The sequence below is a fragment of the Pocillopora verrucosa genome, chromosome 1 (genome assembly GCF_036669915.1).
Source record: "Pocillopora verrucosa isolate sample1 chromosome 1, ASM3666991v2, whole genome shotgun sequence".
Lineage (NCBI taxonomy): Eukaryota > Metazoa > Cnidaria > Anthozoa > Scleractinia > Pocilloporidae > Pocillopora > Pocillopora verrucosa.
Genome location: NC_089312.1, coordinates 35,904,757 through 35,962,461, shown reverse-complemented (window position 1 = coordinate 35,962,461; position 57,705 = coordinate 35,904,757). Strand labels below are relative to the sequence as shown.

Below are 57,705 nucleotides of genomic sequence, written 5' to 3'. Positions count from 1 at the left end.
GAGAAAAGGAATGTGAAAAAAAAAACCCAATCTTTCCTCCTTCAATCCCGCATCTTTGAACAGTTGCGTCAGCATCACTGCATGACTTATATAAAAAAACTGCAAGCCCAAAGAGGGCAATGATCATCAGGACCCTAATTAATTCTCAACATCTGTTTTAAAGGAGCCTACTGACCTGGGCCTTAGGTTGTTCGAAAAACCGATTAGTGCTTACCCAAGGTTAAATTTTAACCTTGGTGTCTTTATTCCTTTATTCAAACGCCTTTTTGGGATAATTTTCTGTATTCTTTTTAGAGCATCCAATAATCATATTCTAGACTAAAAGAATTTGACTGAATTCTCTTTTAAAGATCTCAGATCTGAAATCGGATTTCACAGTAAACCTGGGTTATCGTAACCCAGCTTTGAACAACCCAGCCCAGTAACTTACGTTGTTCCACTTGGTTCTGCAGACTTATAGGAGAGTCCTTCCTTTTGTGAGGAATTGAGTTGAATATCTGTTGACTGAACTTTGCTGGATGTAGCAACAGGGTGACACTTACTCCTGGACTGTACATTGGAAGCTAAGGGTGCTTGTCCAGGGCAGAACCCTCTCTTATCACCTTCAGTTACATTGTCCTGATGGGCTACGGTCTGTGATTTTTGGTCCTCCAGTTCCCTGTTCATCACTTGCTGTGAGAGGCTTCCTTGGAAACTGTTGGCCTTAAGCTTCTCTTCTGTATGTTCACCATTATCAGTGTCTGGCTTTGTATTACCTGGAATTTCTGTTAAAGGTTGTTTGGATGGAGAGAAGTGTGCAGGCTTCTTTGGAGAAAGAGATGATAAAACACTACCTACAGATACCTACAGTGCATACCAAAAACACAATCATTATGTTAGTTATTACCACTGCAGTTACCAGTTCAGAAAAATTCTTTCTCTTAACCTTTCATCCTTTAACTCCCAAGATCAGATAATGAAATCTCCCCTCTAGCTGCTATACATTTCATTGTGAATTAGTTAAGAGAATTTGGCATTACATTAAGAAAACAACTTTTACTTGATAAGATGGAGTATTCTCATTACTTGTTTGCTGGTTAATGTGTGAATATAATGGGGAGAAGTTATATGTTAATCACTTGTGGGAGTTAAAGACCTGGGTTAACTCCCATGAATGACCAAGAGAGAATTTCTCCTTACAATACCAATACAATATTAGACAGAAAAGAGATGAACATCATGTAATTTACCAAATGCATTGATAATTTAACACATTTACCAAATGCATTGAAACACGGCAACATGATACTGTAATGGGTGTGTGTTGTGGTGTAAACACCCATTGACATTGTAAATGCATTGCACAGTGGATACAGTCACCATTTTTCATTGGTGGTGACTAGTGGGAAAATTGGGGTTGTCATGCACTGGCAGTTACAGGTGTTTCAAGTGTCAAGAATACGTTTAAAATTTTCTAGTGCCATTTGAATGTTTTAGCAAATAGAATGTAAAAACTTGCCTTTTGTTAGTTGTAATCAACAAATCATGGCTGGTGAAATTTTTCCAACCAAGTTGATTCAAATTTTTTTCCAGTTGTTTTCAGACTTTGAACACAACTAACTCAACATTGATATCTGTGAAAATAATACTGCTTTGAAAAATGTCTAAATCAGGTGAAAATTTGAACCAGGGCATACAAAAGCTCTAAAGTAGAGAACAGCACAAGTACTGTACATGTACATGGGTCAGTAAGAGATCCCCAATGCCCAAAAGACATGAACTGTAGACATCAGAAATAAACATCACAGATGACACAGTTCAAGGACATACCTGCTCCTGGCCTTCACTTGTTGGAGTTTTAGTTGTTTTTCTTGGTGAAGGTGACCTTCTATTTGCCTGATACTTCACCAAAAGTGCTTGCAATTCCATGAACCTGTTTTGCAAATCTGAAAGCGCAAGTCAAGGAATGAAATTTGAAGCAAATTACTGTTGGTGAAGAGTTATCTTACAGCTGCATGTAAAACATGAGTGGATACAAGCTTTCTCTTTGATCACTGCATCATACTCCTCTTGCAAGATGGCAAGTCGTTCTTCAAATGCCAGTCTCTCTTCTTTAATCCTTTCCTCAGCAAGTTGCCGTTCCTCTCCAACCTTCGCAAGTTCTTTGACTAAGTTAGCCACACGTTTCTTGTCTTGTGGATTCAGCTCTTTTAAACTCAACTCTTGTTTCTCTTTTCCCCTTCTTTCAAAGTAACCCTTACCTGAAGTGACAATTAGAACACTACATCATATCATGCATTGGGACCACTCTCATAGTAATTGGTAATTTAAAGGCTAGGAAGAGAAATCTGTAGAAACAGATAAACATGTACAGTTGGTCATCATATACATTAATGTGACCTTAAATAAGACAAATTTTACAAGGTCATGTACAAAATCTACTTTCACATACACTGTAAACTGAAAGAATATATGTTTGCCATCTACAATTTCAACAATAGAGAATTTCTTATGTAGAATCTTACCAAAATCATCAAGTGAGTCTGAGACAGTTTTTGTACTAAGGCCACTTCTTGACATCTCTTGCTCTCTCTTGTCCAAAGAATCATGTAGAGATTTTTGGTGAGTTAAGACTCTGGGTTTTATCATGTGTACTGGTTTCCTCACCATTGGGTTCTTGATGTTTAGGCGTGCTTCAGGTGCTACACCTTATTGAGTAAAAAATGGAATTCAGAATAACTTGTTATACAGAACATGTAAGACTGAACAAAAATTATATTAATTTTATAGTCTGTGATAGTCATGTAAACTATATAGACAGTAAACCCTTGACTGAAACACTAATAACAATACATGAGTATGAGATGTAAGGATTTTAGGTTAAAATGATTTTAAACTCATTGCCTTTTTTCTTTTGTTTCAAGCATGTTGCTATCATCAGCACTCTGGGTTCCAACCAAGCAGAAAAACTTTTTGCCTGTCAACTTGCTGTGAAGTCACCCATTTGGTAGTCTGTGTTTGATGGTCAAGTACATGTAGCAAGTTATAATGTTTTGTTAATACAGCTGTGTTTAGGGTTTGCAAATCTATTGTCATTGCGAGATGAAGTGTGAGTGTATGTTATATTGCAAAAAATGTACTTTTATTTTTTTTTCTTCTTCTCCCTCTTTATTTGCTAACTGTAATTTTATTTCTGGTGTGTATTTTATTATTAATTAGTAGGTTGCCAAACAGTGACTTTGAAAAACAATGAGCTTGAAGCCTTGATAGTCTTTATATAGAATAAAAAAAAACAAATTAAGCTTGTTTGAAATCATTTTAACCTGGACTCAATTGAAAAAATGGCATATGCGTACATTTCATCATTTCTGACCACAGCAAAGAGTTCGTCTTGTTAGGGTCTTCTAATATTTATCCATCAATTTTTCATCACCTTATTTCCTAACATTTTATGCTTGACAATGCCTTCTAATTCTTTATACAAATAAATCTGCTATCAAACCATTTCTAAACATTGTTATGAAATTTTGTGTGCCCCACAGGAAATAAGCCTTGACATCCATATGACCCAACACCAAGTCTAAAATGTTAAAAGTTAATCCTTACCTGGAACGTGCACTTTTACAATTCTTTCATCTTGATCATCAGCTGTGTTTTAGGTCAAGGCACAGTATTCCTTTCATTACTCAATGATTGAAAGTAATCAACAAACTTGAAAACTAGTACACAAATTTAAAAATTGTTGATAGCATTTCCTTGTCATGTTCTATCCCAACACCATGTTACAGGTGCACTGAAAAACAGTATGATGGATTTTTTTTGTAAAATTGTAAAGAACCGTATAGAAATGTATTAAAATTATTGAATTAATTTATTCACTTTGTGGGCAGTTTAAAAATCTTCTATAAATGCTCGCGTTTGAAATCTCCAAGTTCAGTGAGAAGATAGTCAGATAATTAAGTGACAAAGTGGCTGCAATAACATCAAACCTCTTTCAAGTTACATAATCAGTAGTCTATACGCGCAGAAAAAACAAAGCCTGATATAGTTATTTTTGAGAATACAATCATGTTATAAGCCCTCGCAGGTTCATTCGTTCTAAACTTCTTTCTGAATATCTGGAGACGCTGACAAAGGTTTACAAATATGCAGAGTTGGACAGCTGATGGTGATCTCCATAGTTAGAAGTACGGTTAAATGATAAAATATCACTCGTCTATTCTAAATCATGGAGAGTGATAAAGACGAACGACGAAAATTGTCTACAAAACTGGTAAAATGATCAGTGCAAGCACAAAAAAGACACTTACTCAAACGTCGAATTCACAAAAAGGTACGTCGCCATTACCTTCGTTCTTTCTATAAAAATAGTCGCTATTTTAAAACTAAAACAGATAATCGACGATATAACGTCTAAAGAGGATACGATCCTTTGACCAAAACACATTTGTTCTCGAAGCCCTCTTAACTTTAGCCGCCATATTTACTTTTTGAAAAACACCGCGCTAGGACCCAAGCCCTTCGCATCAACTTTTCTCATACGGCAGCCTTGGTAACGCGTAGACTGGTTTTTTTGGGGAAAAAATCGGTTTCTATTTATCCCTCGTATTCCGGATCTAAAAGGAAGACAGTTGAACCAGGGTCTGGAAATAAACACGTCTCTTAAAAGGTGCAATGCCAAAAGCGGAGATTCTGGCTTACCAGTCGCGCGCGCCTTTCACGTAAAAACTCTGACAGCTTTACAAATCTCACTACCTTTCTTCACGCAGAGCTTTTTCAACAACTCCACTCGTGCCACGTCACCCCAAAAATAGCGCATACACTTTAAATAATACTAAAGCCGTATTGAACGGGCCACACAGGTTTATTCTTCCCACTTTTTATTGACTTCTTGTTGTTTAATACAATAAACCTTGTGAACAATCTTTCCTCACTGATCTGATACAAGCTCGATGTGCAAGTTTTCATCAATACTGCATGTCGCATCGACAATGACATTTTACAAATTAATTATGATCTTGATCATGTTTTTCTCCCTCAGCCAATGGTACTCTGATTTTTAGAGCCATTATTTTAATAAGTCATTACGGCAAGCAACCAGTTATGTGTCGCATTCAAACCAGTACGGCCAGTAATCCTAACAGGGCGCATACCATGAATATGATACCGCTGACCTTTGACACGTCGTTTGCTCCATTACAACGGTCATCGGAACAACATAACAAATCACAAGTGACTTTTAAGCCCCGCTCTTCGGCTTTCCGGCACCTTTCAAACTTGCTCGGTCCATCCTGGCACTCCTTGTCAGTCAAACAACCTTTAGCGTAAGAGAAATCGGTCTCGTCTTTGTAAAAAAACTTTGCACAGCGGCTTTGCCAAGGAGAGCATGTGATTTCTTTCTCATCGCAGTCCGCCCAACTTTCTTCGCTATCACATTGGTAACATTTGAGCGCACGTACTTTGTCGCCGTAAAAAAAAAAAAATTAGTATGCAAACGATGGAATGTTTTTGCATAAATTCTGAATATCACAAGTGGCTTGTCAGTATTTTGGTTTGTATCAAAGGTGTGGTTATTAAGGGGCATGATTAAGGTTTGACGAGGACATTTTCATACCAATCGATCCGTTGTAGAGATCCTTTTATAAATACTTTGTCCTTGTGAAAGTCAAAATAACAATACTTAAATACATAAATTTCCTGTGACTCTTTTCAAGTTCGCAACTGAAAAGAAAAATCGTGAGAATTAAACAAATGCTCCGGGAAATATATCAGACCTTTTAAATGTCAATTTATGAAGAATGATCACCTATTATAATATTGTGTAGCCCGGTAGCAAGACAGAAAGGTTCTCTTTTGCCCCATTTCACTGGAGTGACTTTTCACCTTGTTTGGAGTTTTTTTTTGGAATAAGCCAGCTTTCTAAACGGCAAATGTAACCTCTAAATTGCTTTGAACATTCATGTAAGAATAACGGTATTTGAAATAGGATGAAGACATTAATCCATTATGAAAATTGCTGCTCAGACATAACATTTATTTGAAAAAGCTGCGTGAATTTTACATGTTTCTTTCCAAGCCTACCTGTGGAGATGCAGAGAAGAAGAGTAATGGAGATCGACAAAGCACCCATTATTCTTGTTGCCGCAGAACACATTTCACCGAGAACTGAAATCAAAAGCCACAAAGACAGCTAATAGCGAAGGAAAATTATGAGCAAAATACTTGTACTGACCTTATATCGAGACAAGTGTTTCAAAACAGTTATTTCGTAATTAATTCATGATATTGTTGCCAGAGATTAGGAATATTAGCACTAATCCCCGTCATCAGCTTTAGGTAACTCTTTTCTTTCTTTATCTACGAGCCTGAATTAGGCAATACTCTTTGCATATCTTGTTTCTATTTACGTTTCTAAAATTCTCCCATTGTTCTGTCTTTTTTAAGATATTTTTAGTGAACATGTTGCGTCAAATTCTGTCTAACTGACTGTATTCCTTTAAACTATTTATCTCATGATAACTGACGATGGCGGCGTCGGTAATTACAGAGACTTCAGGCGTCTTAGGAGTTAAAACGGAAGAACAAAGCGATTTGCGATATGGGAGTGAGAAATGGAAATTTTCATGGGCTCTTCCTGTGATAAGATGTCATTAGAGTACTGCAGCTTGATAGAGGCTAAGTTCCGTTACGTCACTAATACACTAACAATTTTATACTGATATATCGTTCTTTGAAGCTGCACTCTTTTCATCCATTTTAAAAACTTCTGCATGCTCGTGACAGTTTGCCAGTCATCTTGACTTTCGTTCTTTCGTTTGGACAGGACACTGACAGTGGGCTCGATTACCTGCCGCTGGTCTAGAAATGAGCCTGCGCTAACCCCTCCCCCTCCCCACTCCCGAAGACTGGACTCGAGAAAACGAGAAGACGACGGAAATCGAGCCCAGACACTACACTGAGCTCGTGTCCTCATGCCATTTAAGGTAATGGAGAGTAGAATATATTTCACTTAGCGACAAAATATATCTGAGCCAGTAAGAGCTTATAGGTGAAATGCGCTGCATAGTTGCAGCGTTTGTATCATGAAACTTGTGCTGATTTGTGTTCAAAGCCGAAGAATATTCAGTTCTAGCCAGGAGTAACGGGCTCCTGGTTCTAGCGAAATTTTCATGCATGTGCTTTGTTGATGGATAAAAAATTGTTACGGACCTTAAATGTGACTAAGGAATATTCATAAAAAATTGGGACCAGAGAAACGATTCGGGATAATTGAGTTTCGACTGGATCCCTTTACTTTTTGGATGGCTCGGATACCGCTGTAGGCCATTTACTTGGTTTCCCCCCTGGACCCGTTGTTCTAAGGGTGGATAACGCTATTGACCGAAAAATATCTGTATATAACCTAAACTGAAGAATGACTGCACTTACTGTTATATGACGAAGAAAGAAAGAACAACTGTCAGGATCGATTTTGCCTCCTGCAAGGCTTACTCCGTTGCACATGGGTTTGATACGGTTGTAAGCCTCAACGCTCAGTTTTTCAATTTCTTTCTACTCAGTTCTCGGAAATTGTAAATGTATGACGGAAACGCGGACCAGCCGTTTTTTTATAGTTTTGTTTGTTTTTACACCACCCAGTAGTTTTATGAATCGATAAATGGATACGACGAACTGCAGTACTGATAATAAAAATCTTATATATTAAAGTTCACACGGCAACCAGGTGGACAATCAGACATAGTTTGAAGCTACACTGGTTTGCAGATTTAATGAATGTAACCGAAGAAGTTACAATTCATAGACCCAACGTTTCGACACTCCTGTCTAGTGCCTTCATCAGGGGTGATCTAAACGCTGCAACAAGAGGTCCTTTTATATGATCACTAATTAGCGGCCTTTTTTTCTGACGAGGTGTAAATAGGCGTCAGGAAGCAGACCGCCATCGTCACGATTTAAAGGAGCGTGGGCGGAGTTAATGTGCCAAGCCTCAAACAAAGGCGCTGGTGGTAACGCCGATTAGTAGTGATAATTTTAGAATTATCCCCCCCAATTGTATGGTTGGTTAGGCAAGTATGCTCCGATATAGCTGAATTTTCCTTTTTGCAAAGAAAAACCGCTTTTTGGTGCTCTTTTAACCGTGTACCAAACTGGCGTTTGGTTTGTCCGATGTATTCGTTATCACAGTCATTGCAAGGAATAGAATAAATGGCGTCGGTTCGTTGTTCTTTCGTGACAGGATCCTTAGGTTTGGCGAAAATATGCCCCAAAGTCTGAAAAGGTTTTTGAGCAACTTTAACGTTGTGGCTATTCAAAATTCTCTTGATGGGTTCAGTAACACCCTGTATGTAAGGAATAACGTTTGTATAACGTTTGTATAACGTTTGTATAACGTTAACGTTATACAAACGACAGGACAGACAGGTCTAATAAAAATCTTCTTCTCATCAAATGCTGCTTTTCTTGGGGAAAAAGTGAATGGGTACGGCATTTTTAATTTTTTTTTCTTTCATTTTAGCCTTTGCTCTGTTTCAAAAGTACTATCTGTTTTTGCGGTGAAATCTCTCTCCTCGGTTTTGGTCAGCAGGAGTAATTGCCCAGGCATATTGGTCAAGTGTTTTGTTTTTTGTCTCTGAATGGCTCGTTTAAGCTTCTCATTTGAAATTGATTGACACCTTTGCCCAGCCTCATCGCGCTACTAAAGCTCTAACATATTGTAGGGCCTCAGGGGTGATACTGAGGAATCAGGTGACTATTCTATTCAAGCATAACGAGATGAAGTTGATTTCTTATGTTGTATTTCTCCTAACCCTTTCTGTTGGTAAGTGAGTGACCACTGTGTTTGTTAATTCAGAGAAGTTATGACGCCAGGCTTTATCTGGATATAGGATCTCAAACTAAACCTGGTCTTCAAAGCATTTCAATTTAGTTGCAAATTTGTCGCCTCGCAGCTCGACAAACTTTGTCTAGCCTTACACATATCTTTAAAGTTACGTTCCTTGCTGATTTTTCAGTCATAAATTTTTCGAATTCTGAAATTTTGTTAAGAAGCTCTATAACAGATGTTTAAAACTCCCTACATTTTATGAATACACAACTTGAAAAACACAATTTCCTTTTGTTCGCCAAACTTTTCAAATAACGATACCCCCTGGAGAATTTCAGAAAAGAGATCCCAAATCATTTCTTGACATTGGCTCCCCCACGCCGGTAATCATACGAGCTGGTTTTTTTCTTTAAAAAGAAATTTCAGGAGGAAAGAAGGGAAGAAAATTATGTGGCAGCAGGGAACTGACAATAAAAGTTAAAATGCCCTTAATGAGAATTTCTGAATTTTTAGTTTTAAACACGTCAAGGTGAAATGGTTCTTAAATTGACGGAATGGCTTTATTTTCGACCAGTACTGTGTTGTGGCGGTGGTAGCTACTTCCTAATGGTTAAGGACTTTTTTCCTTCATAATGTTGATCATGAGTTTATACTACACATCCACAATAAATATTCTTGATCGACATTCTACAAAAAGTAGAAATAACGTTCTCGCGTTTCACAAGACATGACGCAATTGCCCCTCAACAAAGAAGCTCCTTCTCTTTCACACGAAAACGATCTCTACGTAGTCGGTTGAATATTTCATTCCGATGATCCATTTGTTTTTCAAAAACAATTCTTTTTTCAAAGCGAGACTTGTATTTGGAGACAAATTATATACTTTTTTTATCCGTTTGATTTTTAATTTTAATGCTGTAAAGCACCTTAGAAATTATTGATTTTGGTGCTATTTAAATTGTAGTTATTATCATTATAAGTCTCCTCGTGCTTTACAGAAAAATAATCTTCAGTCATACAGATTTTATGATTTCTGAATGTATATTTAATTGATGTGTGGCTTCTTTATCACAGCTTTTGGGATCAACTGCTACAAATGTGGAAGCTACAGAAGTCAGGACGATTGCAACAACAACAGGAAGGAAACAGAATGTTCGCCAAACAATTACTGCGCCATTCAGACCGAAGAGTACAAGTCTGTCAGCGGTTATGAATACAATTATTACCAGAGAGATTGTACTTTTCATTTGCACTGTAATGGTTCAGGCATCTCCAAGCTGAAAGCGTGCATGGAGGCCAAAGGGACGGAGTGCTCGTTCAAATGCTGTTTTACGGATCTTTGCAACGGTAGTAAGGCAGTTTTAATGATCAGCACCTTCCTGATGTTGACATGCGTATTCATTGGCCTCATCCATTGAGTGGCTAGATTGAAGATTTCAGCGTCCTGTAGCATGTCTTGTGATAATGTAAGCTCCCATGTTGACTAGAATAAAAAACGTGTTTTGAAATGTTTAGTCTGTAATGAGCAGCAAAAGCGCATCGGCTGACGAGTTACTGAACTCTTTAGTCACTTATATTTGCATTGTTAGCCCAAGCCTTATGCCTTGTGCATGTTTGTGCTATGCAAAGTACCGACTTTCTAACAACCGAACGCGACGGGCCGCAGTACCAGGGAATGTTGGCTCGTAGTCGTGGCAGTATGGGCCAAACGTAGCCAGGTCCGTTCAAAAACGACTGAGGCCCAATATTCCCATGCAGTACGGCTCGAGAAAGCGACGTTAGTAAGTGGTTTAATTGTATGGCACTCGAATCAGACTTTTTTTGTCTAATTTGCCGGCGTACGCGACCAAAATACGCGGATGATGACCGTGTCCATGGAAACGGCCCGTACGGCAAAATACAGAAAATACAGTAAGAACAAATCAGAACGCTCGAATTTATCCAAGACTAACTTGCCAAATTAGCGAATCGACGGTGGTTTGGCGCGGTCTGTACTCTTATCGACAGTGAAAGTCGTCATCACGGAGGTCAAAATGTTGTGGACTCACGAGGCGCAGCCGAGCGAATTCGCAACAAATTTTAGTCACGTACTTTGATAACGAATATTGTTGTCGATAAGAGTACAGACCATGCTAAACCACTGCCGATTTTTTTTAGACCACGGTATCAACTTCGAATAAAATGAATGTAACCGAAGAAGTTACAATTCATAGACCCAACGTTTCGACACTCCTGTCTAGTGCCTTCATCAGGGGTGATCTAAACGCTGCAACAAGAGGTCCTTTTAGGCATAGGGTAAAATATGGACTGGACCATTTTTTGGACCTTTTTTTGGACCATTTTTTGGACTATTTTTTGGACCATTTTGAAAGGGGGAGCACACCATTAGTACTGAGGGAGGGGTAGGATGAAGTCTATCAGTACTAAGGGAGGGGTGGGAGGTGGAGTGTTATTACTCAGGGAGGGGTGTGAGACGGACAATTACTACGCAGGGAGGGGTGAGAGGTGGTTTTAATGGTAAACACTACTGGTTAATGGAGCTTTAACTCGATCGCACGAAAATTAATTGGTTTCTCGACTGAGTTTTTGTATGTCAAAATTTTAGCGCTGGGCCGCGGCGTTTCTTCATTTTTTTTGTCATGCGAAAGCGAAACTGCCACGTAACACTGGACTTCTACGTTTTGCTGACGGAAATTATCGGCAAGCAACAGTAGCCACCATAGTTCCCCTTCGCAGGTTTCATAGGTTTTAACGCAAGAACTGATCGACAGCGGCTTGGGCAAATTGGAAAACAAACCTAAGGGAGTCGCGAGGAATACCTGGTCGCGATTTCCGGTGTCGGTGATTATCTCCTTTGTTTGCGAAACAGATGAAATCGATATTTGCGCTTTCCCATTTTGAGAGTACAGCAGTGTTTTTGGTCGATTCGAGAACATGGATTCCTCTTCGAAATCGTTCGCTGATGATTTTATATAGTAAAGGTATAAACTTTAAAATTGCGATAGCGCTTGTGAATTCTAAATGCTGCTAAGCTAAGACCGGAAATTCCGTGATCTCGTTTGATGAGATCAATGACAAAAGGAAGATAGTTAAAGTTAGTAGTTACATACTGTTTACACAAAGGGAAACTTGAAGCAACTGATGGTGCACAAATTGACTCAAAAGGCGCACGCATAACTCAACAGTGGAGGATCGTAAATGCGATATTTTCAATACAAATTAAAGTCCAGTGTTTACGTGGCAGTTTCGCTTTCACATGACAAAAAAAATGAAGAAACGCCGCGGCTCAGCGCTAAAATTTTGACATACAAAAACTCAGTCGAAAAACCAATTAAAATTGTTTGTACGATCGAGTAAAAACTCCATTAGCTAGCAGCGTTTCCTATTACAACCACCTCCCACCCCTCCGTGCGTAGTAATAGTCTGCCTCACACCCCTCCCTAAGTAATGACACTCCACCTCCCACCCCTCCCTCAGTACTGATAGACTTCATCCTACCCCTCCCTCAGTACTAATGGTGTGCTTCCCCCCTTCAAAATGGTCCAAAAATAGTCCAAAAAAATGGTCCAAAAAATGGTCCAAAAAATAGTCCAGTCCATATTTTACCCTATGCCGTCCTTTTATATGATCACTAATTAGCGGCCTTTTTTCTGACGAGGTGTAAATAGGCGTCAGGAAGCAGACCGCCATCGTCACGATTTAAAGGAGCGAGGGCGGAGTTAATGTGCCAAGCCTCCAAACAAAGGCGCTGGTGGTAACGCCGATTAGTGGTGATGATTTTAGAATTATCCCACCCAATTGTATGGTTGGTTAGGCAAGTATGCTCCGATAAAGCTGAATTTTCCTTTTTGCAAAGAAAAACCGCTTTTTGGTGCTCTTTTAACCGTGTACCAAACTGGCGTTTGGTCTGTCCGATGTATTCGTTATCACAGTCATTGCAAGGAATAGAATAAATGGCGTCGGTTCGTTGTTCTTTCGTGACAGGATCCTTAGGTTTGGCGAAAATATGCCCCAAAGTCTGAAAAGGTTTTTGAGCGTTGTGGCTATTCAAAATTCTCTTGATGGGTTCAGTAACACCCTGTATGTAAGGAATAACAGCAAAACCAGTCGCTGGTTCCCTTTCATCAAGAGCGTTACTATTTGTAACTGGTTTTTGGCAGTTACGGAGAAAAGTTTTTGTATAGCCATTTGCCTTTAGGACATTGGAAACATATTTCCTCTCCTCAGCCTTCGAATCGAGTGATGATGGTAGACAATCAGCCCTCCTAAGTAAAGTTTTGGCTACAGACTTTTTATGGCAAATAGGATGGTGAGAATCGAAAGCGAGGTATTTGTCGGTGTGGGTGGGTTTACGGTAGACACTTGTCTCTAAATTACCCTGAACCCCTCTAGACACATTTAAATCAAGAAAGGGCAAATGTCTATCCTTTTCACGCTCAAGGGTGAATTGGATCGACGGCTCTACTGAATTCAAATGCGACAAGAGGCGCTCCGCTTTATTTCCGGATACCGCAGAAATAACATCATCGACATATCGTTTCCAGAAAAAGGGTTTAACCGGTGAAGTGGCTAAGGCCCTTTGTTCCACGTCTTCCATTACCATGTTAGCAATGACAGCAGAAACAGGCGAACCCATAGCTGTACCAAAAACTTGTTGATAGTATGTGCCGTTATATGTAAATTGCGTGGTTTTGAGGCAAAAAGACAGCAGATGAATAATATCCTCCACAGGCAAAGAAGTTCTTTGTCCTAGGGAAGCATCTTCTCTGAGTCTTTCCTCCGCAACCTTAACGGCAAGATCAACTGGGATTTTAGTGAAGAGCGAAACAACGTCGAAAGATACTAATTCTTCACAAGTGTCAAGAGTTTTATCTCTTATGAAATCCGTAAATTCGCAGGAATTTTTGACAGTGTAATCAGTATTCCCAACAACAGGCGACAAAATTTTCGCAAGATAACCAGAAATTGCATAAGTCGGAGAATTAACAAAAGAGACAATGGGTCTCAAAGGAATTCCCGGTTTATGAATTTTAGGTAAGCCATAAAAACGTGGACATAAGCCGTCACTACTGTATAACATTTTGTACGTAGAGTCACTAATTCTGCCAGCTTTTTTCAAATCAAGCAACATTTTGTTTAACTTTCTTTGAGTTTTACTGGTAGGATCAGAGTTTAAGACAGCATACGTACTCTTGTCATTGAGCAGAGACAAAGCTTTGTCGTGATATTGCTGTTTGTCCATAACCACAACACAATTACCCTTGTCAGCAGATAATACGAGCCTGTCCGGATCCTTTTTGAGAGTTATAAGCGCATTGAAAACATCCTTTTGAATGTTTTTGGGAGGAGGTTTAGCACGCCTGAGTACGCTACTTACTTCTGCTCTTACCAAATGCCTACGATCGTCGTCGAGTTGAGAGATACTCTCCTCAACAGCGGCGACAATTTCGGCGGTCGGTATTTTGCGAGGAGCAATAGCAAACTTTAGACCCTTCTCTAAACCACTCCGTTCCAGCGCGGATAATTCCTTGGAGGAAAGGTTCATGACCCATTTATCTTTCAGAGATGAGCCTGAATTAACAGGAGACCTCTTACTGAGCAAGTGACGGAGTTTTCTGTCATGTTTCTCTCTCTGTTTGGTAAACGTCTGCAGTTCTTTCGAAATGCAAAACTCCTCGACCCAGGAAGTTTCGGAGTTGTTAATCAAAGCAGAGAGTTCACTGAGTGAACGAGAGAATAACGTACGTAACCGCAGTATAGAACTGTGACATTCATCTATTCGTAGCTTGAGAAAAGAAAAACCAGTACGGACCATGAGCTTGTATCCTTTAGCACTCCGTAAAGGAGGCCGAAATCTCAAACTCGATGGAAGCACATGGTTCTCTTTGCAACGGTGATTGAAATACAAATGACAGCGATACTTAGCAATGCGGACTCTGATGTTAGTGAGCCGGTTGACCCTTGTAACAACAGTTTGACCATACTTTTCTCGAAATGGAGAGGTATTTTAGACGTGCCTGTCAGGTGCCTCCATGGACTACGGTGGGGTACTTTTTTTGTAATTTAGGTAAAAACCTCTCGTAGCATCTCTATTATCTTTGCTATTCATTTTAATTTTTTTTGTCCCTTAACTTTGCTTTATGTCTCATGTGTAGATGAAATTGTCATCCTTGCCGCCGTATCCTCAATCACCACGAACGAGAAGCCCCCTCCAAACGTTGGTTTGGTGATTCATCCTCCAGATGTGTTGCATTTTCAATGGGCTTCTATTTGGTTTTTTCGCCAGGTTTTGTTTACTGATTGCTGCTGATTCTCAGAAAACGTTTTTTTTTCTAGGAATATTTTGGTTTAAGTAAAATCACTCAGGTCGGATAATAGAGGCACTCTGATTGGTTGAGAACCACGTCGTACCTTGGCCTTTCTTGGCTCCGCACGAGTTTATTATGATAAGTTTTTATATGGACTTTGCATAATACTTGCTGAAATGTCTAAAGAAGAGGATAACACGACATGCAGATGCTCTAATATTCACCTGAATGAAGTGACTAATAAAAATAACTCTCCCTAACCACGATGGAAGTATCCAATATGAGTGTTACTCTGCGGCGGGTCGTAATTTTGACAAAGCGAAGTAAACAATTATTGAACTGTTCCGATCGACATGACCCTACCCCGATGCAAAATTAGTAGGCCTTTGGTTTCTGTTCGACAATGAAAGTGCAATTAACGTTGATGACTTTGACATTTCGCTTGCATTGTCGATAATTACATTAGCTGACTCAGTTCCACGTCGTTTCGTTTTTTAATTCCACTTTCCTTTGTCGGTAGGACTTTATCATGTCTATCACGTTTGAGGGTTCAAGAAGCACTGTGTCAACATTTTGAGTGAACTTCATTATTCATGCATAATTATCGAAAAAAAAAATTATAGGAATCGAAGAGTGTTATACGAGGTCCGAACAATACTGATGGCTCTTAGCAATTAGTCAAGAGGTGACCTTGTACGCTGCGAGTTCAAATTAAATCGGCGATTTATTCTCCTACTCCTTCGTGGCTACAAAGAGAGGCAAGGGGTGAGGGGAGGCTTGGTCGCCAATTGAGCCTTCTTTTGGAATTTGTTTTTCCATAGTCTCTTTTGGTAACTGAACCGTTATTTTTCTTTGTTTCCACGTGCTCTTTTTTGTCATGATAGCTTAACGATCCGTGAGCTGAATTTCACAAAGAGGCTATTAGGAGTGAAAGACGAAGGGCTAATGCTCGAAATGCTAGCCTATAAACTCTATAAGATGCCCAATTAACATTTATCAACTCAGCTGATAAAACCAAGTTATCTCGTTTTCAGAATGAGCAAGCTATCATCACTCTACCCCGTGGAACGAACAGAAGAGATTGTGTAGGCGAGTGAATATATCGGTAAGCTTAAAATTTATGTGAATGACGAAAGTAAGGGTGAGTGTGTACTGCCTTCAGGGTATCTGTGTTTACCCCTTTAACCATTTCGCGTCATGAAGCTCATGACGCGAAGGTCAAGGTACTAAAAGAGGGGCTTCTTGGTTAGCCGCTTATTCCAGACTGAACCACAGAGTAAACAAGGGCTTAAGAGCGGGGCGACAAACGGCGGTTGTTTTTTTTATGTAGATTAGATTTACAAATAGATTTACGACGTATAACGGCACAAAACGTGTATATCAACCGACACAATCTACATGGACGGAAGCTACCAAATTAAACAACATTTAGACAAGATTAGTTAAGTGGGGTCCAGTGGGCCTGTTGCTAATCGAACCATCTAGCTCACAAACTCATTCGAACAGTCAATTCTCAGAAAAACACTCTCTATTTTCAAAATATTTCCGCGAAAAAGACCTCTTGACCTGTAAAATGTAGCGGCAGAACCTTGAAAATTTCACAGTCCTAAAAACATCGACACACACATGAAAATGTTCTGAAGTTAACGCATGCCAAGAGCTTGGACAAAAACATTAAAAAAATAGGAAAAGGGTCGAGTCTTCTACTAACACTCAGAACTGCAGTATGGCGGGTCATGTTTACTTTGCTGGAGGCCAAAACAATTAAGCTTTTGTTTCCTGACAGAAAATCAACTTCCTGAATTCTCGGAAAAGCTCCATCTTTCTGGGAAGAAAGACGCCTATCAATCAAACAACAAGAAGCCTGCCCATGAAATGTGATTGGTTACAAATCATGACAGGTAATCAAATCAATCCTTACGATTGGTTGGATCTAACCATAATTTTATTGGAAAAAGTAAAGGTTAGTCCTTGGACTTCATCAGAGGGCGTCCGACTTTATCATACAATCTACTTCTTGGCGTTCCAGACGAGAATAAAGGAGAGGCATTCAAGTTGTAAGATGAAGTTACTTTTCGTCATCACCTTTTTCCTCTGCATTTCTGTTGGTAAGTTCAAGTACTTTTTTTCACCGACCAATTTTACAGTTGCTTAAGTTAAAAGCTTGGGTATAATGCACGCGCTCGGCTCTTGGCGCACGACGAGTTGTGGTCGGTTTATATCTTCAATTTTCTTTCATTATCTAGTTTTGTTCGGAATTTACTAAGTGCACGTTTCTTGGCGTAAAGAAAATTGAGGGGTTAGGCGCGATTATTTACACAATTACACTTAAAATCCTGTAAAACATACAAGCTAATTTACATTCAGCCAGCGCCCATTTCTAGCGTGTGAAGACTCACTGAACATCAAACTGACGAATTCCAAGGATATTTTGAGTCCAGCTTCGTCAATTATGTCTTGCTCCCCGTGGGAAAGCAGTAAATTGACTGATTAAGATATGGCAGAAAAAATTGCGCAACAAAGTGCTTATTAGTCAATTCTTCATTTTTTTCCCAGCAGCATTGCGTCGATGAAATTCTGTAACTGTTGCTACAGAATTCTTTATTTTCCGTTTTATTTGAACGTATGCTTGAAGAGGCAACTGCTAATTTTCGTATTGAGTGTAAATTTCGTTGTGGGCGTACATCAGAAATGATGTTTCGAAATACGCTAATCGCGCGGATGTTTGAGAAGATGAGGATACTTAAGCTAAAACCATTCACTTTCTAGCGGTAATTTCTCGTCCAGGTTGTGTCGCACTGTCGTCGCCATAACCCATCTTGTTGAAGATGGAAAGACGAAGAAACTACAACGTTACCCAATAAGTTGTTTGTTCTCCTTTGTAATTAATTCGATGATGATTCATCTCAACTTTAAGTGAATAACATGCAGCTATTTCAGTATCACTTTCGAAACAATTTCGCATAACATTTCACAACAGAAACTAGATCTGAAGCGCTGCCAATGAATTAAAAACATCTTCTTTTCCTACCTTAGGATACGGCTTGAAGTGTTACAAATGTTTGACTAATAAAGGCTGGGATGAGTGTAAAGACATCAGAACAGAAATGGATTGTCCTGCCGGTCTCGATCGCTGCTTCAAGGCATCTGCAGACGTAAAAGATGAAGGTGCATCCGTTCAAGAATATGGCAAAGGCTGTATGACTGAAGAAGATTGTAAAACTGATCTGAGCTCTATCTGTAAAGGCAAAGGAAATTGTAAACTGGATTGTTGCTCTGGTGACCTGTGTAATGCTGCCACACTAAAGAAATCCAGCGTCGCTGCTCTTATCGCATGCACTTTAATGGCTTTGCTGTATTAGAATGAAAAGATGCAGTTTTCTTAGTTGTTGTTGAACTTTGTAGCTATAGACAGAAACTAAAGCAGCTGTTATTAATATCTTTTCCAATGTTTCATTTTTTTAAACATCGCAAGCAATACTTTAACCAAGCCTAAGAAACAGATTGTTTTGAAAAGCTGTTTCATTTTTTAATAAAGGGTAGTTTAAGGTTTTAACTGCGATGATCTTTGCATAATTTTTACATTACTTTTCTTTAATAATCATTTCATTCAGTCGAAGGTGAAATCAAATCTAGTTCAGATTAACCAACAACGTATTTACCCTCTGCTGCTGGCAAGAGGACTGCATAGTATCCCACGACCATCCAGTCCATAGAGCTTAGTTGAGAATGTTTTCTCAAGCCACAAAAGACCAATTCCATAAGGCCATTCCATCCTTCTTGAGTATCTCGCTGATAGAGCTTTTTCGGGGGAAACAGCGAAATCGGCCTCGAACAATTCTACAAAAACCCCATGCCCCAGCATTTTCCTACAATACAGTAAACCCATGACATCACACGGTACGATAGATTGAAAATATTGTAATATGCTTTAAGATTTATAGAGACTACTCTATCGGATCCCAAAAATTGACACTGAGAACAAAACCTATAGCACACAAGGCCTCAAGCCTTGATGTCTAGAAAAGCCAAAGAAGTGTCGGAAATTTCCCAGGTGATTAGCTTTTGTGCTCGAAAATTTTGAGCGTTAGCGGGCGGTTTGCGCACTCCGACTGCCTTGCATTGTAGTAGCGTTATTTTCGATAAGGCTGTGAGATCGGCAGAAATCTGCAGATTTTAATCGAACATTCCGCAAAAGTTAGACTGTTCCTTTTTTCTTTCATCATAGACAAATGAAATTTGATTGATTCTCAATTTTTAGAAGTATTTTTGTACCTATTTGTCGCGTATTCAATGGTTCTCAAGGACAAACGCAATCACCGTTTTTTAGTAAGTAACTTAAGACCGGTTTTCGAGAAGGTCAAATTTGATGTACGTCGTAGTCTGAAGCCTTTCAAAGATTTGATTGGCCGCTTTGATCCTTTTTTAACAGCTCTGACTAAACGCTCTCAAACGCTCTCCAACGGTACAGTGTTTTATGCATTTTAAGTGATAGTGTTTGAGACCGATTATGGCCGCAAAAGGCGTGTTGTTGTGTTTAGTGTATTGCGTTACATAGCGTTACGATTGTATGGATATTTCCTCCATTTACTCAACTGTGTTGTATGGTAAATCTACTATCTTGATCACTGAATGAAGGACAGTTGAATTAGAGCAGTGAAAGGAGTCACTTGACCTATAAATAACTCTACATTGCGCAAGGCGATACGCCGGGTTAGCCGGAAAACAAAAGGCAGTCGACCATTAAAGGGTTTTGGTAGGCTTGTGTGAGGGTCTCAATGGTGTGATGGCTTTTACGGCTAACGGTTAATATTTTGGCCAATTTACGGCTAACGGTTAACACCTTTCAATTGTTTCCACCAGACAATTTTTTTCGGTTAACATTTTTTTACGACTAACGGTTAAAATTTGTCAATTTTTACGCCTAACGGCTAAATTTTTTTGGCCGCTTTACGGCTAACGGTTAACCCCATTGAAATCCTCTTGTGTGACTCCTGCCATTCGCTAGCACTTTAAAATCTTCTGCCCTCAAAGTTTAGCTGTTGTAAGGATGTCTTTTAAATATATTCCTTTGCGATGTGATAGCAAGGGTTAGTTTTAAGGTGTCATTTCCCCATCCATATGTAAGGTTTGGCAAAGCTGGATGAGATTGCGTTTCAAAAGGCAATATAAATTTTCTTCTGTGTGCGTCTGTTGTCTGTAAAGACACTTTCTCTCCCGCAGAAAATGACTCCGGAGATTCGTTTCTCAAAACCGGCTTAAACATGCACGAAATATGGGTATCCTCTATTCTTTAACCGTATAATGAACTCTGTACGTTTTTTATTAAACGTGGAACGTGACGAAGTCGTTCGTAGAGAGCGGATGACACGATAAAGAGTTTGTGTATTACAAGGCCTCTGACTCTTTGTAACGCGTAACATGTAACTCGCGTCTAGGAATGCATTTTCTGAATTTGTTATTATTCACACAGCCATCGGCTGTGAATGTAACTGCTGCCATTTGTGAAGATTCCTAGGCAAGACTGTAGTTTGGATTCTTTCTAAATCTCGTAAGTTGCCTCCTAAGAGCGAATTCGTCACGGGGGAATAACAGGAGTCGCGTAGGCCCATAAACATGTTTTTCCTTTCGAAAGATGAATGAATCCTGATTACATTCCGCTTATATTCACGCTACCACGCTGCCACCAAAGATATTCACTTGACCGCGACAGGATAAAAATGACTCGCCTTTTGTATCGCCCACACCGCCTGGAGCGTCACTCCTGAAAACATGGCATTGAGTCTTGGTGAACTGTAACATCAAGAAAGTTTTTTCTAGAAGTTTAGTCATTGTGCAGGTATTATGCTCAATGCTTTAATAATACTTACTGGCCGCTTACTGTATACGTGCTAATCAGTCAAAAGGGAGGCTTCCACTGACGCCAATGCAGCAAGTTGTGAGTGCTCTGCGGAGATTTTATGCAATTGGAACTTTCAGACGAGTTATTACGACTTTTTTGGGGGTTCTGCAATGTTTGCTACGTGTCAAGTTAGGCTCATTCTTTGTCTCTTAGTTAAATAATATCATATCTCTTTCAAATCATACAACATTTTATTGGTTCTATTTGTTAATATACAATTCACATAAAATGTAATTAATTTACATATTCACAACATGATGTATACACCAAAATATCAATGAACAACTATATATATATCAACATTCACTGTATTGACAACTTTCAATTTTTATCTACATATCTCATTATATAAATAAATACATATATATATATATACATATATATATATATATATATATATATATATATATATACATATATATATATAAATATTATGAGAGGAAAAAACGACGCAACTACATATCCCGACAAGCCTGTTTCGTGAATCGCTTCACTCTTCAGGGGTTTAATCCCTGAACGATTAATTGGTTGTTTAAACCCCTGAAGAGTGAAGCGATTCACGAAACAGGCTTGTCGGGATATGTAGTTGCGTCGTTTTTTCCTCTCATAATATTTATTCTGCTCTGCTTCAACGTATTGAGCACTGTTCCACGCGAAAATTGACTTGCAGACTTCCTATATAAATTGTTACTAGAACTCTCAGGCCAACAAAGGTGCACCGCGCCAGGATGATCAATAAAGATTCGCAGTTCAAACCTCACAGCAAACACGAAACCTAATTACCGACTTTAGAATTAGGTTTCGTAACCACAAATCTGCTATACTCACAAACAAAACAACTTGTAAAGTAGCAATACATTTTACCAGAATCCCACATACACCAGGTGATTTTTCGTTCCAATATATTGATGAGGTACAGGCCCCAAGCGGCTCTGAGGAGATCGATAGGCTTTTAATTACAAAAGAGGCTTCTTGGAGTGCTCAGCTGTTCTCATTGGCACCCCATGGTTTAAATAAAAGAAAGGAATTTCATTCGAAAAACAGAATTTGCTATGATGAATTTTCCAACCTATACTATTCGTTACTGATTAATCGTTCAAAAGCCCTTTTCTTGGATTTTGTCAGCCTTTTAGGTGTTGATTGGACTCAAAGGCCCTGCCAAGGGATCTTACTATGATTAATATTATTTAAGGGCCCTTCCAGGGATTTTGTTGCTAATTTGCCCTTTCAGGCTCCAAAGGCCTTGTTTTAGGATTTTGGTACGGTTTACAGTTGTAGGTAAGAGTGGGTCTATCCTTTTCTAATGCTTGCGTCATTGCCTCTTCAGTTGCGCTATTCGTTTTGGCAAGTTTAGTTTTTTAGGTTTTTAGTTTTTAGGTTTTATCTCTCGTATTTTGTCCATTATTTTCTTTGTGGCTTGTTTTTTTCGATATTTTTCGCTTTGTTGATTATGCTTTTGTCATCTTTTTATTAACACCACTTTATATATATATACATATATTTGTGGGAAATTGTGGTAAATGCTGTTGGAAAGTACTCAATTCACATGAGTGTAGAGCGAAATACAGTTCAAAATGAATAGAATGAAACACGCATGATTCCCTGTTACTCTGAGTTTCGTGCTTACGCACTCGTCAGACAGATATATATATATATATATATACACACACACCCACACACATATATATATATATATATATATGTATATATGTGTGTATATATATATACCATTCTCTAATCATACCCCACACCATTCATTAACTGTTGCAATCTGCAACAAAGCAGGTGCTGTACATCAATTAATTAATAGTATGCCAACTGCAACCCCTAGTTCTTTCCTTTGATCTTCTTTAGCTGAGCAATCCAGTACTTTTTTGTTCACAAACATGATTGAAAGGGGAAGAGGTATGCTTATTTATGAATCATACATAAAGACCTTAATTTTGTTGCAAATTGAAGCCTTCAAGTACATAATTCGGCTTATTCAGTTGTGATTTATCTTAACTTCGAGCTCTGCAACTGAAATAAAATTTGTCAGTCCGGCAGTCAGTGCAGTATGAACAGGGTTCAATCAGTTCCTTGAGAGCACTTCCTTCTAACAGCTTTGTTAACAACCTGTTCCCAATGAAGGTTAAGTCCGATGTTGAAGCAAATGTTGAAGCCGTTTGAAATTATCGCGGTTACGACATCATTCGTTTTTCCAGGGAATCGTCCATGTACCTACTCCATTGCAGTAAAGTAGCAAAGCTGAACAGACTTTATCGGATATTTAGGTCTATAATTATCAAATTTTCTGGAAATAAAAGTAAACTTAATAAAATTTCGGTAACCACTCGGTGAGCTGGAAACCACTCCGCTTCGCGTCGTGGTTTCCTACGCTTATCTCGTGTTCTCCCAACCTCGCGCTTTGTCGAAGAAGTGTTGTTTTAGCCTAAGAACGAAGTAGTAGCCTTGCCAGAATTGAAATAAAACGAGATTAAGTCAGCGATGTCCATGTTTACATTAAGTCTGACGCGGTATTCGATTTTGACAATATTGTCATGTGAGAACCCGTCAAACATCTGAGAATTAAACTAGACCCTGTGAGCAGGGTAACTGGGATACTTGGATGGTACTGGATCCTTGGAATCAAGTGTAGTGATACTATGGGTATCGGACTAGTATACTGAAATAGTGAGCTCAAGTCTGGCTAAGGGCATACACCTATTTCAAAACACAGGCATGCTCTGCATGCAAGAGTTATTTTTTGTAGGGTGGGTGGATTACTTGAAACATTGGTCTACATTCTCACAAAAGGAAAGAAGAGTATTAACGCGGAAAAGAACGAAAATGTCGAATTACCTCACACACAGGTATTTTGTGGTAGATTATGTGTGTTGTGCGAATAAATGTCACCAAAAATAAACTGTATTGGTGCTACGGATACCTGTTACTACAAAATGCAGACAGCAGACTGCAGACCGGATACAAAATATAGACTGCAGACTGCAGAGTGGGTACAAAATGCAGACAGAGAATCTGAAGAGTTTTTACGTTTGGTATATAATAACATGTCATCTTACAGCTAACCGAGCGTCACGCGATCGCTTTTCCGCGATCAGCCTTCACGATTATTATATAGATATTCTTAGATATCGATATGGAAAATTCCTGGCCCATTTCTTGATGAAAATCGATCGTAATATAATTTCAAGCCCTCAATACAGTCTTCTTACTTTGCGCGCGAGTTGGTTGGTGTCATGTCTGTACAGATTTTACCAACGTAATAAAAGTAGATGACGTGAATAACAGTGATGGTAAAGCAAGCTTAAAACGGCAGAAATCGCCAGAAACAACAACGGATACACGGGGTACGAGTAAGTTTTATTGATTTTAGGAGAAAAATCTTCATATTTCGAAATATTTATCGACCACATTTCGTTCCCTATACTATTGTTCAAATTTTCAACGGTTCCTCTCGTAACTTAATACCGAGTCACACAACGCGTGACGCGTTCATGAATTAATCGTTGGCTTTTTCTCGAGGCGTGAGCTTGGGCTGCCTTTGACAAGACAATTGCGTAAACAATACTTGACATGATAACATTATACACAAAAAACACAGGATTTTGGATCGTGTATTTATTAAAAAAGAATATCCATACAACTACAACGAAAACAAACATAAGATTCACCTTTCTGATCGTGAAATTAATACCATTGGCACTGTTATCGTAGCTACGTTCCCTGGCATCCCTTCACTATCAAATTGCATCCATTAGAGTTTTGTTCTTTAGTCTCACAGTAAGAGTGTTGTTCAACAGATTGCATAGAGTATATGTAGTTTGGTTTCAGATTTCAGATTTTGCTTTTTACAACAAGTGTACGTTTTTCAACTAAGACATTGGCATACTTAGCATACCAGGCATTCAAGGCTTTCATGCCTTTCAAGCATTGGCGACTCAATCCGTTCCAAAATTACCGCTCAATAACATCTTTTAGCGTGGACTGGCCGCGAACAATACGACTTGTGTATGTGCCTGTTTAACAAATAGATTCCAAGTTGCCGTGCGTCTGTTCAGTAATAGATCACAAATGACGTCAAAATGTGGTAAGAACACAGGTATCCCAGTAATTACGGACTGCAAATGTGTGGTGCAAACAAACTCACGGGTAAAACGGAATTGGTTCCACTGCCGAATGAGTGAACTTCATTGTTTAGTCATAAGCACGCTGGTAAGCACATGGTTAGCGTATAAATAATTGTTGTTTACAGTTTTTTAATTCGAGAGCCGTTTTTGAGAGTCCGTTTTTGTAAGTTCTTGGATATTTTCTGTTGAATTCATTGAGGTACAATCTCGGAATTTCATTGAAGAAATGTAAAATGCGAAGCGAAGTGGTTTCCAGCTTGTCGAGTGTTTTCCCAACCTCTCAAGTGTTTACATCAGGCTATGTAAACACGGAAACCATTTTACATTTCTTTTATAAAATGACTAATGAAGGAGGAACGAAAACCGTGTTTACATACGCTCATGTAAAATGGTTTTATGGCCAATCAGAGCGCGCGTACTATTTGAATTATTTTATAAAATTATGTAGATAATTGCTTAAAAAAATACCAATTATAGCTTTCTTCAGAAGCAGAGACACGTAGGTAATATGCTTCTGCTTTATTTTTATTGTAAGGGGTTTCTTTTTATGTAGCATATATCCATTCCTTTAATTTCCTCCTTAACCTGCCTGCAAATAACTAAATTTTATGTTTTAATTCATTTTAATTCATAAATGCATTTACTATATTTTAAAATTCATAAATGGCTTTCTCTTTTCATCCATGTAAAGAGATATTACACATTTCTTAAACTAAAGTCTGAATCATGCATGAAGTCAACTTAATTCCAATGAGTTTGAAACTTCATTGTACAAAGAACACTTTATTGAAGTATGTTACATTTATTTGCTGTCTTTCTGGTACATATGATTACATAACCCTTTAACTTTCAAGATTTCATCAGTAATTCTCTTTACTGTCTGCCATACAATTTATGTGATGTTAGGTTAGAGAATTTGAAATTGGATCAACCAATTATCCCCTAGTTGATATTGTTCTTTATTCTCATTACTTGTCTACTTGGTATTGTACTGATAGTGTAAGGAAAAATTCTGTCTAAGTCACTAGTAAGACTAAAAGGGTTAAAATGGGGGATTTCATTATATTGTAATGATTAAAATTTTCTTATGCTTTCAAATGTAACAGAAAAAAATGTGATGAGAATCTGATGTTTTGAAACAATGGAAAAACCTGTTGCTGGTAGGTTGTCCTCAATGTTTAAATTTCCATGGGAAATGCTTTTCTTCGAAAGCAAGGATACAGAAGTTTTCAAAGCTGATAGAAATAAGCTGTTTGCAAGTAATGAAAAGCAAACTGACAACCATAGCTTAATGCTTGACATGCTTCACTCAAACATGTCAGTTGTGTGTACCTACCACTGTAGAGGTATCTTTCATGAAAAATATTTTTTGGTGTGGCTGTTGTTCTTTGTTGATCTTTGTAGCCAAAAAAAGCTGGTAAAGGCACTGAACTTCAATTTTTATGTGCACAGGGCACCTCCAAGGTGATGAAAGAAGACCATAGACTGATGTTTGCCAGGCAGTTGCGCTCACCACAATTATATATTCAAGCAATACTCTACATATATAAAACTGATTACATGATGTCTTTAACCCTTTACACCCTAACATCAGTATGCATATTCTCCACACTGTTCTCCATACATTTCTTGATGTGCAGGTAAGGAGAATTTGTTTAACAATCAAGAGGGTCTTCAGTTGATTATCATTTCCTTTATTCTCATGACCTTAATGCTTGATTTAGGGATGATATTGAAAGGAGAAATTAGATACAAGTCACTCAGGAATTTAAATGTTTATAACTGTACACATTTTGTATGCTCCTCACATTTGTTGGCAATAATAGTTAAGATTGTTAAGAAAGCAAACTGATGAACACAATACAGTGAAAAGAGGGAAACTGTAAACTTTACCCTATGTAAGAAGAAACCATCACAGAATACTTAAGAAGGGAAACTTGAATTGTACTAGCCAATTTCTTCTATTGCCCTTCATGCTTTTGTTAAAATAAAATTTAATCAGTTGTAGGGTTTGCTTACAAATTTGTGTCAAATCACCAGTGAGGACTTGATTCTTCTCAGGTGTCAGCTGGTATAAGATGGATACTAAAAATAGATGACCATAAGAAAAAGTACACATCTTAAAAAAAATCACACTAAAGTGGTGATATGATTGATTTGTGGTATTTAGAATGACAGAAGCAGGACAAACATTGAGCTTCTTCCTATTCACCAGTAAGTTTATTAGATTTTGGATTCTACATCCAAACTGGGTGAGGTTAAATTTATCCATATCATACTTCATTATGGTGTGTTTACATGGAAAGGTCATTGTTATTGTAGTTTCAGAGATGTTTTCATTGTTGTCGCAACTAACATTCATAACAAAGTTTCATTAACATGTTAAACATTTATGTTTCAAGAACTTTCTTTCTTTCTCTCCAATACTATTTACTATTTTTGGAGCACTATTAACCCCTTACACCCTAACATCAGTATGCGTATTCTCCATACTGTTCTCAATACATTTCCTTATGTGCTGGCAGGGAGAATTTGTTTAACAATCAAGAGGCTCTTCAGTTCATTATTATTGCCTTTATTCTCATGACCTTAATGTTTGATTCAGGGGTGATATTGAAAGGGGAAATTAGATCCTAGTCACTATCAAGGAGTAAAGGGTTATAGGAAGCAGGTTATTAAAAAAATTATAACTTTTATTCAAGCAAGTATTTGAATTTGTAAGTAACATTTGATATTTTCACATGTAACAGGATGATTAAGCTGAAGATGGCCTCAAAAAAGAGTGAACTTGACTGTATCAGTAATCAGTCACTATTTTTGAAACTTGAGCACTTGGTAAATACACCTTGTCTTGCAATTCTGATGATTACAGTTTGCTGAGGTAATTGAAATGTTAGTCCCCAAGCAGAAACCATCCATATGACCTATACAGTCATAAGCTATGAGATAACTTTAGAAAAATGCCTTTGTGTCAGATGAACTATTCTAAGTACAGTACCACCTAGTGACAAAAATTAATGATTTCCTGTACATATGAATATTTGGGAGAAATTATACTGGTAACTGACCCTTTTTTCACTAAAATGCATAGGATTTGATAATTGTAATGTATATCTCTTCTGATTGTAACTGTTTACCATATTTATTTCTTTCTACCTCAAGCCCTCAAAAGTTGAAGCAGGTTACTCAACTTTCTTTGTTTGGAATTGAGTGATTATATAATTTTGCTATGTAAGTTGCCACATTGTAACATGTAATATTATTATTTGAATTGCATACTCTTGCTCAAGCTTTCATTAATGCATGGTGTTTCTTACCAATACTCATACCCAAACTAAACATTGATATAGGGAATTGGTCACAAGATATGTGAGTTTAAAAGGGTGGGAAAACTGGAAAAGCAAAGATCCCCCTTTAATTAGGACTGAAATAAAAGTGGGCTCTGCTATTTTAATTCATGTTTTTACTTTGATCTGCATGAAAGTTAAATTAATTGGCATCCGCATAATGCACAAAGCAACAATATAAATGACTAAGCTTAATTAACTTGAGCTTAATTATCTTGCCTTTTATCCTTCTCTGGATATTTACTCAAATAACATAGTCACTGTCGGTCTCTCTCACTCTCACTTTCCACTGAGCTTGTGGAAAGATGATAATCTCATTAAGAATTAGGAAGGCCTGCCCTCTTACCACAGATACTGGTAGTTCTTTTGTGCATCATTGGTACATACCTATAGTCTTATTTGTACATGAGGTTGATTGTTCTAGGTACGAAAACCTAATAAATTTGTTGTGAAAATTTCTTTTGTTTGACTCAATTTTACCTGACAAACCTAAACTGAATAAATAGAACTTAAAATTTATTTCTTCTCCTTTTGAGATGTGTATCAAAATTTTGAAGTCATGGCAGGCTTGAACTACAGGTTTATAAGAAATCTGCATGCATGTGTGTGTGTTTTCAATATATAAAACTGATAAAAAGGTTGTTAAGCTTTTTTCTTTAGTACACATTTCGTTTTCTAATAATCTTGTTTATTTGGCCTATGCTGAGTTCTTATTTTTTAAACAAATTTTACATTCTTTTGAATATTCTTAGATCTCCTAGTATCAGTTAACATTCATGTAATTAAAATAATTACATCAAATCTTGCAAATGTTTGGTACATTTTTCCACTGATCCTTCCGACATTTCATCATGTGTAGGGATTGGTATTCAGGCTATAAAACTAATAGTTACATTAAATATTTCCGCACAGCCTATGCATCAAATATTTGTAATAAAATATTGTATCCTTCTTAAAACTAGTTTGTCAGAATAAAAATGAGTTACCAGGCACAAGTATGGCTTTCACAATAGTTTTCAGGTTTGGAAAAAGTCACTGGTTAGTAAAATCCTCAGTTCTTTTACCTTGACAGCCCAACCTCATCAAAGCATTGGCAACAGGAGTGATTAGCAAATTAACAATACAGACAAGAGAGCCTATTCCCAAATACACCCTCCTAAATCCTGCTCACTTACTAAGGACACGACATTTCAAACATTGCGTATGTTTCCCTGACTAATTATTTTGGAATGGTGTTTACAAATAGTGGAAAATGGTTGGGTTGAAATAATATAATACAACAACTTGCCAGTAGATAGTCAAATGAATGCTTTTTACATATTAATAAAATTTATTGTTGTGTTTCATGTTAACATGTTGCAATAACTCTACCTTCCAGTAAAATTCAACTATTTGCAAACATGAGAAAATACCATCAAAAACTTTTCAACCCATATAATATAGCCAATAACAACATCAACTCAAATTTAAATGTTTGGAATTGATTGCTGTAATGTAAAAATGAGATCCAGGTCTTATCTTAAGTTTTCCACAAATGTCTTCATGATCGAATATCCTAAGTCTTCGTCATTAAGTTTTAATCATGACATTTTAGCTCTGGCTTGTCTTCTTTTAAAGCAAACTTTTGCAGCGCAAGAAAAATGTTAGACAAATTTCGTACTTCGTTTGCTAAAGTTGCCGAGATCATGGGCAGTTGGCTTAAAGAAACCTACATTATAAGTAGTTACAGCAGAGGTTACCATATTAAATAACGGGAAGAATCTCAAAAAGACGCCGTGTAGTTTTAGCCAGAGGACAATCATGAAACAATAGCGAAAAGAGGAAAAGTTTTAAGAAATTACAGGTTCAAACACGAGTTGAAAATGAGTTTTCTTTTTAATTTTTACGCGAAGCAGAGGAGGTTGAAACGTAGGGGAAAAAATGCTGGGGCAAGCAGTCATACCCGTCAACTTCAAGAGAAGATAAAAGAGAAGCCCAAACGGCACCTTGATTTACTAATTCACTGTTATTACGTGCATACTCTTCAATCGACTGGTGATGTCTAAACTTGAAGTAGTTTACCGTCATTTCTTTCAATTTTGGCTCATATCCCAAACCAAAATTATCAGTCACGCTCAAAAGAATATAATTTCAACTGATGCTGACATTGCACACTTCCTCTGAAGAAGAAAAGATTCTCTATCTTCGAAAGCTTGCTCAAAACACCAGGAACAACAACGAAGGTCCTCAGCTGCTTGAAGATACGGCTGACTAGCATGCGTCTTACTGAAAGTCGTGAGAACGTCGTCCCCTGGCTCCAGACCTCGCCAATTCTTCCCTTCCCTCCCCACTCCCTCGACTGGTCTCTTAATCCCCTTGAAGAAATTCTTCTACAGCCAGTGCTGAAGAGTTTTACTACAGTTTTTATTATAATGAGGGGCTAGAAAATAAACTAACAAGAGCTCTGCTTTTAGGCTTGGCTAAATCTATACATTATTTACTGTTCAGGATCTTATATTGTATTCTCTCCTAGTATGTTACAATATCAGAGTATGATATCACTCTTTTTATTTAGGGAGGGGGGTGGGAAGGTGGGTAGGGTTTGGGTATTATTGGTTCTGATGTATTTTGTGAACGTCAGAGCCTGATATATGTAGTTGCCCAAGTCTCGCGCGAAAGCTTGGGGCCTTGTCTGCTGTAAGTTTTGTTCTCAGTGTTTACTTTCGGGATTCGATAAAGTAGTCTCTAAATCTTAAAGCACGATACAATGTTTTCAATGTATTGTATTTTTGTGTCATGGGTTTACAGTATTGTGGGAAAATGCTGGTGCTTGGGGTTTTATATGGTTTGTAGAGTTGGTTGAGGCCAATTTTGCTGTCCCGCCCGAAACACGTGAAAAAGCTCAAGTCAGCGAGATGTTCTAGAAGGATGGAATGGCTCCGTGGAATTGGCTTGAATTATGTGGCTTGAGAAGACATTCTAAACTAAGCTCTATGGACTGCATGGTCGTGGGATATTATGCAGTGCCTTTGCCAGCACCAGAGGGTTAATACGTCGTTGGTTGAACTGAACTAGATTTGATTTCACCTTGACTGGAATGAAATTTTTATCAAAGAAAAGTAACGTAACAATTAAGCAGAGATCATATGCATCGCAATGAAAACCTTAAACTACCCTTTATTAAAAAATTAAACAGCTTTTCAAAGTAATCTGTTGATCAGGCTTAAAGGTATTACTTGCGATGTTTAAAAAACGAAACATACGAAAAATGTCAATAACAACTGCATTACGTTCTGTCTATAGCTACAAAGTTCAACAACAACTAAGAAAACTGCATCTTTTCATTCTAACACAGCAAAGCCATTAAAGTGCATGCGATAAGAGCAGCAGCGCTGACTTTCTGTAGTGTGTGAACGTTACACAAGTCACCGGAGCAACAATCCAGTTTACACTTTCCCTTGCCTTTACAGAAGACGATTGTGCTTAGGTCAGTATTGCAATCTTCTTTAGTCATACAGCTTTTGCCATATTCTTCAACGGATGCACCTTCATCTTTTACGTGTGCAGATCCTTTGAAGCAGCGATCGTATCCGGCAGGACAATCCATTTCTGTTTTGATGTCCTTGCAGTCATCCCAGCCTTTGGTGGTCAAACATTTGTAACACTTCAAGCCGTATCCTGAGGTAGAAAAAGAAGATGGTTTTAATTCATTGGCAGCTCTTCAGATCTAGTTTCTGTTGTGAAATGTTATGCGAAATAGTTTTGAACGTTATGTTGAAATAGCTGTAAGCTACCACTTTGAGTCATACAGATTTTTAGATCCCACCGAGAGAAAACAATAGGACTATTGATCCTGTCAAAGAAAGCCTTAAAATTGACTACTTCAAATCAAAGGGGAAATAACGACTTAGCTATCTAAAATGTTTCCTCATTGGGTAACATTGAAGTTTTTCGTCTTTCCATTTTCAATAAGATGGGTTATGGCGACGACAGTGCGACACAATCGAGACGAGAAATAACCACTCGAAAGTGAATGGTTTTAGCTTAAACATCATCATCTTCTCTGAAACATTCGCGCTATTAGCGTATTTCGAAACATCTTTCGTGATGTATGCCCATGACGAAATTTACGCTCAATAAGAAAATTAACAGTTGCCTCTGTAAGTATATGTTCAAATAAAACGGAAAATAAAGAATTCTGTAGCTGTTGCTGTAGAATTTTATCGGCACAGTGTTGCTGAGAAATAATTGAAGAATCGACTATTAAGCACTTTGTTGCGCAATTTTTTCTGCCATACCTTAAATCAGTCGATTAAAATTCTTTCCCACGGCGAGAAAAACATAATTGACGAGCCTGGACTCAAAATAACCGTGGGATTCGTCAGTTTGACGTTCAATAAGTAATCAGCTGAATTACATATGCTTCCAAAGATTTTCTTTGCCCGGTAAAAATATTCCATGCAAAAAATGGGCGCTGGCTGAATGTAAATTAACTTGGTTGTTTCACAGGATTTTAAGTGCAAAGTTGTAAATTCCTTAAACAATCGCGCACAATCCCTGAATTTTCTTTATGCAGAGTAACATACACTAATTCTTATTAGTTAATTACGAACAAAACTAGATAATGAAGGAAACTAAAGATATAAACCGACTACTACTCGCAGTGCGCCAAGAGCCGAGCGCGTGCGTTTTACACAAGCTCTGCATTTATAACTTAAGCAAGAGCAAAATTGGTCCTTTAAAAAAGTAGGGGTTGAGCTCAAACTTACCAACAGAAATGCAGACATTTGAACACGCCCCAAGAGCAAATTAGCTCACGAGGTGTTTGCGTGACAAAAAGAAAGGTCAATTCACTGGAATGGAATCTATAAAACGTCAAAACATAGTAAATAAGCTGCCAAATATGTGTAAAGTATAGCCAAAACAGATACGCGAAATCAGTTTGAACAAAGAGTAAAATCGCTTGGAAAGGTCACATCAAATGAAAACTTCAAATCTCAAAATATGAAAAATCAGCTGCCAAATTTGTGTAACATATAGCCATATGGTAGCGAAACAGTTGCACGAAAATCAACCTGAAGACAAGAATTAAAATGGGCATGTGGCTTCTGATATAGCATAACTTTTATGGCATTGCAAAGAACTAGAGGTTGAATAATGACGCCGGCAAGTAGTGTCGCAGGAGATTTGTCCCCCATGCAAAAAAAAATCCTGCCGCATCCCACATATTTTTGAGTACACTGTCCACAAGAGAAAGAAGATCCAAGTATGTGGTGACATTCGAACAATAATTAAATGGTAATAAATACCATATTTATTCGATTAAGCGCCCAGGGCGCTTATTAATTTTTGGACTTCCAGGGCGCTTATTTAATTTTTGGACTTTCAGGGTGGGCGCTTATTCGAGGTGGGCGCTTATTCGAGGCTGGGCGCTTATTAAATTTTCACCATTTTCAGTAAGTAAAAAGTTTATTTTGTAACAAAACAATCAATAAGAACAAAACATGACAAAATATTCAAGCACTAGCGTGATGTATATCTTTTTAAACATCTCTGGAATATAATATCTGATCTGGCAGTTTACACATCACATGAATGCATGAAGGTGCTAGATCCCACAAGTTTACAATAAGGTAATTATGTGCAAGAACGATAGTCAAAGAGCTCCCGGTAAGTAACAGGAAACACGTGTGACTTCCGCTGTAACTCAGCAAACTGAACAGTTCGCTTTTAGTGCCAGAGCATTCAATGTGAATTCAAAGCCATGGCTCGTTCAAGTTTTCATTATCTGAAATGGAACTTTGTGTTTGAAGTGCAATATAAATCTGTGTGGACTCCAACTTTGAGAGAGAAACTTAATTGCCGCGAGGATGATCGCAAGGAAGCCAAACAACATGATGAATATGCAATTACATGGGACGTATTTGGAAGCTAATACCGGCAGCGAGCTTGTAAGACATGTGCCAATGGAACTGTCTTACCTTAATGAGGTTTCTGTAAAAGTAACAGGGTCAAGAAGGCTGGAGAACGGACTTGTTGTGCCAGGAACATTCAAAGTGCCGATACCAAGCAAGGCCACGAAGTTTGAGTGGGAGATTTTGCGGATGAAAGAACTTTGCGCCCACTTGGACATTTCAGTTGAAACTTTGAGAAAAATTCCAACGTTGTCATTAAATTTTCAGACAATGAAACTAGAGATTGTAAGCCATTAAAGAAATACCGTAATAATCCCGTATTCCTCTTGTGCACTTTATTTTTTTTTTCTTTTGGGGGGGAGGGGGGGTGGGCGCTTATTCGAGGTTGGGCGCTTAAAAAGTACTTTTGGGGGGCTGGGGTGGTGGGGTGGGCGCTTATTCGAGGCTGGGCACTTATTAAATTTTTCAACCTTCAGAAAAAGTTCAACGAAAAAAAATTTTCTCCTATGATGTGCAGATCAAGGCTATTGAGATATTTCTGCAAGGAAAAGTTTTAATTTAAATTACGCGTAGGTGGATTCAACTGTTAAATAATTTAGAGATGTTTTTCGTCTTTTGTTGTGTCACGGCAAGAACTAAAAAGTGTATATCTTCAGGTCTACATTCCTCTCCGATTCTCTATTTTTGACATGTTGGAGTGGTGGTAATAGAGCATCGGAGCGTGGAATCTGAAGGTCTGAGGTTCGATACCTCATGGGAACTCAGAATCTTTTCTTTGTCCCACACTCGAGACGAAAAACGTTTTTCTCTATTTCTTTACCGAGCTAAGAACTTACACTTACCATTTCTCTTACTATTTTCAGAGCTGATTTTGTCTCATAATGTAACTTTCATTTCAGGGCACTGCTTGACGTGTTACCAGTGCATGAGTGTGAAGAGTTGGAGTGACTGTGGAAGTGAAGCGAAGAAACAAACCTGTCCGCTAGGATGGAGTGCATGTGCCAAGGTTGAACTAAAAATTCCAAGGTGGGAAGGAACGTTGTATGCCAAGGGTTGTGTTTACACCGAAGAACGGTGCAAAGATGTCCAAAGAAAGAAGTGCAGCGATTTGTCCCAAAACTTGTGTTCTGTTCACTGCTGCAGCGGAGACAAGTGTAATAGTGGAACACAGACAACGGTCAGCACCATCACGTTTCTGGCATGCGCATTTGTTGCCTTTATTAGTTTAGTTCGTTGATTAAGGAACTACTTTTGTAGACAGACCAAGTCATAATCTACTCTTTTGCAGCTTTTACAAAGTATAACTTTTTTTTCTGGTTTAAAAGTTGTAATTAAGTTAGATTTGTTTCACATGCTTTTATCTTGTATTTCGGAAGTTTTCGCCTCGATTAGTAGGAATTAATTGTATTATTATTTCAGTTTACGGTCGTTTTTAGCCACTTGGTTGTTTTAGCTACATAGTCGTCTTAATATCGTGGTCGTTTTAGTATTCTGGTTTTCAACGACAATAAATCTCTGTTAACCGTCACTTTGGTTCTCGTGATTGCGACCCATAAAATAATCCCAAACACCTTGTTAGCAATACGCCTAAAGCGACGCCTCGCTTGAATTTTGTTTCAGTCGCCGTAAGCGTAACAGCAATTCTTAAACTTTAAGCATTGCCTTGAACTATAAAAAGCTTTTACTGATAATAAGGACTACTGACTGTAGGCGCAAGAATTCGTATTATTATTATTTGTTGTTGTTGTTTCATAGTTTCGTGTTAGGTGTCTAGTTTCTCGTCTTCATTAGCGTCCTTTGTCAGTTACCAGTTTTGCACTTGTTATATTTATCTGCATATGGTATATATTCTGTTCGCGCGTAATTTATTTGGTTAGTTGTCTAGTTTGCAAAATTCGACATCGGAGACTTCTTCAGAGAAAATTTAGTCTCCACTAAACAGCAAGGCTAGTTGACAAATACGTTTTTTTGGGGGGGAGGGGGGCCTGGCAAGAACCAAAATCTGCGAGGGCCTATGGGTGCGTTCCTTTAGGAGGATCTGGATTTGGATTTGTGATCCAAGATCACAAAAATCACGGTGCATGAAAGGAACGGAGTTTCAGGGTGCGTTCCTTTGGAAGTATGCACGTGGGTTATTGAGCTCTTCCCTGAATGGCTCGTCTAAGTGCACGAGCTTTCAGCGCGCACTATTCATTAGAAGCACATTTTTCCATGGTAAACTCAAACGATGGAATTAAAACGGATGCAATTATTAATTACGATATGGATACTTGGGAACCCTGAATGCCTGGGATCAGTAGCAAATCGATTTAAAATTACAAAATCGATTTTATTTCGTGTTTATCGCAGAATTTGTGGAGTGATAGCCAACAATCTTTCCGGTCAATATATGAAGTACCTTCTTGTTTGAAATCGAGCACCGCTAGGCAAAATGATTAATTTCGGATCCTTCGCCCAAAGTAACGCGTTGGATCAGTGACCCAATGATCTGTCTTTAGATCACGCAGATCAGTGATCTGATGAATTCTTGTCCAGAGTGGATTTGATAGATCGCTGATCTGAAAATGGATTTGCTCGAAAGGAACGCCACAGATCGGAAATCCTGATCCGGATTCCCTCAAAGGAACGCACCCTACGTGAACGACGTAAAGTAATTACCTAGAGCAAACATCAATCGTTGGTCCTGGAGAGATATAAAGGCCCAGCCAAACGCACACAACATTTCAACGGAACATCTTGCAACTGTGTTACACGCAAGGTATTGCACACGTTTGGCCACAATGTAGCAACGTATTGCACATGTTTGGCCACCCTGTAGCAACGTGTTGCAACATGTTGCAAGTTGTTGGATGTTGTTGAATCAAGTTTGAAAATGGTCAATTTTTGTTGCATTAATTTTTGGATGTTGCAAGATGTAGCGCTTGTTTGGCCAGCTCCTTCACACAATACTATCTAACAATATTGTAAGATGATGCGTTGAAGAGTTACGTGCGTTTGGCTGGGCCTTAACATGTTGGATGATGTCCATGAAAAACTTGCCGTTATCTGTACAATCTTTCCGTCCGACTACCAATTAAGCTGGGAATTCCACTGATAGGAACTAAAATCTAAAGATAAACGTACGTGTTCAATCAATCATGCCATTTAGTTAACAAACTTAGAGTCCTCTATTTTGGACCAAAAAACCCTCATGTAAAGGTGTACAAACGAAGCTTGCCAATTAGGCGAGAAAACTGCCAAGAAGGATATCAAGCAAGTGCAAATAACAATAAGTAAGCAGTCTATAGTTAAGAGCAACGGTACTTATCTACGAGTCACCGAAGTCAAACACTGATAAGCAACTAATATTAAACAGCCTAAGTCAAAGACTTGATCAGCAGGGATTTGCTAAAGCAAAGGCATAGAAAAAACCAGGAAAGATTTATTACTCGACGTTTCGGGGTCATCGTGACTCCATTTTCAAGAGACTAGTTTAAAAACATGCAAATAAGGAAAGGTACAAGAATAGCATAAATTAGAATGAACGGCTTAAACAAACACCTTGGCGCGGATGGAATCCGTTTGCACGTTCAGTGTTGGCTTACGCATGCGAATATACAACATTTCATTAACAAGGCAATCAAATTTGCGATGACGTTGAATTGCTCGATCAAGCGTTCAGGCATTTCACTATTGTGCTGGAGGTGGTAGTGTTTGTAGATAGAAGATGATTTCCTTGTGTGCCCTTCTACGCGCTCGTGTAAGTGACCACGAGTATAGCCCACATACCCTGCATCACACAGGTTACATTTAAATTCATAAACGATACATTGTTGGTTAACAATAGGGGGCTTAATTTCGTGTTGCTTAAGCTGTTGATCGAGCTTAGGGCTAACGAACACTGGTTGGACAGTCACGCTTAACTTCGAGCTTAGACTGTTCAGTTGTTGTTTAACATGATTAGCTGACGACTGGTCCTTGAAGGGTAACACTAATCTCACAATCTCCGATGGTACGTCTGGTGATGGACAGGGCTCTGCAGATGAAATCCTTCTCTCAACGAACCGCTTGATTGTAGTTTCAACCAGTGGCTTTGGGTATTTCAAGTTATGAAAAACCCCTCTAAGGCGGTCACATTCCTCGGAGAAGAAAGACCAGTTAGAAGATAATCGATAAGCGCGATCCACCATGGTGTTAACTAGGCTGCGCTTGTACTTAATGTCAACATGACTCTGGAAATGCAGAAGGAGACCCGTGTTGGTTCTTTTGATGTAGACCTTGCTCTCAATCTTTGGTGCACGGTTAAGCAGTTCAGTTCCTAGAAAGGGAAGGGATCCTTCCCGTTCGACTTCCATGGTAAACTGGAGGGAGGGATGGGTAGAGTTAAGGGTGTCTAGAAACTGGCCAGCGGTCACCCTATCAGGCATTACGGTCAGGGTGTCATCGACGTACCTCCGGTAATAGCGCGGAAGTTGACCGTGTTGTTCGAGGTTTTCCTCAATCGAGCACATGAAGACGTTAGCCAGCAACGGTCCAAGGGGAGAACCCATAGCGACTCCATCTGTCTGCTCATATAAAGCACCGTCAAACTGGAAAAGCTGGTTTTTCGTAGCTGCTCGGAGGAGGTCGATTAGGTCCGCTTTAGAGATGTTCAAGCTGTGCGTCTCGTTGAACCAATCCTGGGCAAAGGCTTTTTCAGCTAAGATCTGTATTGTTTCCTCCAATGGTACATTTGTAAACAATGAGGTGACGTCATAGGAAACTAAAATTTCGCCGTTCTTGATCTCGAAGCCTCGTACTTCATCAGCAAAGCGGAATGTGTCTGTCACTGTATATTGTTGCACGACAGGGGTTTCAATTTGTCGTCAAGCCATTTCGCTAGCGAGTAATTGTAGGTGTTAGTAGCAGATCAACAGCTTAAGCAACACGAAATTAAGCCCCCTATTGTTAACCAACAATGTATCGTTTATGAATTTAAATGTAACCTGTGTGATGCAGGGTATGTGGGCTATACTCGTGGTCACTTACACGAGCGCGTAGAAGGGCACACAAGGAAATCATCTTCTATCTACAAACACTACCACCTCCAGCACAATAGTGAAATGCCTGAACGCTTGATCGAGCAATTCAACGTCATCGCGAAATGTAACGGCAAATTTGATTGCCTTGTTAATGAAATGTTGTATATTCGCATGCGTAAGCCAACACTGAACGTGCAAACGGATTCCATCCGCGCCAAGGTGTTTGTTTAAGCCGTTCATTCTAATTTATGCTATTCTTGTACCTTTCCTTATTTGCATGTTTTTAAACTAGTCTCTTGAAAATGGAGTCACGATGACCCCGAAACGTCGAGTAATAAATCTTTCCTGGTTTTTTCTAAGTCAAAGACACATGTAATAAAACGAAAAACAAAGCAACCCCTGACAATGTGAGAGCGATTAGAATGGAGGTCAGAGGAAAAAAACCTGTCCAAAAATTTCCGATGGGGCAAGAATTGGTAGGAAATCTGGGCAGGAGCCAAGGTTCTAGCTCCAAAAACTATTAGCCCATCCTACGGAGGCTTCACAAAGAGAAAACAAGCCAATATCAAAGCAAGACATATCTGAAAAATAAAGTTGAACTAAGTGGAGCTCTGAATTGGGTTAATACATGCAGAGACCTCGATGATTATCGTGTGCTGTACTCCTTCTTATATACCTCGGTTTCCTGCCCATGACGCACCGACCTGGTACCCAGGCTGAGTAGTGTCTTGTGCCGACAGGATATTTGTTTCAGCCTTATTCGCGAGCTTATTCGTCAGAAATAAGATTTGGTATTATAGACGAAGTCTTATGTGGGAGATAAATATTAATATCCGCTGTTTAAACTGGTCTGGATGGGGAATCTAGCAGAATCTTCTCTTGAATCCGGCAGAAATTCTCGCAAGCTTTATACGGATAGAATAATCACTGTCCGCAATTTTGTTTTGGTTTCGGAAATCGCGCGCGTGAAAGGAAATCGCATATCATCATCTGAGTAAATCGGCTAATAAGCACTTTACTTCCACATATTGGATGCAAACGTTCGAAGATCTTCGACAGGACCGCAAGCTATTCTTCATACCCCAAGCAGGTTCGATACTTCAGGCTGAGATCGAGATTTTTTAATGATCTTAATCTCCACTAGTAATTTTTTTTAACTCTCTTTTTCTTTAATAAACTTAAAAGATTACAACTCTCAAGCTGACTAGCAATTTTTATCACGGGTCCATATTTCACATTAATTTCATGTTTCTTCAGAAAAGCTTGAGAACACAACGCTGAAACGAAGACATGATATGAAATACATATAAACATACCAATGCTATCATTACCTACAGATTTATTGATGATCAGTGATGTATTTGGCTTAGAGGAGTAAAAAGTGCTGTCAGATGATATACGGAAATAAGGGAGACACATTTGTATACAGGAAGGAACGCAATAATAATAACAATAAACGGTTAAGAATTTATGAAAGTCATATGAAACCAGCTCCCAGTTGGCTTGTTAGCTCAGTTGGTAGAGCGCTGCCAGTATCGCAGAGGTTATGGGTTGAAATCCCGTACAGGCCTGAATTTTTTCAGGCCTTATTTTCACTACTGCCCAAGTAGTGCACATTACTGCGAGGATCACTTTCATCCACGTCATTCACAAATAATAACAGTACTAATAAACTTTACTCAAGTGTCGATACACTTTAGCTATATGGGCCGATAGGGGACAACGCTGAATAAAATTCATTCGCTACACAGTGTCATTGGTTCCCGCTACTTTTCCCGGTATGGGACGTTCAGAAACTGGGAACTGGAAATTAGCCACAAAAGTGACCTCTGTACTTGAAATTAAATAGATGACCGTGACTCGAGCTATTGTTTTCAAACGACTGGAAACCACTCTTTGGACATAATATTCAAAAATTCCATTTTCAAATCGTAAAATGCCAAGTTACATCACGGTTTTTCACGCTGTCAGAGAGTGCTTTTTAGATTAGGGGATACAGTTCAAAAGCTAACTTTCAAATGACAAAAAAATCTAGTCTCAGTATAATCAAAGGCTGACAAATCGAAAAACAAGTTCAGCCATCGTGGAGCAGATATAACTTGGAAATGACTAATATGACTCATAAGAGTAGCTTACATATTCCAAAGGGGTTGTTATGAAATAATAAAACATTTTTCTGTTATAGAGATATTGATTAACGTTACGACTAGAAGAGAATTATTGGTTAGAAAAAATAGCTGTGTCGGAAACTGTTATTGTATATACAAAAAAAACCACCAGTAACAGCAGACATCAGTCTCCCTACAGCCACATCAATGAGGCAATATTTAAATGATACTAATTACTACCATGAGGCAAGTCCTTGAAGGATCTACGTACCATTTTAAATTACGGAAGGACTTTCTATCCCTGAATATTCCCGGGGTTGTAATTTGTCACAGTGCGTAACAACAAATAGAACTACTATATAGAACTGCAGGTCGTTACAGGGACTGAAAGTCCATCAAATCAAAAGCGAAGGCGCGCCGTGAGCGAGCGTCCACAATTTGTATTGACCTCTACTTTATGTTTCTTTTACAACTTTTTACAAGAGGTTCTTCGTTTCGTTTGAATTTCTTGTCCTCAACAAAACTCGAGTTTTTTGCGATATATCATGCATGCTATAAACATTAGCTGATCAATGTCAAATCTGGAATCAATAATATCCTCTAGCACAACTGTGAGCATTATTTTTACAACAAAAACATGCTCGTGATCTGGGAAGTATTAGGCTGAGAGAACAGTTTCCTAACGTAGTTCAACTTCAATTTTACTTTATTTTACAGTTCTACCAACTGAGCTACCAAGCCAACTGGGAGCTGGTCAATGTGTTGGGTCCAAATAAACCGTCCAAGTGATATGAATTTCATATATCTAAAATTATCATTCATTATCTCCCTTAATTTCGTTTCTTCACCGCAGTGCAAATATATGAATTTCATATATCTAAAATCATCATTCATCACTTGGATGGTTTATTTGGGCCCAAAACATTGACCAGCTCCCAGCTGGGCTTGTTGGCTCAGTTGGTAGAGCGCTAAACCGGTATCGCAGAGGTCATGGGTTCAAATCCCGTACGGGTCTGAATTTTTTCAGGTCCTAGTGTAGTGTTCTTAGCTGCGAGAATCTCTTAATTTCGTTTCTTCACCGCAGTGCAAATATATGAATTTCATATACCTAAAATCAGATTTCAAGTTTGATAAGAAGGGCAGATAAATTTCTCAAATTGTTGCTCGCTTTGAACAAGCCGAGACCAAATATCATATTCATTGTGACCTTTACTCAACGCCTAACTAAAACGAAAGTAACTCAATTTTCAATTCTAAAGTGATTGATTAAGTATTTAATTTATTTAGAGCAAACTGTTTTCCATTTAGTAACGAGCACAGGACAAGAAAGTGTGACTCTCCATCAAGCGGCCGATAACAACGCAGTTACTAAAGCAAACTGTATTTCTATATTTAAAAAGATATGCAGTGCTTTAGACCACTTGCACTCTGAAGGATACCTTCATAACGATATCAAAGGAAACAATGTTGTACTCGAACGGCCCTCAGCCTCTGTGGAATTCAGCCTCTGTGGAATTCAGCCCAGTTCTTATTGACTTTGGACAGAGCCTTGCGGTTTCATCTGTTACGCTGTATCACAGAAACGGCACCGTTATGAAATGCAAAGGGAAAAGCTATTTATCCCCTAAGGTTGTTAGTGAACGACTCTACAGCGTTGCCAGTGACATTTCTTCATTAGGAAGAATGCTTAAGGCGATATCGTCTTTGTTGGGTTTTATGAGACGATCCGAGAATTGGTTAAAATGTCAACCAGAGATAAGCCGTCAGAGGGACCTAGCCTTGATGTTTTCTCTCGTAAGATTGATGTTAAATTTTAGGTGTAGTATTTTCCAAGTCAGCAGACCTAATATCAGATAGAATCGCATCATTGCATAAAATCTCGCCTTCTAATTGGTTACTGAAGTGAGGTGTATAGCGGGGCTAAGTGATGTTGTTTTGAATCTACGTATACATAACAACTATAAAGTAATGCTGTTTTCTTTTTTTTTTCCCTTGTTTTTATTCAAATATGTGATTCAAGGAAAATCCATTACTTGACTTGTGAATTCCGCGTTAAATTGCACTTACAAACCGATATCGCACTCATCGCTACGCGTATCGCTTTTCGCGTGTAATTAAATGCGGAATTCCCTCGTCAAGTAATGAATTATCCTATAATAGTTTCATTCAGGGTTTAGTTATAATTTCAGCGATTTTAAAATGAAGGACAACTTCCCCATGATTCTGCAACGAGAAAAAGTTTATGACCCAGCTTACGTGAATAAGAACCTATTGACAACAGGATAATTGCAAATCATTTTTTATCAATTTATTACCCTTAAATGTGTGAACTACATCCGATTTTGAGAGGACAAAACGGCTTTCTAATGACTGCTGGAAGGGAGAAAATATCTTTCGTAATTGGGTGTAATTCCGTGGCACATTCAGTTTCTCGGCAATCGCTGCCAAAAAGCTGTTCGTTCATCGACAAAATTAGGCATAACAGTGCTGGTAAAAAATATTTCCTACCAAAGTATCATAGTAATATCTTAATGTAATTGTTTTAATTCCGCCACGTTATTGAAAGAAGGACATTCTCTGTCTTTTGCTCATTTAAATAAATTGCTCATTTAAATAAATATAATGCAAGAGGAGTAGCGGTAAAGAAATAGTCAAGGTGCAGTCGAATCGAAATAAGCAAATCTAACGCAAGAAAAACAAAAGTTGACCGACCAAGTGAAAACGAAGACAACAACAAGTTTTCTACACACTGCATCTCTTTTACAAAAGGTCAAAAGGATTAAAAAAACATTCGGAGAAACATCAGAGGCAAACTTCGCAGTTAACAGAACTATAACACTTCCCCCTTCTGCCGGTTTGGCTGATAGTACTGAATAAAATTATCTTCTTGTTGTTCTTTTAGACTCTAAAAGCCAAACATTTGTTCGTTACCTTTAGCTAAATAAAACACTGGGTTACACTGCACCCATTAGTGTGCCACCTAAAGTGCAGCCTATGTTAGTTACCTTTTACTAAATAAAACAATGGGTTACACTGCACTTATGGGTGTGTCATCTAAAGTGCACCCTATGTTAGTTACCTTTAACAAAATAAGACACCGGGTTACACTGCACCCATGGGTGTGCCGCCTAAAGCGCAGCCTATGTTAGTTACCTTTAACTAAATAAGACACTGGGTTACACTGCACTTATGGGTGTGCCACCTAAAGTGCAGCCTACGTTAGTTACCCTTAACTAAATAAAACACTAGGTTACACTGCACTTATGGGTGTGTCATCTAAAGTGCAGCCTATGTTAGTTACCTTTAACTAAATAAGACACCGGATTACACTGCACCCATGGGTGTGCCATCTAAAGTGCAGCCTATGTGAGTTACCTTTAACTTAACAAGGCACTAGGTTACAATGCACCCATGGGTGTGCTACCTAAAGTGCAGCCTATGTTGGTTACCTTTAACTAAGACACTGGGTTACACTGCACCCATGGGTGTGCCACCCAAAGTGCAGCCTATGTTAGTTACCTTTAACTAAATAAGACACTGGGTTACACTGCACTCATGGGTGTGCCACCTAAAGTGCAGCCTACGTTAGTTACCTTTAACTAAATAAGACACTGGGTTACACTGCACCCATGGGTGTGCCACCTAAAGTGCAGCCTATGTGAGTTACCTTTAACTAAGTAAAACACCGGGTTTCACTGCACCCATGAGTGTGCCACCTAAAGTGCAGCCTACGTTAGTTACCTTTAACTAAATAAGACACTGGGTTACACTGCACCCATGGGTGTGCCACCTAAAGTGCAGCCTTTGTGAGTTACCTTTAACTAAGTAAAACACCGGGTTTCACTGCACCCATGAGTGTGCCACCTAAAGTGCAGCCTATCTTAGTTACCTTTAACTAAATAAGACACTGGGTTTCAATGCACCCATGGGTGTACCACCTAAAGTGCAGCCTATGTTAGTTACCTTTAACTAAATAAGACACTGGGTTACAATGCACCCATGGGTGTGCCACCTAAAGTGCAGCCTACGTTAGTTACCTTTAACTAAATAAGGCACTGGGTTACACTGAACCCATGGGTGCACCACCTAAAGTGCAGCCTACGTTAGTTACCCGTAACTAAATAAAACACTGGGTTACACTGCACTTATGGGTGTGCCACCTAAAGTGCAGCCTATGTTAGTTACCTTTAACTTAATAAGACACTGGGTTACACTGCACCCATGAGTGTCCCACCTAAAGTGCAGCGTATGCTAGTTACCTTTAACTAAATAAGACACCGGGTTCACTGCACCCATGAGTGTGCCACCTAAAGTGCAGCCTATGTTAGTTACCTTTAACTAAATAAGACACTGGGTTACACTGCACCCATGGGTGTGCCACCTAAAGTGCAGCCTATGTGAGTTACCTTTAACTAAACAAGGCACTAGGTTACACTGCACCCATGGGTGTGCCACCTAAAGTACAGCCTATGTTGGTTACCTTTAACTAAGACAGCGGGTTACACTGCACCCATGGGTGTGCCACCTAAAGTGCAGCCTATGTTAGTTACCTTTAACTAAATAAGACACTGTGTTACACTGCACTCATGGGTGTGCCACCTAAAGTACAGCCAACGTTAGTTACCTTCAACTAAATAAGACACTGGGTTACACTGCACCCATGGCTGTGCCACCTAAAGTGCGGCCTATGTTAGTTACCTTTAACTAAATAAGACACCGGGTTACACTGCACCCATGGCTGTGCCATGTTAAGTGCAGCCTATGTTAGTTACCTTTAACTAAACCAGACCCTGTGAGCAGGGTAACTGGGATACCTGGATGATACTGGATCCTTGGAATCAAGTGTAGTGATACTATGGGTGTCGGACTAGTATACTGAAATAGTGAGCTCAAGTTTGGCCAAGGGCATACACCTATTTAAAAACATGGGCATGTAAGTAAGTAAAAGTAAGTAAAAGTAAGTAAGTAAGTAAGTAAGTAAGTAAGTGAGTGAGTGAGTGAGTGAGTGAGTGAGTGAGTAAGTAAAGACTTTATTTAAAGAGGGCAGCACTAAAATAGTATAAAAATACTAACAAACCAGTGGCCCTCTAAAAATTATGTACAATACGGAAGTTAAAAACTATGGCATAACTATGAGATAATATAACGAATAAAAATACAAGAGATAAGAGATAAAATCAATTAAAAGTACAAAAGTATAACTAACTCACAGAATAAAATGAGTTAAAAGCTGCTGTTCTTCAAAAATTTTTTTCCAAAGAGTTCCTAAAAGAATTAAGGGACGCTATTTTCCGCATAGATAGCGGTAAGCTGTTCCAGGCTTGACAGGCAGTCACAGTAAATGTTCTTCCTTCCTCGGTTTTACGTTTGATAACAGGGCGAGCAATATTGAAGTTGGCATACCAAGTCTGCCGTGAATAAGTGTCGCTAGTAAGCTTAAGTAAACTTTTAAGATAGGTTGGTACATGCCCCTGTAAACGCTTGTATACAATACAGCATTTAAGAGGCTGTCTCTCTTATTTCCACCCGGTCAATTTTGCGTCAAAAATAATTTTGCCTGAAACTCTGTTAACAGAAAGACTTTACCTAGGAAAGAACTAAATTAGATTTGGTTTGATTCGAAATAATTTTCTGACTGCATTACGGGCCATAATTATTTCCCAGTCCGTAGGGACCGTCGCAACGTCTCGAAAATTGAAAAATAGGCATATTTTGTAACATTGTAAAATATTTGATTCGCATAGTTAAGCCACAGAATTTATATCAGATTGCTTAAAAACCTTTCTAGTTTGCCAAGAAAGTTAGAATTTGCCCTCTCAACATATTTGAAAAGGCGAATTTTAGCATATTCTGACCACTAGAAATCGCCATCGGCCGATGGCCGTAAATAACCTTGATTTAGACGCTAAGTTTTGGGATTTGGGACCTGGTTGACGATTCTATCCTACACAGCCGTTAAGTTTAGACCTTTACAGGCAAAAATATGCAAAAACCCCTGTACGTTTTCGATTTTTCAAAAGTTATGACCGTTTGAATCAGCACATGTACGAGCATTCGCGATTTTTTCGCCTACACCAAAATCGAACCACTGGAGCAGATTTCGTCATAAATACAGCTTACCCGCTTTGCAGCCCGTCTTCATGGCTCACTTCAGAATTTTTCTAATAACCAAATTGGTGAAATCCATGATAACTTCAACAAATAGCTAGGTATTGCCTTCGAAAAGTAGGCGGCATCCATCGTGATTCGTGGTATCAAAACAAATGTCGGAATTGGCCACATTTCGCGGTGAATCACCCATTTAACATCGCTGCAGAGCTGAATTTTTCCAAAATCAGAATATAAACTCTCCATGTCTGGAAGCTGAGGGAGAAATGAAGGTTTTAGGCTTCTGAAGTGAGGAAATGATCGCTTAAATTTAGATCCAGTTCGATGTTATACTGTTCTCACAAAGGTCCGCACAAAAGAGAAGACCGCTGATAGCTTGTGCCGTACGTTGTGCCATATGGTTTTGTTTTGTATCCCAAAGTAATATTTGGGCAGAAAAATTTTGGATGAAAAGAATAAATACTTTTACCTGGAGTTTGATATCATATAATTAATAAATCAATTTCAAATATTCTGGGCTTGCTTCTCTCGGTTCCGCGTCGATTGTGTCCACAGAACAGCAACCTGTCAATAGCTGGAGAAATCATGGGTTTATGTGAAATTTCAGATATTCCTTGCTTCCCAAACTGGTGAACTGGATAACTCCAGCAAATACCTCCAAAATTCAGCGGTCGGCATCTGTAGGTTGTTTGGATGGAGAGAAGTGTGCAGGCTTCTTTGGAGAAAGAGATGATAAAACACTACCTACAGATACCTACAGTGCATACCAAAAACAACCTTTCATCCTTTAACTCCCAAGATCAGATAATGAAATCTCCCCTCTAGCTGCTATACATTTCATTGTGAATTAGTTAAGAGAATTTGGCATTACATTAAGAAAACAACTTTTACTTGATAAGATGGAGTATTCTCATTACTTGTTTGCTGGTAAATGTGTGAATATAATGGGGAGAAGTTGTATGTTAATCACTTGTGGGAGTTAAAGACCTAGGTTAACTCCCATGAATGACCAAGAGAGAATTTCTCCTTACAATATCAATACAATATTAGACAGAAAAGAGATGAACATCATGTAATTTAACAAATGCATTGATAATTTAACACATTTACCAAATGCATTGAAACATGGCAACATGATACTGTAATGGGTGTGTGTTGTGGTGTTAACACCCATTGACATCGTAAACGCATTGCACAGTGGATACGGTCACCATTTTTCATTGGTGGTGACTCAAAGTGGGAAAATTGGGGTTGTCATGCACTGGCAGTTACAGGTGTTTCAAGTGTCAATACATTAAAATTTTCTAGTACCATTTGAATGGTTCAGCTCATACAATTTAAAAACTTGCCTTTTGTTAGTTGTAATCAACAAATCATGGCTGGTGAAATTTTTCCAACCAAGTTGATTCAAATTTTTCCCAGTTGTTTTCAGACTTTGAACACAACTAACTCAACATTGATAACTGTGAAAATAATACTGCTTTGAAAAATGTCTAAATCAGGTGAAAATTTGAACCAGGGCATACAAAAGCTCTAAAGTAGAGAACGGTACAAGTACTGTGCATGTACATGGGTCAGTAAGAGATCCCCAATGCCCAAAAGACATGAAATGTAGACATCAGAAATAAACATCACAGATGACACCAAAAGTGCTTGCAATTCCATGAACCTGTTTTGCAAATCTGAAAGCGCAAGTCAAGGAATGAAATTTGAAGCAAATTACTGTTGGTGAAGAGTTATCTTACAGCTGCATGTAAAACATGAGTGGATACAAGCTTTCTCTTTGATCACTGCATCATACTCCTCTTGCAAGATGGCAAGTCGTTCTTCAAATGCCAGTCTCTCTTCTTTAATCCTTTCCTCAGCAAGTTGCCGTTCCTCTCCAACCTTTGCAAGTTCTTTGACTAAGTTAGCCACACGTTTCTTGTCTTGTGGATTCAGCTCTTTTAAACTCAACTCTTGTTTCTCTTTTCCCCTTCTTTCAAAGTAACCCTTACCTGAAGTGACAATTAGAAAACTACATCATATCATGCATTGGGACTACTCTCATAGTAATTGGTAATTTAAAGGCTAGGAAGAGAAATCAGTAGAAACAGATAAACATGTACAGTTGGTCATCATATACATTAATGTGACCCTAAATAAGACAAATTTTACAAGGTCATGTACAAAATCTACTTTCACTACACTGTAAACTGAAAGAAAATATGTTTGCCATCTACAATTTCAACAATAGACAATTTCTTATGTAGAATCTTACCAAAATCATCAAGTGAGTCTGAGACAGTTTTTGTACTAAGGCCACTTCTTGACATCTCTTGCTCTCTCTTTTCCAAAGAATCATGTAGAGATTTTTGGTGAGTTAAGACTCTGGGTTTTATCATGTTTACTGGTTTCCTCACCATTGGGCTCTTGATGTTTAGGCGTGCTTCAGGTGCTACACCTTATTGAGTAAAAAATGGAATTCAGAGTAACTTGTTATACAGAACATGTAAGACTGAACAAAAATTATATTAATTTTATAGTCTGTGATAGTCATGTAAACTATATAGACAGTAAACCCTTGACTGAAACACTAATAACAATACATGAGTATGAGATGTAAGGATTTTAGGTTAAAATGATTTTAAACTCATTGCCTTTTTTCTTTTGTTTCAAGCATGTTGCTATCATCAGCACTCTGGGTTCCAACCAAGTAGAAAAACTTTTTGCCTGTCAACTTGCTGTGAAGTCACCCATTTGGTAGTCTGTGTTTGATGGTCAAGTACATGTAGCAAGTTGTAATGTTTTGTTAATGCAGCTGTGTTTAGGGTTTGCAAATCTATTTTCATTGTGAGATGAAGTGTGAGTGTATGTTATATTGCAAAAAAAGTACTTTTCTTTTTTTTTCTTCTTCTCCCTCTCTATTTGCTAACTGTAATTTTATTTCTGGTGTGTATTTTATTATTAATTAGTAGGTTGCCAAACAGTGACTTTGAAAAACAATGAGCTTGAAGCCTTGATAGTCTTTATATAGAATAAAAAAAAAAACAAATTAAGCTTGTTTGAAATCATTTTAACCTGGACTCAATTGAAAAAATGGCATATGCGTACATTTCATCATTTCTGACCACAGCAAAGAGTTCGTCTTGTTAGGGTCTTCTAATATTTATCCATCAATTTTTCATCACCTTATTTCTTAACATTTTATGCTTGACAATGCCTTCTAATTCTTTATATGAATAAATCTGCTATCAAACCATTTCTAAACATTGTTATGAAATTTTGTGTGCCCCACAGGAAATAAGCCTTGACATCCATATGACCCAACACCAAGTCTAAAATGTTAAAAGTTAATCCTTACCTGGAACGTGCACTTTTACAATTCTTTCATCTTGATCATCAGCTGTGTTCTAGGTCAAGGCTAATCAGTTCAAAGTTAAAATATTTGATCGTACACAGTATTCCTTTCATTACTCAATGATTGAAAGTGATCAACAAACTTGAAAACTAGTACACAAATTTAAAATTGTTGATAGCATTTCCTTGTCATGTTCTATCCCAACACCATGTTACAGGTGCACTGAAAAACAGTATGATGGATTTTTTTTGTAAAATTGTAAAGAACCGTATAGAAATGTATTAAAATTATTGAATTAATTTATTCACTTTGTGGGCAGTTTAAAAATCTTCCATAAATGCTCGCGTTTGAAATCTCCAAGTTCAGTGAGAAGATAGTCAGATAATTAAGTGACAAAGTGGCTGCAATAAAATCAAACCTCTTTCAAGTTACATAATCAGTAGTCTATACGCGCAGAAAAAACAAAGCCTGATATAGTTATTTTTGAGAATACAATCATGTTATAAGCCCTCGCAGGTTCATTCGCTCTAAACTTCTTTCTGAATATCTGGAGACGCTGACAAAGGTTTACAAATATGCAGAGTTGGACAGCTGATGGCGATCTCCATTGTTAGAAGTACGGTTAAATGATAAAATATCACTCGTCTATTCTAAATCATGGAGAGTGATAAAGACGAACGACGAAAATTGTCTACTAAACTGGTAAAATGATCAATGCAAACACAAAAAAGACACTTACTCAAACGTCAAATTCACAAACAGGTACGCCGCCATTACCTTCGTTCTTTCTATAAAAATAGTCGCTATTTTAAAACTAAAACAGATAATCGACGGTATAACTTCTAAAGAGGATACGATCCTTTGACCAAAACACATTTGTTCTCGAAGCCCTCTTGACTTTAGCCGCCATATTTACTTTTTGAAAAACACCGCGCTAGGACCCAAGCCCTTCGCATCAACTTTTCTCATACGGCAGCCTTGGTAACGCGTAGACTGGTTTTTTTGGGGAAAAAATCGGTTTCTATTTATCCCTCGTATTCCGGATCTAAAAGGAAGACAGTTGAACCAGGGTCTGGGAATAAACACGTCTCTCAAAAGGTGCAATGCCAAAAGCGGAGATTCTGGCTTACCAGTCGCGCGCGCCTTTTACGTAAAAACTCTGGCAGCTTTACAAATCTCACTACCTTTCTTCACGCAGAGCTTTTTCAACAACTCCACTCGTGCCACGTCACCCCAAAAATAGCGCATACACTTTAAATAATTCTAAAGCCGTATTGAACAGGCCACACAGGTTTATTCTTCCCATTTTTTATTGACTTCTTGTTGTTTAATACAATAAACCTTGTGAACAATCTTTGCTCACTGATCTGATACAAGCTCGATGTGCAAGTTTTCATCAATACTGCATGTCGCATCGACAATGACATTTTACAAATTAATTATGATCTTGATCATGTTTTTCTCCCTCAGCCAATGGTACTCTGATTTTTAGAGCCATTATTTTAATAAGTCATTACGGCAAGCAACCAGTTATGTGTCGCATTCAAACCAGTACGGCCAGTAATCCTAACAGGGCGCATACCATGAATATGATACCGCTGACCTTTGACACGTCGTTTGCTCCATTACAACGGTCATCGGAACAACATAACAAATCACAAGTGACTTTTAAGCCCCGCTCTTCGGCTTTCCGGCACCTTTCAAACTTGCTCGGTCCATCCTGGCACTCCTTGTCAGTCAAACAACCTTTAGCGTAAGAGAAATCGGTCTCGTCTTTGTAAAAAAACTTTGCACAGCGGCTTTGCCAAGGAGAGCATGTGATTTCTTTCTCATCGCAGTCCGTCCAACTTTCTTCGCTATCACATTGGTAACATTTGAGCGCACGTACTTTGTCGCCGTAAAAAAAAAAAAATTAGTATGCAAACGATGGAATGTTTTTGCATAAATTCTGAATATCGCAAGTGGCTTGTCAGTATTTTGGTTTGTATCAAAGGTGTGGTTATTAAGGGGCATGATTAAGGTTTGACGAGGACATTTTCATACCAATCGATCCGTTGTAGAGATCCTTTTATAAATACTTTATCCTTTTGAAAGTCAAAATAACAATACTTAAATACATAAATTTCCTGTGACACTTTTCAAGTTCGCAACTGAAAAGAAAAATCGTGAGAATTAAGCAAATGCTCCGGGAAATATATCAGACCTTTTAAATGTCAATTTATGAAGAATGATCACCTATTATAATATTGTGTAGCCCGGTAGCAAGACAGAAAGGTTCTCTTTTGCCCCATTTCACTGGAGTGACTTTTCATGTTGTTTGGAGTTTTTTTTTTAATAAGCCAGCTTTCTAAACGGCAAATGTAACCTCTAAATTGCTTTGAACATTCATGTAAGAATAACGGTATTTGAAATAGGATGAAGACATAAATCCATTATGAAAATTGCTGCTCAGACATTACATTTATTTGAAAAAGCTGCGTGAATTTTACATGTTTCTTTCCAAGCCTACCTGTGGAGATGCAGAGAAGAAGAGTAATGGAGATCGACAAAGCACCCATTGTTCTTGTTGCCGCAGAACACATTTCACCGAGAACTGAAATCAAAAGCCACAAAGACAGCTAATAGCGAAGGAAAATTATGAGCAAAATACTTGTACTGACCTTATATCGAGACAAGTGTTTCAAAACAGTTATTTCGTAATTAATTCATGATATTGTTGCCAGCAGAGATTAGGAATATTAGCACTAATCCCCGTCATCAGCTTTAGGTAACTCTTTTCTTTCTTTATCTACGAGCCTGAATTAGGCAATACTCTTTGCATATCTTGTTTCTATTTACGTTTCTAAAATTCTCCCAATTGTTCTGTCTTTTTTAAGATATTTTTAGTAAACACGTTGCGTCAAATTCTGTCTAACTGACTGTATTCCTTTAAACTATTTATCTCATGATAACTGACGATGGCGGCGTCGGTAATTACAAAGACTTCAGGCGTCTTAGGAGTTAAAACGGAAGAACAAAGCGATTTGCGATATGGGAGTGAGAAATGGAAATTTTCATGGGCTCTTCCTCTGATAAGATGTCATTAGAGTACTGCAGCTTGATAGAGGCTAAGTTCCGTTACGTCACTAATGGACCAACAATTTTATACTGATATATCGTTCTTTGAAGCTGCACTCTTTTCATCCATTTTAAAAACTTCTGCATGCTCGTGACAGTTTGCCAGTCATCTTGACTTTCTCCTTTCGTTTGGACAGGACACTGACAGTGGGCTCGATTACCTGCCGCTGGTCTAGAAATGAGCCTGCGCTAACCCCTCCCCCTCCCCCTCCCCACTCCCGAAGACTGGACTCGAGAAAACGAGAAGACGACGGAAATCGAGCCCAGACACTACACTGAGCTCGTGTCCTCATGCCATTTAAGGTAATGGAGAGTAGAATATATTTCACTTAGCGACAAAATATATCTGAGCCAGTAAGAGCTTATAGGTGAAATGCGCTGCATAGTTGCGGCGTTTGTATCATGAAACTTGTGCTGATTTGTGTTCAAAGCGGAAGAATATTCAGTTCTAGCCAGGAGTAACGGGCTCCTGGTTCTAGCGAAATTTTCATGCATGTGCTTTGTTGATGGATAAAAAATTGTTACGGACCTTAAATGTGACTAAGGAATATTCATAAAAAATTGGGATCAGAGAAACGATTCGGGATAATTGAGGTTCGACTGGTTCCCTTTACTTTCTGGATGGCTCGGATACCGCTGTAGGCCATTTACTTGGTTTCCCCCTGGACCCGTTGTTCTAAGGGTGGATAACGCTATTGACCGAAAAATATCTGTATATAACCTAAACTGAAGAATGACTGCACTTACTGTTATATGACGAAGAAATAAAGAACAACTGTCAGGATCGATTTTGCCTCCTGCAAGGCTTACTCCGTTGCAGATGAGTTTGATACGGTTGTAAGCCTCAACGCTCAGTTTTTCAATTTCTTTCTACTCAGTTCTCGGAAATTGTAAATGTATGACGGAAACGCGGACCAGCTGTTTTTTTATAGTTTTGTTTGTTTTTACACCACCAAGTAGTTTTATGAATCGATAAATGGATACGACGAACTGCAGTACTGATGATAAAAATCTTCTTCTCATCAAATGTTGCTTTTCTTGGGGAAAAAGTGAATGGGTACGGCATTTTTAATTTTTTTTTTCTTTCATTTTAGCCTTTGCTCTGTTTCAAAAGTACTATCTGTTTTTGCGGTGAAATCTCTCCTCGGTTTTGGTCAGCAGGAGTAATTGCCCAGGCATATTGGTCAAGTGTTTTGTTTTTTGTCTCTGAATGGCTCGTTTAAGCTTCTCATTTGAAATTGATTGACACCTTTGCCCAGCCTCATCGCGCTACTAAAGCTCTAACATATTGTAGGGCCTCAGGGGTGATACTGAGGAATCAGGTGACTATTCTATTCAAGCATAACGAGATGAAGTTGATTTCTTATGTTGTATTTCTCCTAACCCTTTCTGTTGGTAAGTGAGTGACCACTGTGTTTGTTAATTCAGAGAAGTTATGACGCCAGGCTTTATCTGGATATAGGATCTCAAACTAAACCTGGTCTTCAAAGCATTTCAATTAGTTTCAAATTTGTCGCCTCGCAGCTCAACAAACTTTGTCTAGCCTTACACATATCTTTAAAGTTACGTTCCTTGCTGATTTTTCAGTCATAAATTTTTCGAATTCTGAAATTTTGTTAAGAAGCTCTATAACAGATGTTTAAAACTCCCTACATTTTATGAATACACAACTTGAAAAACACAATTTCCTTTTGTTCGCCAAACTTTTCAAATAACGATACCCCCTGGAGAATTTCAGAAAAGAGATCCCAAATCATTTCTTGACATTGGCTCCCCCACGCCGGTAATCATACGAGCTGGTTTTTTTCTTTAAAAAGAAATTTCAGGAGGAAAGAAGGGAAGAAAATTATGTGGCAGCAGGGAACTGACAATAAAAGTTAAAATGCCCTTAATGAGAATTTCTGAATTTTTAGTTTTAAACACGTCAAGGTGAAATGGTTCTTAAATTGACGGAATGGCTGTATTTTCGACCAGTACTGTATTATGGCGGTGGTAGCTACTTCCTAATGGTTAAGGACTTTTTTCCTTCATAATGTTGATCATGAGTTTATACTACACTTCCACAATAAATATTCTTGATCGACATTCTACAAAAAGTAGAAATAACGTTCTCGCGTTTCACGAGACATGACGCAATTGCCCCTCAACAGAGAAGCTCCTTCTCTTTCACACGAAAACGATCTCTACGTAATCGGTTGAATATTTCATTCCGATGATCCATTTGTTTTTCAAAAACAATTCTTTTTTCTTGACTTGTATTTGGAGACAAATTATATACTTTTTTTATCCGTTTGATTTTTAATTTTAATGCTGTAAAGCACCTTAGAAATTATGGATTTTGGTGCTATTTAAATTGTAGTTATTATCATTATAAGTCTCCTCGTGCTTTACAGAAAAATAGTCTTCAGTCATACAGATTTTATGATTTCTGAATGTATATTTAATTGATGTGTGGCTTCTTTATCACAGCTTTTGGGATCAACTGCTACAAATGTGGAAGCTACAGAAGTCAGGACGATTGCAACAACAACAGGAAGGAAACAGAATGTTCGCCAAACAATTACTGCGCCATTCAGACCGAAGAGTACAAGTCTGTCAGCGGTTATGAATACAATTATTACCAGAGAGATTGTACTTTTCATTTGCATTGTAATGGTTCAGGCATCTCCAAGCTGAAAGCGTGCATGGAGGCCAAAGGGACGGAGTGCTCGTTCAAATGCTGTTTTACGGATCTTTGCAACGGCAGTAAGGTAGTTTTAATGATCAGCACCTTCCTGATGTTGACATGCGTATTCATTGGCCTCATCCATTGAGTGGCTAGATTGAAGATTTCAGCGTCCTGTAGCATGTCTTGTGACAATGTAAGCTCCCATGTTGACTAGAATAAAAAATGTGTTTTGAAATGTTTAGTCTGTAATGAGCAGCAAAAGCGCATCGGCTGACGAGTTACTGAATTCTTTAGTCACTTATATTTGCATTGTTAGCCCAAGCCTTATGCCTTGTGCATGTTTGTGCTATGCAAAGTACCGACTTTCCAACAACCGAACGCGACGGGCCGCAGTACCAGGGAATGTTGGCTCGTAGTCGTGGCAGTATGGGCCAAACGTAGCCAGGTCCGTTCAAAAACGACTGAGGCCCAATATTCCCATGCAGTACGGCTCGAGAAAGCGACGTTAGTAAGTGTTTTAATTGTATGGCACTCGAATCAGACTTTTTTTTTCTAATTTGCCGGCGTACGCGACCAAAATACGCGGATGATGACCGTGTCCATGGAAACGGCCCGTACGGCAAAATACAGAAAATACAGTAAGAACAAATCAGAACGCTCGAATTTATCCAAGACTAACTTGCCAAATTAGTGAATCGACGGTGGTTTGGCGCGGTCTGTACTCTTATCGACAGTGAAAGTCGTCATCACGGAGGTCAAAATGTTGTGGACTCACGAGGCGCAGCCGAGCGAATTCGCGACAAATTTTAGTCACGTACTTTGATAACGAATATTGTTGTCGATAAGAGTACAGACCATGCTAAACCACTGCCGATTTGTTTTAGACCACGGTATCAACTTCGAATAAAACGAAATAGGGAGCGCGGAATCCAAAGATTTGAGGTTCGATTCCTCATGGGACTCGGAATTTTTTATGTACC

At 38.5% G+C, this 57,705-nt stretch overlaps 3 protein-coding genes and 1 long non-coding RNA gene across 5 annotated transcripts in view; 1 reads left to right on the top strand and 3 right to left on the bottom strand.

Moving 5' to 3' along the window:
• LOC131798435 (uncharacterized) overlaps nucleotides 1-4,460 on the bottom strand; it is an 8,618-nt gene extending 4,158 nt beyond the window's left edge. Inside the window, exons 1-6 of the mRNA XM_059116079.2 lie at nucleotides 4,406-4,460; nucleotides 3,586-3,627; nucleotides 2,505-2,687; nucleotides 2,016-2,240; nucleotides 1,810-1,925; nucleotides 431-843 (exon numbers count right to left, since the gene is read on the bottom strand). Coding sequence (XP_058972062.2) covers nucleotides 431-843; nucleotides 1,810-1,925; nucleotides 2,016-2,240; nucleotides 2,505-2,687; nucleotides 3,586-3,627; nucleotides 4,406-4,460 — 1,034 coding nt within the window. The remainder of the gene's footprint in view (nucleotides 1-430; nucleotides 844-1,809; nucleotides 1,926-2,015; nucleotides 2,241-2,504; nucleotides 2,688-3,585; nucleotides 3,628-4,405) is intronic.
• A 20,277-nt stretch (nucleotides 4,461-24,737) lies between these two features.
• LOC136283812 (uncharacterized) lies at nucleotides 24,738-29,045 on the top strand. 2 transcript variants are annotated; one of them, XR_010718924.1, is made up of 5 exons: nucleotides 24,738-25,228; nucleotides 26,250-26,303; nucleotides 26,596-26,783; nucleotides 27,314-27,357; nucleotides 27,894-29,045. It is a non-coding gene; the product is annotated as an uncharacterized lncRNA (long non-coding RNA). The 2 variants fall into 2 exon arrangements; XR_010718923.1 differs by having other exon boundaries at nucleotides 26,596-29,045.
• Nucleotides 29,046-31,815: 2,770 nt separating this feature from the next.
• Nucleotides 31,816-39,147, bottom strand: LOC131798452 (uncharacterized). Its single transcript, XM_066163086.1, has 2 exons — nucleotides 38,019-39,147; nucleotides 31,816-32,147 (listed from the first exon to the last, which is right to left on the bottom strand). The coding sequence occupies exons 1-2, from the start codon at nucleotides 38,911-38,913 to the stop codon at nucleotides 31,816-31,818; spliced, it is 1,227 nt and encodes a 408-aa protein (XP_066019183.1). The 5' UTR covers nucleotides 38,914-39,147.
• A 9,282-nt stretch (nucleotides 39,148-48,429) lies between these two features.
• LOC136284034 (protein hinderin-like) lies at nucleotides 48,430-51,838 on the bottom strand. Its single transcript, XM_066173773.1, has 5 exons — nucleotides 51,796-51,838; nucleotides 50,944-50,985; nucleotides 49,861-50,043; nucleotides 49,373-49,597; nucleotides 48,430-49,282 (listed from the first exon to the last, which is right to left on the bottom strand). Exons 3-5 carry the CDS (start codon nucleotides 50,003-50,005, stop codon nucleotides 49,134-49,136), a joined length of 519 nt encoding a protein of 172 aa, XP_066029870.1. The 5' UTR covers nucleotides 50,006-50,043; nucleotides 50,944-50,985; nucleotides 51,796-51,838; the 3' UTR covers nucleotides 48,430-49,133.
• Nucleotides 51,839-57,705: the final 5,867 nt, after the last annotated feature.

Bases quoted from the DNA above. Each gene is read 5' to 3' on its own strand.
- LOC131798452 (XM_066163086.1), bottom strand. From the start codon at position 38,913: ATGGGTTCTCCCCTTGGACCGTTGCTGGCTAACGTCTTCATGTGCTCG. The intron at 32,148-38,018 runs TCATCGCAAATT...TTTCTACCTCAG, and splicing joins CTTGATCGAGCAATTCAACG to GATACGGCTTGAAGTGTTAC.
- LOC136284034 (XM_066173773.1), bottom strand. From the start codon at position 50,005: ATGGTGAGGAAACCAGTAAACATGATAAAACCCAGAGTCTTAACTCAC. The intron at 49,598-49,860 runs GTAAGATTCTAC...TTGTCACTTCAG, and splicing joins AGACTCACTTGATGATTTTG to GTAAGGGTTACTTTGAAAGA. The intron at 49,283-49,372 runs GTATCCACTCAT...TTGCGCTTTCAG, and splicing joins AGTGATCAAAGAGAAAGCTT to ATTTGCAAAACAGGTTCATG.